The sequence below is a fragment of the Cupressus sempervirens genome, chromosome 11 (genome assembly GCF_028749045.1).
Source record: "Cupressus sempervirens isolate cs-2001-9-10 chromosome 11, ASM2874904v1, whole genome shotgun sequence".
Taxonomy (NCBI): domain Eukaryota; kingdom Viridiplantae; phylum Streptophyta; class Pinopsida; order Cupressales; family Cupressaceae; genus Cupressus; species Cupressus sempervirens.
Genome location: NC_143128.1, coordinates 581,964,863 through 582,036,951, shown reverse-complemented (window position 1 = coordinate 582,036,951; position 72,089 = coordinate 581,964,863).

Below are 72,089 nucleotides of genomic sequence, written 5' to 3'. Positions count from 1 at the left end.
TCTAGATCCAATGGCAGTGTCTGTTTGGGCTGAAAATTCTCCAAAATTTTTCTCTAACCTCAATTTGAAGAAAAATTGCACAAACAAACTAGGGTTTGTGACTCCAAATTACAGCTTCAAAACTCCTTTGAACAAGAAGCAGCAGGGAAGCTTTGATACCATGTAGGAGTTGAGAATCTAACTCTGATAATGTGCAAAGATCACCTGCAATGCAAATAGCTTGCAGAAGAGAAACCTAGGGAGCAAAGAGCTTGAAGTAAATACCGCACAAGAATATCTCACAATAGGAAATTAGAATTGCTATGTGAAAATGGAATTGGAATGAATTTACAATGAGTGACAGACCGAATAAAAAGGCCTCATGGAAGCTTGTAGAAGAAGCTGGAATGAGGTAGGAGATAAGGTTGACAACTAAGCACACATCCACAAGAGGTAGAAAAGATAAGTATGCTAAAGGGAACAAACTCCCATGTTGTCAACAACTAACCTCAAATACATGCATTAACCTTAGTAAGCTTAAGTAATAGAATAAATACTTTAAAATTAGTTAATTATTTACTCTAACAATGACTACTTTTAAGACTACTCCATTGGAAATTGCTAACTCAATACCTAAAAGCTTATATGAAAGAATTGAGCAAAAATGGAAGTTCAATATGATGACTGGAAAACAAATTGGAGAGGCTACTTTAGCTCAAGTTATGCATGATTTAGATAAGCATATGATTAATAAGGCTATAGATAAGTACAAAGGGAGATTGTCTCCTAAATATAGAGACTTTTATATTTTGAGGAATCAAGTTGAAGAGGTGGTAACCTAGAGTAAATTACTTTGGAAAACAATCTATGGATTGACTAGTAGAACAATGGAAGAGAAGGAAGAAATAGTACAAGAACAAGATGAAATAGCACACGATGACACACAAGAGGATATAGATGTTAATGTACCAAGAACTAGTCCTCGACAAGCAGATAAAGAGAATCAAGATGACTATGATTATTAATGACATCATTTATAAAATTGTAGAAAATGTTAATCCACTTAGTGATGAGGAAATAAAGAAATTGTAAAAAGAATCTACCAATACAAACATTCTTTGCAAAAATCCTACATTGATAAGGGTTGATGAATCTCAAAAGGATGAGATTGCATCCACTAAAAAACAATAGCAAGACACACCTATTGTATCCCCACTTGTCGCAGAACAAAATGAAAAAAAATAACATGATCATTCACAAGAAAAGGTTTTGGAGAGGAAAGATTGGCTTAACAAGGAACCATCTTCAATTCTTACATTTTTTATTGAGATGAAAGACAAAGAGGAAAATACACCAGCCACATCATTGTCTAATATACAATGGTTAGGATTACTAGCAATTGTAATAATTGATAAGGAAGGAAATGAAGAGAATAAGGGTAAGGAAGATAGTCCTACATCTAACTCACCAAAACATACTGAAGATCAAAAGGTGGAAGATCAAGTAGAAGGGGATAATAAGACTGTTGAGCCAAAGAAACATGTAGCAATATAGACATTGGTTACATTTTTAGTATAAATTTTTCTGCCAGAAGGAAGAGTCTTTAGAGTTTGAGTACTCAAGCAACACCATTATAGATATCTGTGCCAAGTACTAGCACACCCACAAGAGTTGAAACTACATCACTGGAGGATGTTAGTTTAGATGAAGTGATTGTTTTACCCTAGTTTAATACAACAACAATGACACTGGAAGAAATAGAGATACTCTAGGAGGCCATACAAAGAAAATCAAGGCAAGTGAAACTCAAGAGAGAGCATAAGAAAAGATAGGTTTTTTATGAGATCAAATATATTTTTACTAATGCTTTTGATATTTTAGACTCATTGTCCAATAAGCCTGTCATAGAACAACTTGTACATATAGTTGATAGGATAAAAGATGAAAATATAGAGACCATTGTAAATTTATTGCAATGATTTGAGAAGTTTCACATGAATGTCATGGATAATATTTTTAGTGCCATTGAATTGAGATAGGTTGATTTGTCAAATAAGATGGACAATATAAAGAAAATTATGGACAATATTTACTTTATGTATAGCAAATTATGTAATGTTGATTTCTTTTACTCAAGAAATTCAACATACTATTTATTTATTGCAAGGTGAGTTACAGTCTATTGGAGCTACATTGAAGACATCTCTTGGCACTTGTTATTTACATTTTTAGAGATTATTGCTGATACAAAGTACACTTACCAAGTTGCAATCAAAGGATGCAAACATAAGATTAGCATTGACTAGTATTCAATCCATGTTGACCCCACATATGGAAGTTTTGCAAAGAGAACTAGCATTTGTAGAAATAGTTTTGAAGAAAGATTCCCATCTTTCAACACAAAAAGGTCTAGTTTATATGGCACAAAATCTAGAAATTTAGATTCAATCATTAGATGTAGCCAATGAAAATTGGGATTTTTCATTACAAATCATAATGCAAGTACACAAGCCATTTTTGGATAAATAAACTTTACATGTACCACCCTCAAAGACATAAGTGTCAAAAGGGGGGGATTTTGAGAATTTTTAATTATGTCAAGGGAGATATCTACTCAAAGGGAGTCAAAGAACTGGAATGAAGTATTTTCTCAGGGTGAATAACATAATTAGATAATGACAACATTTTTTGCAATTTTTTTGCATTATATATTTTCTAAATTATTAATGAAATAAGATTATATATATGCCATGAAAAATTTTTTTTGCCATTCATTTCAAAGGGGGAGATTGTTGATCTCATTATGGTTTTGAAAAAGTAGTAACAAAACACTTAGTCTTTATCTAGCATAGTTGGTTGGTCATCATTATGACCAAGCCACTACTTAGGCCAAGCGCACAGAACTTGCCAAGTATAAGTGTCCAAACAATACATAACAAGTGATATGATAGTTAGTGTTGAGCACTAGCAAGTTCCAAGTAATCAGTGTGTGTTGAGTCACTTAGGTGTTAATCAAATAGAAGGTGCTGAGAAAACATAAGATTCTAAGAAAATTGTGTGTGTCGAGTGATTCAGGAGCCAAGCAAAAATATGTGTCAAGTTATTTAGAAGCTGAGTAATAGCAGATAAATCAAAGTTAAGGTCAAATATAAGAAGCCTACTAATGTCGAGTAACTAGTCAATAACATACATGTTTTTATTGGCACAAACTCCTATGTAAACCATTTTTTTCCAACATAATATTTTATTTTTGATATTAAAAGATAAAAATCTAGTTATTTCATGCATCCCTATGCAACACATGCAACCAATTAGAAAAATTGAAGCATTAGGCAACAATAGTAATCAACCATATCCATTGATTATGACCTAATTTTTTTTTCTAAATGTCTATTTTAAGAGTAAAACCTAAGGAGAAGTTATCATGAAGTAAAGAGAAGTATTATATGAGAAGGAGAGAACACATTTGTGATAGAGAAAATATTTAAGTGAAGGATTGGAGATGTAAAATTAGTTTATTAGAACCAAGTAATTGGACAAGACAAGTAGTGAAGGGTCAGAAAAGATATATTAGATCAACACAATCAAGATAAAAACTATAAAGAAGAGATCTATTATCTGGTAGAGAGGTTCTAACCATAGGATCAGGTATTAAATCATTTTTGTTAGACATGCTTTAGAATAACTGAGAGTTGAGGGTGTGTGAATCAATTATTCAAGGTCCAAATGTCCTATTCAAACTTTACACTAAGTATAGTGAGCCCATTAAACCATTCATTTATCCAAGCTTTCACTTTTCCAACTGGAAAGTTACTATAAATCAACATGCATGCATAACACATAAAAAATCAACACATGACATTGTGATTTATGTGGAAACCCAATTTGGGAAAAACCACCAGTAACATGCTACTCCATTGTCACTCTTCTAGAGTGATGCCCTTTGAAAGTTCTACCCTGTTAAAGGCTTACAACACACTATTAAATGTGACCTTGTTAGAGGATTTAACTACCCATATTACAAGTGGGCCTAGTTAAAGGACTTTAGAACATTCACTTGGAATGCCACCCTGCTAAAGAATTTACAAATGGCTATTAAACCAAGCTAAGTCCATAGGATTTTCATAACTAATACAATTGCAAGTGAGTATTAGAAAATATTTGACTTGATTACCACATACAACTTAACTTGTAGATCTAAAATCACTTCTTAGCTCATACCATTGCCTGGCCTTCAATCTCTGCAACTCTGATAGCTTGCCATCCTTTCAAACTTAGTCTCCTTGAGTCTCCATGCTCAATGTACTAGTGTAATCATCTCTTCATGACCACTTGTAGAAGTAGAGCCTCTGTAATGTTCCTTCTCCTAGATGTCTTCTCCTTGACACCCTTCTAACTAGTTCGTAGTTTAGCTCTTTAGTAGCAACAATATCAGAAACATTTTCTTCTTGGTCTATGACTCCTTAAATAGAAGTCTTGGAGTTCTTTTTCCTGCTCAATTCTTCCATTCTTTAATTTTAGTTCATATGGATTTGTTATAATTATTTAGAATAACTGAGAAGGGCGGGGGGGGGGGGGGGGGGGGGCGCGGGAGGGGGGGGGGGGTGGATCAGTCATTCAAGGTCCAATGCAACTTTTCCTACAAATCCTTAATGACACATAACTAAAATTATCATGCATGCAATTGAACATTAAACAATTATGAAAAGTAAACATGCATCGCACCATAATACTGAGAATTTGATAACCCAAAAACCCTCCAGGAATAAGAAGGTAAAACTGGAGTGGGGATGATACCCACAACATAACTACGCAATTGATTTCAACCACTTTTGATGGTCTTCCCTGTTAAAGGCTACAACACATTGTTAAATGTGACCTTGTTAGAGGATTTCACCATACTATTAGGAATGGGCCTGGTCAAAGGACTTTGGAACATTCACTTGGAATGTCACTTTGTTAAAGGATTTACAACATAGCTATTAAACCAACCTAAGTCCATAGGATTTATTCTAACTATTACAATTGCTAGAGAGTAACAATAATGGATTTTGATTTGATACAACTTACAACATATCTTACAAATTATAGATCACACTTCAGTTCAATACTTTGCTTGGCTTAAATTACTACAGCTTTGTAAGCTTGTCATCTCAAGCTTCATCACCTTGAGTCTTCTTACTCATCATACCAATGCAATTGTATCTATGGTCACCTATCGAAGTAGAGTATCTATGCTTTCTTCCACCTTAGCACCTTCTTCATCACTTCATGCTTTCATGCTTGACCATCTCACTTTGCTTCATGACCTTATGACTCCTTAAATAGAAATCTCAAATACCTTTCTCGCTCGATTCTCCCTCTCCAACTTTAGGGTTTCAATAGATTAGGTAGGATACAATGTATCTATCCCATATCTTGCTCTTATCTAGAAACTTCATCTAGAATCCAATTGTATTCACCAAAAAATGTTTTACATAGTGTTTTGTGCCACCAGCTCATCATTCTTATCTTCTATTTGATTCACAAAATTCTAGATAACTACCATGTTGGATTAGATGTGGCAAATCTTGAATTTTCAAAATAATGTAGCAACTCGACATTATTGATTTACTAATGCTCGGCTTCTTTTGTGTTACTCTACACTCGTATCTTGCTTGGCATCTGTATCTTTACTCAGCACCTTTTTTTTTGCTCGGCACCTATTTCTTGCTCGACACCTGAAGATCACTCGGCACTTGATCTTCACTCGGCACTAACTAGGATTTTGTTAATCCTTGCATCTTTGATATGTCTTGGTGTGTCCATCCTCTGTGTCTTAGAGTATGTCATCAATACACTATTTCATCAATGGCTTAGCTGATCCTTATACTTCATTACAACATCATAACTTCAACCTTTCTTTAGGTACTCTAGTTACATCTTTTTTATTGCCACCTCCTTGTCAATCAACCAATTGATAGTATTTGGATTATTAAAGAAATTGTCATTCCTACAAGTAGCAAGTTTGACATCAATGACAAAACAATGATTGAAAACATTCTTTACCAGTTCCATTACTCTTCATTCATGAGCTTTTTAATCATTTCCAACAATCTCCCTCTTTGGCATTGATGGCAAACCAAATTGATCACTTAATCAACTTAGTTACCACAAAAATTATATATGTTTTCTGCTACATTTTGCTTCCTTCTTGACAGCTACATCCTTTACTACTGATCTCATATATCTCTATATCTTTACCTTTCAGTTTCTCATAAATCTCCCTCTTTCATATATATGTCCCTCTTACTTTGTATTGATCAATTTTTTGCATATATCTCCCTCTTTGACATAAATGTTAAAGATCTAGCATATTTAACATGCGCAATATAAGCTTTGCATCTCATGTTTTCTCCCTCTGTCACCATGCTTGTGACTGATTTGGAGTTCTTGCTCTTGCTATCATCCTCTGCATCATTCTTTTGATATTTCAATGATTTGTTCCTATAGATGTAGGGTAGCTTCTTTTCTTTAAACTACTTGAGTTAGAGGCATTACCCCCAAGTTGCCTCTAAGATATTCATAAGAATCCTTGAGCAATGGTTTGGTGAAGATATCTATAGTTTGTTTCTTTGTGTGAATGTACTCCATCTTCACTTGTTTGTCTTCTACCAATTTTCTTACATAGTGATACTTGATAGCAATATGCTTGGTTTTTGCATGCATTACTGGATTCTTGGATATGTTTGTAGCACTTGTATTATCACAATACAATATCACTAGTTTGGTTACCTCTTCTTTCATTCCTTTCAATAAATGTGTGAGCCACACAATGTTTGTGCAATTGACTACTTCTGCCACATATTCTGATTCTACAGTGGACTAAGATGTGCATGTTTTCTTCTTGCTAGTCCAAGTAACTAGTCTTTTGCCTAAAAATAATGCTCCATTTGTACTCTTTCTGTCATCAATGTTGCCTCCCCAATCTGCATCTATGTATGCATTGAGCTGAAAATTTTCATTATTTTTATAATATAGGCCAAAACCATCAGTTCCTTTGAGATACCTCATTATTGTTTTTACTACTATGAGATGATTTTATTTAGGATTAGTAGAGAATCTAGCCACTATTCCAACTGCTAGTGCTATGTCTGGTCTGCTATGTAGAACATATTGCAATTTTCCAATCATGGATCTATACATTTTTTGATTAACTTCAGCTGATACATCATTTTTGGATAGCTTTGTCCTATTGCCATTGGTGTGCTGATTGGTTTGGAGTCTTCCAATCTAAATGTTTTAAGTATCTCTTTGATGTACTTTGATTGTGTCATAAATATATCATGTTTTAGTTGATGTACTTGCAAACCAACAAAAAATTTAATCTCTCCAAACATAGACATCTCAAACTCATGTTTCATTTTGTCAGCAAAAATTTTGCAAAACACTTCCTTTCCTCCAAACACTATGTCATCCACAAAGATTTCAAATACAATAATATCCTTACCTTCTTCTAATTTGATGTACATGTTTATGTTATCATCAGTTCTTTCAAATCCTATTTGCACTAGATACTTGTGAAGTCTCTCATACCATGCTCTAGGTGCTTGTTTCAAACCATAGAGAGCTTTATGTAGTTTACAAACCATATCCCTATTGTTCTCATCAACAAATCCCTTTGGTTGTTCAATATAGACTTGCTCTTCCAATATACCATTTAGAAAAGAAGACTTTACATCCATCTAGTAGACTTTAAAACCTTGATATGCAGCATATGCAAGTAAAGTTCTTACTCCTTCCATTCTCGCAATAGGGGAAAATGTTTCCCGATCGCCTAATCCTTCTTCTTGAGCATAACCCTTACATACTAGTCTGACTTTATTTCTAGTAATCTCACCATTCTCATCTAGCTTGTTTTTTAATACCCACTTCGTGCCAATCACATTCTTGTCAACTGGTCTGGGAACCAAACTCTAGGTTTTGTTCTTCTTTATTTGATCAATCTCTTCTTCCATAGCTTTATACCAGTCACCATCTTGTAATGCTTCATACACTATCTTAGGTTCAATTTTTTTTAACAAACATGATTCATTTCTTCGTCTATTCTTTGTCATTGGTCTTGTATCTTTGTCACCAATTATCTATTCAGTAGGGTGATGCCTCTTCACATATTTGGACAATCTCAGTTTTGTCCTTGTTTCCATGTCTGATCTTTTAGATTCAAGATCACTATGCACTTTGTTGTCAGGTAGTTCTACATCTTTGTCATATGTACTGACTTTAGAGTTAGAATGAGCATTTCCTTCATTTTGCAACTCAGCTTCTGAATGCAGCTCGACATTCACTAGTTGTGACTCGGCTGAGACTGAAACTTGCTATTGAATCCCAATTTGATTGGTAGTATCCTCATCAATAGGCATTCCTTCATAAGAATACACAAAGGTTTTGTAGTCATTCATTCTCTTTGGTTTTTCAACTTGGACATCTACATGCTCATCAAAGTTTACATTTTCACTTTCCGCAATTTTGTCAGTGTTAGTATTTAAACACTTATATGCTTTACTTCTAGTGGAGTAACCAAGGAATATGCCTTCATCACTTTTTACATCAAATTTTCCATTTCTAGCATCTTTAAGGATAAAGAATTTGCAACCAAATATTTTGAAATGCTTTACATTAGGTGAGTGACCATACCATAATTCAAAATGTGTTGCATTAGTACCTTTCTTGACTTATACTCAGTTTAGTGTTTGAACAACCACACTTATAGCTTCTCTCCAATATTTTAGAGTAACAATCTTTTCCATCATTAATGTTCTAGCACAGGCAATCAAAAATCTATTTCTTCTCTCAGCAATTCCATTTTGTGGGGGAGTTCTAGGAGTTGATGTTTGTCTCTTGATTCCTTTTCCATTGCAAAATATCTCAAATTCATTTGATGTGAATTCACCACCTCTGTCTGATCTTAGGCATCTGAAACTCTTTCCTGTTTCTTTTTCAACTCTAGCCACATAGCACTTAAACATTTGAAAAGTATCAGATTTTTGCTTTAAGAACATAACAGTCATCATCCTAGAATAGTCATCAACAAACAACATTATATATTTATCTCTTTTGTAACCCTATACTTCTATTGGACCACATAAGTCAGTATGGACTAACTCAAGTACTTCTTTAGATGTATAGTTTTTACTCTTGAAACTTGACTTGGTCATCTTTCCTAGCTGACATTGTTTACACATGATATTATCAGGCTTCTTTAGTTTAGGTAAACCTCTGACTTTGTTCATTTTACTGATATTGATCAAATTATCAAAGTTGACATGACATAGACTTCTATGTCGTAACCACACATCATCAAATTTTTCAAAAAGACAAGAAGTATTTTACATATCAATATAAAACATATTACTTCTTGTTTGATCTCCTTTTCCTATCAATTTACCATCACTATCATAAATTTTTGCAGTTTTATTTCCAAATTCTACTTTGCACCCTACATTGCCTAACTATGAGACACTTAGCAAATTATAGTTTATTCCTTCAACATAGTATGCATTATCACATGAAATTTTCTCTGTAAGCTTAATGGAACCTTTTCCTTTGATTTTACATGGAGCATCATTACCAAATCTAACACTATTTCCATCATACTGAGTAAAGTTAACAAAATTACTTTTGTCTCTTGTCATGTGATGTGAGTATCCATGTCTATGATCTATCTGTCATTCTTGTTCATACATGTTACCAGTGTTGTAGGCTCTTCTTCATCAGATTGGTCCTTCATGGCCACATAAACAACTTCATCATCATTATCATCAAAATCTTCTTCAACAATATAGCACTTCTTGCCTTTTTCTTTGTAATCTCTCTTATCATCTTCCCTTCTATGTTTGTACTTGTTGCCTTCCTTGTATTCCTTTTTTTGTGTACACCTTGCAGCAATATGTCCTCTTCATTGCAATTGAAACAAATGATAGGCAACTTACCTTTGAATTTTCCTTTGCCTCTGTGAAATCTTCTAGCTAGTAATGCTTCTAATTGTTCCACATCTTCCTGATCAGTGCTACTGTCATTAGATACATATTTCATCTTTCTACCCTTCTTTGATTTCACTTGTTCAGCATCTTTCAGTGATAGCTTTCCCTTGAAAGTAGATTCAACATTCTCAAGTCTGTAGTTGTCAAAGTTAGATAACTCAAATGCAGTGAGTCTACCCACTATACCTTCAAAACTTAGATTGTTTCTTGGCACACATCTTAGTTCTTGTATAGCTGATACTCTAATAGCATAGATAGGGAGAAAGGTTCTTAAAAAATTACTATTAATAGTATCATCATCTAATTGACCACTCAAACATCTTATTGCACTTACCACTTCCTTTATTCTCGAGGCATACTGAGCAGCATTCTCACTTTCTTCCATTTTCATATCATCGAACTTTCCTCTAAGGCTTTCTCTTTTTTCTCTTTGGACATTTTGATCTCCTCCATAAATGTCTAATAAATATTTCCACATTTTGAATGCAGTGTCACATCCTTTGATATCATCAAATTCAACAGTTGAGTGCAGAAACAATTTCTAGCATTGTCTGATTGTGTTCTTGTTTGTTTTTCAAATCTTTTGCAGTGAGAGTACTAGTTGGATCAACATGTTTAGTAACAATTGAATTTTGGGCATAATCTCCTATGGATCCAAGATGTAGCTTCATCAAGATTTTCCATGCAACAAAGTTGTCTTTGTTGAGCTTGGAAACTTCTCTTTGAGGCATTTTGATCTTTTCTGCTTCTAGTCCCTTTAAACTAAGTCAACAGCAATGCTTTGATACCAATTGTCACAATGCTTTAGAATAATTGAGAGGGGGGGGGGGGGGGGGGGGGGAGGGGGGTGGATTAGCTATTCAAGGTCTAATGCAACTTTTCCTAGAAATCCTTAATGGAACATAACTAAAATTATCATGCATACAATTGAACATTAAACAATTATGAAAAGTAAATATGCATCACAGCATAATACTGAGAATTTGATAACCCCAAAGCCCTCCAAGAATAAGAAGGTAAAATTGGAGTGGGGATGATACCCACAAAATAACTGTGCAATTGATTTCAACCACTTTTGATGGTCTGCCCTGTTAAAGGCTACAACACATTGTTAAATGTGACCTTGTTAGAGAATTTCACCATACTGTTAGGAATGAGCCTGGTCAAAGGACTTTAGAACATTCACTTGGAATGTCACCTTGTTAAAGGATTTACAACATGGCTATTAAACCAACCTAAGTCCATAGGATTTATTCTAACTGTTACAATTGCTAGAGAGTAACAATAATGACTTTTGATCTTATGCAACTTACAACATATCTTGTAGATTACAGATCACACTTCAGTTCAATCCTTTACTTGGCTTTAATCATTGCAGCTCTATAAGCTTAACATCTCAAGCTTCGTCACCTTGAGTCTTCTTACTCATCATACTAATGCAATCGTATCTATGGCCACCTATTGAAGCAGGGTATCTCTACTCTCTTCCACCTTAGCACCTTCTTCAACACTTCATGCTTTCATGCTTGACCATCTCACTTTGGTTCGTGACCTAATGACTCCTTAAATAGAAATCTCAAATACCTTTCCTGCTTGATTCTCCCTCTCCAACTTTAGGGTGTCAATAGATTAGGTAGGATACAATGTATCTATCCCATATCTTGCTCTTATCTAGAAACTTCGTCTAGAATCCAATTGTATTCACCAAAAACATTTTACATAGTGTTTTGTGCCACCAGCTCATCATTCTTATCTTCTATCTGATTCACAAAATTCTAGATAACTACCATGGTGGCTTAGATTTGGCAAATCTTCAATTTCCAAAATAATGCAGCAACTCAGCATTCTTGATTTACTGATGCTCAGTTTCTTCTATGTTACTCAGAACTTGTATCTTGCTTGGCACTTGTATCTTTACTTGGCACCTTTTTTTTTTTGCCTTGGCACCTATTTCTTGCTTAGTACCTGAAGACTGCTTGGCACCTAAAGATCACTCGACACTTGATCTTTACTTGGCACTAACTAGGATTTAGTTAATCCATGGATCTTTGATATATCTTGGTGTGTCCATCCTCTGTGTCTTAGAGTATGTCATCAATACACTATTTCATCAATGGCTTAGCTGATCCTTATACTTCATTACAACATCATAACTTCAACCTTTCTCTAGGTACTCTAGTTACATCTTTTTTATTGTCAACTCCTTGTCAATCAACCAATTGATAGTATTTGGATTACTAAAACAATTGTCATTCCTATAAGTAGAAAGTTCGACATCAATGACAAAACAATGATTGAAAACATTCTTTACCAGTTCCATTACTCTTCATTCATGAGCTTTTCAATCATTTCCAATAGGATTAGGTAGGATTCATTATATCTAACCCATATTATGTTTCCTCTAGAAACTTCTTGAATAATCCCCTTGAATTTGGTCAAAAATGGTTGACATACAATTCTGTGCCACCAGCTCATCATCCTTATCTTCAAACTCATTCAAAAAATTCAACATAACCACTTTTTTGGCTTAGATTTGGTGAATCTTCATCATTTGAAATAATGTAGTAGCTCGGCACTATTTAAATATTGGTGCTTGGCACATAATGTGTTACTTAGCATCAATTGTGTTTTTCCTAATGCTCAACACCTAAAGAGCACTCGACACCAACTAAGATTATCTGATGCTCAACACTTGATCTTTAGTCAGCACCTAAAGATCACTCGGCACACACTAGAATTCCCTATTACTCGACTCCAACTAAGAATTTTCTCGGCTTCAACTAACTTGCTCGACACTCACCAATGATCTTAATTTAAAATTTGTAGTCACCCTTGTTACAACTTCTTCCTCTAATGTTTCTAAGTGTGACCAACCTGTATATCTCTGAGTATGCTATCAATACATCATTTAGCCATTGTCTTAATTGATCCTTCCACTTCATTACAAAATTATAACTCAAGCTTTCTCTTAGGTTCTCTTATTACATCTTGTTGATCACATCCTCCTCGTCAATCAACTAAGTGATAGTACTTGGATCTTATAAGCATATATCATCCCTAGAAATATCAAGTTTGACATCAATGATTAAATAATGATTAAAAATAATCTCCCTCTTTGATCTTCAACAATGAGCTTTTCAATCAGATTTAAAATAATCTCCCTCTTTGGCATTGATGGCAAACCAAACTAATCAACCATCAGAACAAACTCTTCAGCCACAAGTTAACTAGGCTAGAACAGTAAGACCAATGCCAAAAAGTAATTGTATCTTCACATCTTCCTCTACTATTATGATTGCTTCATTACTACTTCTCCCTCTTGGCTATTGTATCCTTGTTCTTCATTTTTCTCCCTCTATATTTATCATCTTCTGCTATTTTGATCAACTTTTTATTATTTCTGTCAACTTCTCCCTCATACTTTTGGTTACCAAATCATCAACATGTGATTAGATTCTCATTTCTCCAATTGATCAATCTCTTACAACTTCTCCTATTGATCAGTTTCTCACAACTTCTCCCTCTTTGACAACAATGCCTAAGACATATTAGCATCTTAGTATGCAAGTGTAGCTTTTAAAATTTCATTTAATTTCTCCCTCTATCACCTTGCTTTTGACTAATTTGGAACTTCAGCACATTTACTACTTTAGGCATGAATCCTTAAGTAAACATTCTCTGCATCAATCTGTAAAATCTTCAATATTCAACTCATTTGATGCAGGGCAGTCTTGTTTTTACCTCAAGTAGCCTTAGCTAGGGGTATCACCCCTAACTTACCTCTAAGATATTCAAAAGCATCTTTAGGTAGTGCTTTTGTGAAGATATTAGAAATCTGTTCCTTTGAGCTAACATATTCCATCTTCACTTGTTTGTCTTCCACCAACTCTCTTACATAGTGATACTTGATTGCAATGTGCTTGGTTTTAGCATGCATTATAGGGTTCTTTGATATGTTGATAAAAAATTTATTCTCACAATAAAGTATCACAAGTTTAGTTACCTCTTCTTTCAGACCTTGCAACAAATGTTTGATCCATACAATATTGGTGCAATTTATAGCAGCTGCAACATATTCAACTTCAATAGTAGACTGTGAGGTGTAGCTTTTATTTTTGTTGGTCCATGTAATCAACCTTTTTCCCAAAAAAAGTGCTCCTCCACTAGTTCTTTTTCTATCATCAATGTTACCTCCCCAATTTGCATCAGTCTAGGCTCTCAGTTCAAAATTTTCACTCCTCTTGTAGTACAAGCCCAAGTCATCAGTTCCTTTCAAGTACCTTAGTATTCTCTTTATTGCCATTAAGTTATTTTCTCTTGGATTTGTAGAAAATCTTGCTAGTATTCCAATAGCTAATGCAATGTCTAGTCTACTATGTACATCATATTGCAGCTTTCCAATCATTGATCTATACAATGTCTGATTTACTTCAGCAGACTCATCATTCTTAGATAGCTTGTGTCTTGTTGACATTGGTGTCCTAACTAGTTTTGAGTCTTCTAATCCAAATTTTTTGAGTATCTCCTTAATGTATTTGGATTGGGTCACAACTATGCCATGTTTTAATTGATGTACTTGTAAACCAACAAAGAATTTGATTTCTCCAAACATTGACATCTCAAATTCATGCTTCATTTGGTCAACAAAATCTTTGCAAAGAACATCTTTTCCTCAAAATATTATATCATCAACAAATATTTTTGATATTAAAATGTCTTTACCTTTTTCATCTTTAATGTACAAGTTGCTATTGTCATCTATTCTCTCAAATCCTATCTTTACAAGAAATTTGTAAAACCTCTCATACCATGTTCTAGGTTCTTGCTTCAATCCATAAAATGCCTTATATAGTTTGTAGACCATGTCTTCATTCTTCTCATCAAAAAATCCCTCTGGTTGTTCTATGTAGACTTCCTCTTCTAGTATACCATTCATAAAAGTAGATCTAACATCCATTTGGTACACTTTGAAACCTTTGTATGCAGCATATGCAAGCAATATTCTTACTCCTTCCATTCTTGCAACAGGGGCAAATATTTCTCCATAATCTAGTCCTTCTTCTTGTGCATAGCCTTTGCAAACTAGTCTAGCTTTGTTTCTTGTTATCTCACCATTCTCATCAAGTTTGTTTCTAAACATCCATTTGGTACCAATCACATTCTTATCAACTGGTCTAGGAACTAGGGTCCATGTTTTGTTCTTCTCAATCTGATCTATCTCCTCTTCCATGGCTTTATACTCGTCATCATCTTCTAGTGCATCTTTAACTATTTTAAGTTCAACCTTGCTTAGTAGACATGATTCATTCTTGAGCCTATTCCTTGTCATTGGTCTGGCATCCCTTTCACCAATGATTTGATCTATAGGGTGATGTCTTCTCACATACTTGGCTAACCTTGGTTTTGTCCTTCTTTCCATGTTTGATGCTTCAGATTTAGAGTTATTTTCTTCTTTTTCATCTAGCACTTCATCATTCCCCTTATGTATACTATTTTCAAAATCAAAATGTGCATTTTCTACATTCTACAACTTGGCTTCTAAATGTAACTCGACATTCACTGGCTAAGACTTGGTAGATACTAAATTTTTTTGCTGATTCCCAATTTTATTTGCAACATTGTCTTCAATAGTCATTCCTTCATAAAAGTATACAAAGGATCTATAATCTTATGGTTGCTTGGACTCATCAATTTGAAATTTTGCATGTTCATCAAAATTTACATTTGACCTCTCCACAATCTTGTTAATGTTAGTATTCAAACGCGTATATGCCTTACTTCTAGTGGAGTATCGAAGGAATATACCTTCATCACTTTTTGCATCAAACTCTCCATTTCTAGTATCTTTAAGAAGATAGAATTTACAACCAAATACTTTGAAATTTTTTACATTAGGTGAGTGACCATACCATAATTCAAAATGTGTTGCATTTATACCTTTCTTGACTTGAACTCTATTTAGTGTGTAGACTGCAGTACTTACAGCTTCTCTCTAGTACTTTAGTGCAACATTTTTCTCCATCATCAAGGTTCTAGCACGGTCAATCACTGACCTATTCCTCCTTTTAGCAATACCATTATGTAGTGGAGTTCTTGATGTTGATGTTTTTCTTTTGATACCTTTGTCATTGCAGAATATTTAAAACACTTTTGATATGAATTCACCACCTCTGTTTGACCTTAGGCACTTCAGATTATTTCCTATTTCCTTCTTAATTATTGCCAAATACCACTTGAACATTTGAAATGCATCAAATTTTTTCTTTAAAAACATAGCAGTCATCATCCTGGAATAATCGTCTACAAATAGTGTTATGTATATGTCTCGTAGGTAGCTTTGCACTTCTATTGGACCACACAAGTCTATATGGACTAACTCTAGTATTTCATTAGAAGTGTATGTTTTTCTTTTGAAGCTAAAATTAGTCATCTTTCCTAGTTGACATTGTTTGGACATTGTATTTTCAAGTTTCTTCAATTTGGGTAACCCTCTAACCTTCTTTTTCTTACTTATGCTGATCAAATTATCAAAGTTAACATGACACAACCTTTTATGCCACAACCACACATCATCAAATATAAAATCAAGAAATGTTGCATCTTCCATATCTAGGCAAAACAAATTACTCCTAGTTTGTTCACCTTTTCCTATTATATTTCCATCATCATCATAGATCGTGGCAGTTTTGTTTCCAAATTCAACTTTGCAACCTACATTACCGAATTGTAATACACTCAAAAAGTTTTAGTTCAATCCTTCAACATAATATACATTATCACATGAAATTTTCTCTATGATCTTAATAGAGCCTTTTCCTTTGATTTGACATGGAGTATCATTACAAAATCTAACACTATTTTCATCATATTGAGTAAAGGTAATGAACTTACTTTTATCTCCTGTCATGTGATGTAAGCATCCATTGTCTATGATCCACTTGTCATTCTTGTTCACATAGGTAGCCAATGATGTTGCTTCATCTTTATCTTTATCTAATTCATCCTTCTTGGCCACATAGACTACTTCATCATCATTCTCATCAGAATCTTCTTCAACAATGTAGTATCTCTTTCCTTTCTCCTTGTAGTCTTCGCTATCATCTTCTCTCTTGTTCTTGTACTTGTTTCCTTTTTTGTAGTTTTTCTTATGTGTACATCTTGTAGCAATATGACCTACTTCATTGCAATTGAAACATATGAGGGGGAGCTTACCTTTGAATTTATCTTTACCTCTATGGAATCTCCTAGCCAGTAGTGCTTCTAACTATTCCACATCTTTCTCATCTACACTACTATCACTAGATGCATGTTTTCCATTTCTTCTCTTCTTGCTTGATATCTCCTCCTCAGTTTCTTTTATTGTCATCTTAGCCTTGAAAGAAGATTCAAGATTCTTAGGTTTGTAGTTATCAAAATTGGATAGTTCAAATGTAGTAAGTCTTCTCACTATTCCTTCAAAGGTTAGTGTGTTTCCTTGTACACACCTCAACTCTTGGATGGATGAAACTCTAGTAGCATTGATAGGGAGCAAACTTCATAAGTATTTGCTGATCACAATTTCTTTTTCCAATTGACCACCTAGACTTCTTATTGCACTTACCACTTCTTTTATTCTTACAACATATTGAGCAGCATTTTCACCTTCCTCCATTTTCATGTCATCGAAATTTCCTCTGATGCTTTCTCTCTTTTCTCTCTATACATTTTGATCTCCTCCGTAGATATCTAATAAGGCTTTCCACATCTTGAATGTAGTGTCACAATCTTTGATGTCATGATATTCTACATAATTAAATGCAAAGGCAATTTTCAACATTGCTTGATTGTACTCTTTTTTGTTCAAATCATCTGCAGTAAGAGGTCCTATTAGATTTACATGTTCTATTCCAATTGAGGTTTGTGCATAGTCACCTATTGATCCAAGGTGCAATTTCATCAAACTCTTCCATGCAGAAAAGTTTTCTTTGTTGAGCTTGGGTACTTCTCTCTTGGACATCTTGATCTTCCTGCTTCTAGTACCTTGAAACTAAATCAGCAGATGGCTCTGATACCAATGGACTGAGAGGGGGGGTGAATCAGTTATTCAAGGTCCAAATGTCCTGTTCAAACATTACACTAAGTATAGTGAGTGCATTAAATCATTCATTCATGCAAGCTTTAACTTTTCCAACCAACAAGTTACTATAAATCAACATGTAAGCATAACACATAAAAAATCAACACATAACACAATGATTTATGTGGAAACCCCATTTTTGAAAAATTACTAGTAACATGCTACTCCATTCTCACTCTTCTAAAGTGATGCCCTGTTAAAGGCTTACAACACACTATTAAATGTGACCTTGTTAGAGGATTTAACCAGCCTATTAAAAGTGGGCCTGGTTGAAGGACTTTAGAATGTTAACTTGGAATGCCACCCTGTTAAAAGATTTACAAATGGCCATTAAACCAACCTAAGTCCATGGGATTTTCATATCTAATACCATTTCTATAGAGTATTAGAAAATATTTGACCTGACTACAACATACAACTTAACTTGTAGATCTCAGATCACTTCTTAGCTCATAGCATTGCTTGGCCTTCAATCTCTACAACTCTAACAGCTTGCCCTCCTTTCAAGCTTAGTCTCCTTCATTCTCCATGCTTAATGTACCAGTGAAATCATCTCTTCATGAAAACTTTTAGAAGTAGAGCCTTTGTGTTCTTCCTTCTCCTAGATGTCTTCTCCTTGACACCCTTCTAACTACTTCGTAGTTTGGCTCTTTAGCAGCAATAGTATCAGCAACATTTGCTTCTTGGTCTATGATTCCTTAAATCAAAGTATTAGAGTTCTTTTTCCTAGTGGATTCTTCCATTATTTAATTTCAATTTTTATGGATTAGGTAGGATTCGTTTCATCTAACCCATATTATGTTTCCTCTAGAAACTTCTTGAATAATCTCCTTGAATTTGCTCCAAAATAGTTTACATAGAATTTTGTGTCACTAGCTCATCATCCTTATCTTCCAACTCATTCACAAAATTCAAGGTAACCACTTTGTTAGCTCAAATTTTGAAAATTTTTGTCATTTGAAATAATGCAAAAGCTCGGCACTATTGAAAATTGGTGCTCAACACATACTGTGGTACTTGGCATCAACTGTGTGTTTCCTGATACTCGACACCAACTAAGATTATCTGATGCTTGGCACCTAATCTTTACTCAACACCTAAAGATCACTAAGCACACAGTAGAACTCTTTGTTACTCTTCTCCAACTAAGAATTTTCTTGGCTTCAACTAACTTGCTCAACACCCACTAATGATCTTAGTTTAAGATTTGTCATCACTCTTGTTACAACTTCTTCCTCCAATGTTTCTAAGTGTGATGAACCTCTATATCTTTGAGTATGCTATCAATACATCATTTAACCATTGTCTTAATTGATCCTTGCACTTCATTACAACATCATAACTCAGCCTTTCCCTTAGGTTCTCTTGTTACATCTTGTTGATCAAATCCTCTTCGTCAATCAACTAAGTGATAGTACTTGGATCTTATAAGAAAGTATCAACACTACAAATAACAAGTTTGACATCAATGACAAAACAATTATTGAAAACAATCTCCCTCTTTGATCTTCAACAATGAGCTTTTCAATTAGATTTCCAACAATTTTGACAAGTGATATAAGGTAAATCTCTTAACATAGTAGTTCTAATAGAATTTTGTAAATCTCCTAATAGATTGTTTACTTAGTCATGATTTTAAGTCCTTTAATCAAAGTAAGACCTAACAGCCTTGTAAGCCTTTAATAGGTCACATCTTTCACATGGTAGATCATAGTTTATGATCAATTGTTTGTAGCCATAATTGATCACACTTTATTGCTATAGTAGTGAATATTTGTGGGTGTCATCCTCACCCTATTGTTACCTTCTCATTGGAGGGTTTCTAGGTAACCAAATTATTTTATTTTATGTGTTGATTTACATTATGGTATGCATGTTGAAAACATATTGATACAAGTATGATAAATAGATTTCAATCATTGTTTTGTCACCAATGTCAAACTTGCTACTTGCTGGTAGGAAAATTGCTTATATGATTTGAGTACTATCATTTGTTTGATTGATGAAGAGGACTTGATCAAATGAGATAACAATAAATCCTAGAGGAAAGGTTTAGTTATGATATAGAAAAGAAGTACAAGGATTAGTTAAGAGATTGATATTATAGTGCATTGATAATCTACTTAAGGTTGCAAAGGATGGTTCCACTGATTAAGTTTGGGAGAACAAGTTAAACAAAGTCTATCTGCCAAGTTTAATAATTTACACAGTAGGTGCTAAGTAAAGTTAGTGTAAGCTGAGTAGAAAATTAGTTGGAGCCAAGAAAAGTTAATTTTAGTGTATGCCAAATTATATAGTGTAAGTTGAGTAAATTTTAGTTGATGGTGAGCACTAGTAAACTTTAGTTCATATTGAGTAATTTGATAGTAGATGTTGAGCAACGTAGAATGTGTCGAGCATTACAAGCAAGTTAATTCTTAGTATCAACATTATGAGAAAGATCAAGAATTTGATGAATCTCAGCTAACAAGTTTAATTTCTTGAATTGTTTGAACTGTGTGGAAGATAAGCTTGATGAGTTGGTGGCATAGAATTCATGATAAACCATTTTGAGGAGAACTCAAAGAGGATTAAAGGAGAATTTTCTAGAAGAGAATGAAATGAAATGATGGATAGACTCATTAAATCCTACCTAATCTAACATACCCTAAAATAGATGGTGGAGGATGAATGATAAAAGATCATAATTCTCTATTTATAGATATGGCTCATTAGAAGAAAAGGTTTTCATGTGTGAGAACCTAAGATAGGAGTCTAGGGTATTTCTTCATTTAGTAACCTAAAAGAAGAGACTATATTGGCAACCAAAGAAAGAATGCTTAAGGGTATGGATTCTTGAATGGTGAACAAGATATCAAAGCTCAAGTTTGTGAGAGCCAAGCAAAAAACAACTATCTATAATCAGCAAATGTGTTGTAAGTTGTTATCATATCAAGCCTTACTATTACTTTCTAATCATTGTACTAGTCTAGAGTAAATCCTTTAACCAAGTTACATTCCAAGTGAATGATCTAAATTCTTCTAACAGGGGTCACTCCTAACTGGGTGATAAAAATCCTTGAACTAGGTCACATTTAACATTGTGCATTATAACCTTTAACAGGATTAGCCTTTTACAAGGAATCACTTAAGAAGAGTGAGAATGAGTAGCATGTTATTGGTGGTTTTTCCCAAATTAGGTTTCTAGGTTAAATCATTGTGTCAAATTTTTTATTGAATCTGTTATGTGTCATGTTTATATTTTTGAAAAGTTGATTAGACAATGACTTACAAGTTTAAGTGATTGTACGATCTAATGGATGTATGCATGATGAAAATGTTTTATGGATATGGCTTCACTAAGCTATAAAATAATTTAATTATACATATAGACCTCAGATAACTTATTCACTCTCCCTCTAAGTTATTCTAAAGAATTCCAATAATTGGCATCAGATCCATCTACTTAAGAGGACTAGTTTGAAGGTACTAGAAGCCAAAATATCAAGATGTCAAAAAGAGAGGTACCCAAGCTTAATAGAGATAACTTTCCTACATGGAAATGTTTGATGAGGTTACACTTAGGAGGTCTTCAAGATCATTGACAATCTACCCTTCTTGTTGAGCATGTTGATGCTGCTAGAGTCCTAACTATTGTAGATCTAAAAAAAAAGAAAGAACACAAACACGCAATGTTGGAGATTGTCTCTTCCCTAATCTATTTCAATTTTGATGATTTCAAGGGTTTTGATAGCGAAAGGAAATGTGGAGTTCTCTATACACTATCTATGGAAGTGACAAGAATGCTTAGCCAAAGTTGAAAGTCTTAGCAATAAGTTTGATGATATGAGAATGCATGAAGGTGAGAATATTTCTCAATAATACTCTAGGATAAAAGATGTTGTTAATACAATAAGAGGGCCTACTATTAAAATCGATGATGATACTATAGTAAGAAAAATTTTTAGAACACTGTTGTCCAACTATGCTATCAGAGTTTTTGCAATACAAGAACTGAGATATATGCCAAGGAATGAATTAACTCTTGAAGGTCTAGTAGGTAAGCTCACTTCTTTTGAGCTATCTAATCTTGATAATTAGAAACTTGACACTGTTGAATCTCCTTTCAAAGTTAAGATGTCATTGAAGGAATCTAATGAGAAGAAGAAGAAAAAGGAAAAATATGTGTCTAGTGATAGTGATACAGATGAGGAAGATGTCAATCAACTTGAAGCACTACTAGCAAGGAGATTTCACATAGGTAAAGGAAAGTTCAAAGGTAAGTTACCTATCATGTGTTTCAATTGCAATGAGGTTAAGCATATTATTGCTAGATGTCCAGAGAAGAAGACCTATAGAGGTGGAGACAAGTAAAAAAAATGAAGAGATGAAGACAGAAAAGATTACAAAGACAAAAGTAAGAAGTCTTGCTACATTGCTAAAGAGGAAACAAAAGATGGATGTGATGATGATGATGCTGAAGTGGTGTATGTTGCAATGAAGGATGATTCTGATGAGGATGAGGTAACTATACTAGTGTGTTATGTGAACAAGAATGACACATGGATCATTAATAGTGGGTGTTCACATCACATGATTGGAGATAAAAGTAAGTTTATTACCTTGAATTATTATGATAGAAATAGGGTAAGGTTTGGTAATGATGCACCCTATTTGATAAAAAGAAAATGTTCTATCAAAATTACAAGAAATATTTTATGTGACAATGCTTACTATGTTGAAGGACTTAACTATAATTTGTTGAGTGTGTCATAACTAAATAATATAGCTGGTAAGGTCGAGATTGAAAATAAGATTTCAAATATATATGATACTAATGAAAAACTAATTGAAAAATGTGATCAAACTAGAGATAATCTATTCTACCTTGATATAGAGGATGCTGCTTATTTAATACTAGAATTTGATGATGTGTAGAAATGGCACAAGAGGTTATTTCATGTTAATTTTAATACCTTGGTTAGTATCACTAACATGAGTAGAGTCAGATGTTTTCTTGAGTTGAGGAAGTCTAGCAATATAATTTACAAATAATGTTAGTTAGGAAAAATGACAAAGTCAAGTTTTAAGAGTAAGACTCATACTTGTAAAGGAATATTAAAGATTGTTCACACTAATATTTGTGGACAAATTGAAGTGAAAATCTATAAAGGAGATAAGTATATCCTTTGTGGGTCCTAAAATGGATGATGGAGGATGAATGGAAAAAGATCTTGATTCTCTATTTATAGATATGGCTGGCCAGAAGTAAAGGTCATCATGTATGAGAACCTAAGGAAGATAAGTAGTCTAGGGTTTTTCTTCATTTAGTGACCTAAGAGAAGAGAATACATTGGCAAGTAAAGTAAGAAGGCTTAAGGGTATGAATGCTTGAAGGGTAAACAAGCTATTAGAGTTGAACTGTGTGAACGCCAAGCAAAATGGAGGACTAAAATAAAGATTTGTAATCTATAATTGTGTTGTAAGTTGTTATTAGATCAAGCCTTACTATTACTTTCTAAACATTGTACTAGTCTAGGGTAAATACTTTGGATTAAGGTTCACCTAACTATCATTTTTAAATCCTTTAACCTGGTGACATTCCAAGTGAATGACCTAAAGTTCTCTAACAAGGCTCACTCTTGACAAGGTGATTAAAATCCTTTAAATAGGTCACATTTAACAATGTGCATTGTAACCTTTATTAGGATTGGCCTTTCATAGGGCATCACTTTAGAAGAGTGACAATGAGTAGCATGTTACTGGTGATTTTTCCTAAATTTTGTTTCCACATTAAATCATTTTGTGAAATGTGTTATTGAATCTATTTTGTTTCATTTTTAAATTTCTAAAAAAATGATTTAACAGTGCCCTACAAGTTTGAGTGATTGTATGATCTAATGGATGCATGCATAATGAAAATGTTTTTATGGATATGGGTTCACTAAGTTGTCAAAAGTTTTAATTGCACATGTGGACCTTGGATAACTGATTCACCTATCCCCCCAGCTATTCTAAGGAATTCCAATAATATATGTGATGCATGGTTAGATATATTTTAGGTGGATAAATGGTGAAATGTTTTAAGTACTAATTCACTCCCCCCACTCTTAGAACTTACTTTATCATTTATATTTCCAACACCTATTATTATTATTTTTCTCATAGTAGCAATATATTTTTATAGTTTTAAAGTTTAAAAAAATAAGGTTTATAGATCATAGTTTATGTTTATATATATATATATAGATATATATATATATATATATATATATGTATATATATATGTATACATATATGTAAACATATATATGTATACATATATGTATACATATATATGTATACATATATGTATATATACATATATGTATATATACGTATATATACATATTTGTATATATGTATATATGTATATATATATGTATATATATGTATATATATACACACACACACACACACACATATATATATATATATATATATATGATTGTATTAATTCACCTCCAACCACCATCCCCTCATTTTCCATCTCAATGCCTATAAATCCTAAAAATTTGTCCCAAATCTTTATCCCTCTTGATATTAAGTCTAATACTTAAGGAAAATAGCCAAAATAATAAAAAATATACCTATATAGGAAATAAGTTGAGGAGTAAAGTAACATGATTAAAGAGCTACCAGAAAAGAAACAAAAAACTCTTACAATAATAAGGGACCTTGTTATGAAGCTGAGTAAAAGTTATAAAAATATTGAGAAACTTGAAGAGCTATCTAAATGCACTATGCAAGAAGAATGTAAGATTTTTTTTGAAAACTTGATCAATAAAAATGAAAAGAAAAAAGAAAAAAGAAAAAAATTAAGAAAATAAAAAGACAATTAGAACTCCAACCAATTAAAATTAGTGAAGACATAAAGGTAAAAATAACATTTGAAGATGCAAGGAAAGTTGCATAAGATGTCAAGTGGACTCTTGTAAATATTATACATTAAAGTGATAAAGAACTCTTCAATATATTCGAAGATAATGATTTCATGAATGAACAAATTCTTGTAAAGACTATGGAGAATACGAAAACTACAACTAAGAAACAAAGGTAGATAGAGGAAAATGAAAAAATAAAGAGATGACTATGCAAAGAGAAGGATATTGATAAAAATTTAATGAAATGCAATGAATTCTTGAAAAGGATTGATGGATTGCTAAAGAATCAAAATAGACATAATGATACAAATGGTCTTGGATCCAAAGGTTAGAATAAATATATGATTGGTGAAACATTTCAAGGAGAATCTATGAAGAAATAACATGACCTAAAGAAACTTGCAAATAATTTAGGTAAGATGTTTGACTAATCCACTTGTCTTAATTGTGGAAATATTGGTCATACTACAAATGTGTGTATAAATAAACCTATCAATGAGTCAAATCTATTATGGATATTCAAATCCTCATTTTCCTTTGATTAAATACCTATAGAAATAGAAAAATGAAAAGCTCTATGTGGGCAAAAATTTCAAATTTGAAAGCTTCAAAGGTAGGTGGAAATGGTGATCAAGGGGTTCCAGCTAGAATCTCTACAAGTTGTCTATAAGATGGTACCCACTCCAAAATTTTGGTGAACCTAGTTGGGGAACCATATATACCATGCCCAAGGAAAAGTTGGTTTCTATCCTCTCTCAACTGGAGATCACTTTGGCAACAATAGTGCTAGATGGTTCTTCTTTTGTTCTGAAAGCTCCCTATTCTTAGAAGGAAAAAGGTGGGAAAGTAGAGGTTCCAAGTGTTATCAATATGGTAGTTGACATTCCTAAGAAGTGGTTATGCTTGTTTGGGAATAAAAAAGATATTCTCCATTATCTATTTTTTAAGGATCCGATCAAGGTCGGTTATCAGAAAAGAGAATATAGTATTTTTATCCGTAACTGTATCCTTGATAACACAATAGATTTAGTTGTGTTGACTGTGATTGGGAATTTTTTTGGTCCCCAACAAAATTTTGTAGCTATCTATAGCTTCACAAAGAGAAAATGGAATCTCAAAGATCACGAAGATATTGTAGCCATTCCTATGGGTTTTCTTTCTTTTGAGTTTGATAACAAGCCCTATTGTGACTATGTCCTCTATGCAAGACCTTGGATGTTTGGTAGGATGGCCTTATCTTTCCATAAGGGATCACCAAGATGGAATTATGATGAATCTTTTTATTAGTTATCCCTTTCTGGGTTAGGTTTCCTAACCTTTCCTTGGAATTTAGAATTTGGATGTTCTAAGAGGGTGAGCAAGTTGCTTTGGAGAAATCGTCTCTATCAACCCAAGTACGTCAACTTAATGTAGATTCCTCTTTTCTAGGGTTTGGGTGAACATAGGGAAACAAGGAAATATCCCTTCAATAACAATGATTAACTCAAAATAAGGTTTTAAAGTAGGAAGTGAAGCTTGAATCTCTCCATTTCCCTTGTTTTGTTTGTAGTAAAATAGGCCACTAGGAAAAAAATCCCCTAATAAGAAGAAAAAAACAATTCAACATGGATATTGTTCCTCATTGGTTCACTCTTCCTTTTTCCATCTCTCTAAAAAGGTTTGGTCAAATAAAACATCGACAGAATAAAAGAATAATATATAAGCTCTAAATGATGCCCAGGTTCAGGGTGGAAATGAGACTCCTCTCCAACAAGTTGAGATGGAATCTCCACAATCCATCCTAGCAGTGGGAAAAAAGGACTAGTAGGATTTTCCTTTAGTAGGTCCTATTTTTTTAGCCCCTTTGGCAAGGATGGTTCTTATTGTGGAAAGGATTTCCAAAAGTTTAAGAGGGGACAAAGTATTAATAAAAGATATTCAAGATGGTGAGGTAAGATAGATAGAGTTTAAGATTGGTCAGGATTAATTACAAGTGTTGCTTCATGGTTTAGAGAACTTAGGGTAGGACGGATTGCAGGGTCCTATAGTTAGGAATTTTCCAAAGGGTTGAGAGTTGGTTTCTTCTAAGATTTTGGAGCCTCTTCCTTCTTTCATCTCAAAAACCAAAAATCCATTAGGATCTAAGAAAATGAAGTTGGATGATGGATCCCAAAGTCAATGGGTTGAGGTTAGTAGGAGGAAGAAGAAACGTTAGAAATGTAAGAAATTTTAAAGAAATGTTGATGTGATGAGAGAATGGGCAAAAAATAGAGTCAAAATTATAGACTACACAAGCATTTGATCGTGCTAGTCTCAGAAATATGAAATGCATTTTTTGAAGTTGTTTATGAGTTTGATTTCGATCCCTAAAATGAATCCATGGTAGTCAAGTTAGGTAGTGGGTAATTTTTACATTGATCAAAGATTTTTTGTAAATTATGTCAAAACCCTATATAGGGCCTAAAAAGGTCATTTTCAAATCATTTTTGTTATTTGTATTTTTGTGAGTGAATCTCTAGGTCATCATGGTAGTCCCCTTACAAACACAATGATTTGAGCACTCAAGATGCCATAATGAACCCATAGACTACCCACCTTTAGTGATTGTTTAAAATACCTCCTTTTCAATTCAAATTTCTCATGTTTTAGTTACTATTTTCATTGGTTTTGTAAGATATTAAGTTTGAATTTTTTTTTCTTGCCTAGAAAATTAGCTTCTTGCATCAACCTATGAGGGAATGTGTGTGAGACTTCAAAACATAATCAACTCTCATTCAAGAATAGGGTATGTCACATGTTAGGCATGCCTACGTGTCTCCTATAAAACCTTAGGTCATGTTCTTTTGTCACTTTTGCTAGAAATAAAGCTCACACAACTTTGTTTACTTGCATGGGAAATAGTATACTCACCTAAAAATAGAGAGTAAAATTCTTGGGTCAAAATCAAATTTTCTCTATGTTCATCTTCTAGTTAGGGTTGTAGATGGTTGCAGTACCTTGATAGATGAATGTTGCATAAGTTTTACTACTTTGAAAAGGTATTCATGGATCAAGTGAGGATGATTTTCATGTTGCTTTTCTTCTACATAATGATTTTCTTGATATTGCCTTCCATTCTACCTATCCACTACTGATAGTCTCGTCAGGCAACTGGGTGATGTAAAGATATCCCATCTTGACACTTTGGGTTTATCACATCTTCAAGAGTATCTCTCATATATGAGTGAATCACAATATACTTAGAACATTTTTTGAGCATTACTGTAGTGAGAAAAAATATTTTCCACCTTCCACTCAATGATATGAAAGTGATGCCAAAGGTATATACTAGATAGTGAGGATTCCCTTCCGTGATCATTGGATAGAGTATGATTTAGAGTCATGACTTGGAGTATTGGCTCTAAGAGTTATATTTTAGGATGTTATTATCCTTAAAAGGGAAATTCTATGGAATGAGTTGATCCAAAGATACAGATAAAATCAACACCTTGTAGTGGTACTTAGAGCCTTCATTGGTTGTTACATGATGCCAATTAGAGGATAATAGGGTCTCAAGTGTAGATGGGATAGGATTCTATAGGGATGATAGATCATCCAACTCACTTTAGATGGGATCAATGTATGCTAGCACATTTGTATCATGAGATAAATGAGATCATATACTATTCTACAAATATAATGTCAACATGAGTATTTGTATTATAGGTGTGGGCATGTGAGCATCTTCCCATTATGAGGCCCACATTTGAGGATCTATTTCAGCCCTTGCAAAGTTACATTTTCTTATATAGCAAAGATATGATGCAACCAAATTTGGGGCAATAGAGATAATAGGAAACAATATTTTGGATAACTTGATGGTGGTCACATGGAGGCCATAGAAAGAGATACAGTCATGGGATAATATCTTAGGCACAAATATCTCAACCATTGATTATTTGATCATCACAATATATTGAGAAATTCCTGTCGAATAGGGTGTTGAGGCAATTCAATCAAGAGAAGGACATTTCCCAAGAGTATTTTGCTTATGCCTTCTTCACCAATGAGGTGAAGAAGGGTTGGGGACGGGGATTAGATCCTAGGAGATGTATGATAAATGCAAGTGAGAATTTCATTGCTAGGTGGACACACATGTAAGAGGTGGTAGATGGTGGGGTTACTCTAGAGTAGATGGATTATCTTTTAGTACATCAATTTTCTATATTTACAAATCATGTATCCATAGTACCATAGATAGATGTTTTACACACACAAGCACCCAATAGAAGTAGCTGAGAGTGTTCCCAGTTGCTATGCCCCCTTGAGTGGTCATATTGGATCTAGGTGCTAGTAGTAGTAGAGAGGCACCATGACCTTTTCATGTGTAGACTCAACAAGATATGGGCACCTTAGGTGCAATCTAAGGAGATTCCTAGATGCCAAAGGTGGAGGATCTAGCATAGTAGGAAGCACTAGGATAGCAACATTAATAATGGTGGAGGGATAGATAAGGACATTTGAGATTACCCACTACAGGGCCTAACTGTATGGGGATCTTTTGGTGTAGGCACAAGAAGCTCTATGATGAGCTAGAGAGAGATTGTAGATTGCATAATAGTAGATTAGAGGGATAAAAATACAAATATCAATGTGAGACACAAATTGGTAGAGAGATATTGTGATATCATAGATCTCAAAACTCAAGAGGTGGGGGAGCTGTAGATTGAGATTTTGGAACTTAGGAGGATACTAGGAGTAGTATGAGAGGATGCCTACGACTAGTTAGTGAGGATGGCCTACTATTATGTGACCTATGTAGTGATAATTCCGTTTGAGAGATGTATGGACAGATACTCAAACTATGTCAGAGTGTTAGATGGAGGAGTACTCACACCCCCAAAAATGACATCACCTCATCCTCCATCTCCAAGAAATGAAGGTGATCAAAACCCTAATGGATGAAACCTACTTTCCATGATAATAATTAATTATTATATACCCAAAGTTTATCTTAAGTAAACTAGGGATAATAAGTGACTTAATAATTAAATCAATATGAATTAATTAATAAGTAAATACTTTAGTACTCTAACCCCCCCCCCCCCCCACCCCCGCCCCTTAAGATAAACTTAGGGAGTAGCTCAAAACCTAGAAGTCCTTACAAAAAGGTCTAATGAGGTACCCAAGCACAACCAAATCTTTGAATAGAGGAGAAATAAATAAAGCCACATGGGAAAAATCTACTCCAAAAGGTAATAGGAAAAACAATAAAAGAACTAGTGAAGGAATGAATAAGCTTCCAAACTAGCAAATGTCTAAGAAGATAGGAACAAAAGATGATCATGAAGAACACCACGAAAGCATGAAGATGCCAACACTGCCAAAATATTGATCTAAAGAACCTCAACTATATAGAATATGACCAGGTAGAGAAGACTAAGTCTGAAGAGTTGATCAATCAAAGATGGAAGTTATCTTCATGGCCTCCAAAAATAGGAATGAAAGAATGTTTAAATGGTAAATGATCCATCTCATTGAAAGGCATAGGCATCTAGCTACTATAATCACCTAGTACATAGTATCAAATACTTAATACATAGCTCACTCTATTGAAATAAGAAAGCAATGGAACCAACATAGCACCCCTATAATGATGAGAGGTAAGACATGAACAATAAAACTGAATACAATATCTCCTATAGAAAGAAGAACAAGGAACAATGAGAGTGCAAAAGAGGTAAAAACACCTATAATGACAAGTGTCATCGAAACATCATGAGGCTAATGTTTCAAATGAACACTCACTTGACAAAGGAAGATGATGAATATAGAAACCGCCCAAGACACTCTATAATGGAGTAAGGCCATGCAAATCATTCCCACTTTTCATCACGAATGAATCAGATGAAAAGTGGGAAATAAAATTTTAAAAGGCTTTGAGCAAAGCTTGGGGCTTCCATTAAAGCCTGTTCCACACAACTTTGAACGAATCCATGTGGAAAGGGTTTTGGTGGAAGCTGCAAGCTTTACTCGAAGCCCTTACTACCCAGAGGTCCACTTGGGCTTCGAGTAATGTCACGAGTTTCCTATGAAGCCATATAGGCATCCTTCAAACCCCCAAAGGCTTTTTTCAAATCCTTTCAAAACCCTAATTGAAACTAAAAATGACAATTTTCAAGTTGCTTTACCATTTTTAAATGTAATTTTCACAACAAAATTTTTGCAATAATGGTTAGAGTGAGGTTCCTGATGTTTTCAGTTACACCATCATTCTAGATTAGCATTTTCAACCTCCTTCAAGCATTCAGAGTACTAGGTATGTTCATTTTTGTATATTTAATGAATATTTAGTTAGTTTTATGAATTTATTTAGCCTTTTTGTGTATTTTTGTTATTTCTAGTTTATAATAATTAATTTTATGTTTATATGTTGTATTTTAGTTTAAATGTTAGAAAATATTGTTAAAATTGTAGTTAATGGAAGAAATATTATATGTCTATCTTATTTAAAATGCTAGGTACATAAACAATAAAAACCAAAAATATGATTAGATTTAGAAAACTTAAAATATGATTCAAAAGTTTGAAAACCAAAAATAAGATTTGCATGTAGAAAACCAAAAATAGGATTCGATGTAGAAAACTAAAAATATGATCTAAGATGTAGCAAACAACTAATAGGATAAGATGTAGAAAACAAAAAATAATTTAAAACTCTAGATGAATAAAAATTAATAAAAAAATAACTTGAATATCTAGAAAAAATCTCTCTCATCACTTTCCCTCTCTTTATTTTTTCTCTCTTCTCACTTTCTCCTCACACTTTGTCTCTCTTCTCACTTTCTCCTCATTTTTCCTCTCTTCTCACTTTTTCCTCACACTTTCTTCTCACATGTATGTATGAAATAGATTAAATTAAATATTAAATATTAAAAATCTAAGCAAGTGATCTAGAAATATGAATTATTAAACATAGCAAGTCTTGGAAATATGAAATATCTAAGCAATTTCTACAAAAATGAAAGACACAATCAAGTGGTTCCACACACTCTAGACACATATAATGAACATACACGTATATTTATGAAATAGATTAAATCTTATATGCAATATGAAATATCTAAGTAAGTAATCTAGAAATATGAAGTATCAAACATAGCAACTCCTTGTATTATGAAATGCATAGTCAAGTGGTTCCAAGTGGTTCCACATGCTCATGGAGAACATTTAATATTCTCCCTTGGTCCTTAGTATATAATCTCCACTTGCAACATCCACCTTTATGTTTAACTAGATGTAGAGAAATGGATGTAGCAATAACATGGTGACTGTGTTAAAGCACTTTATTGTCACGTTGTTAATTAACAAAGTGAATTCCATGTTTCACAAATTTGTGTTGCCTGAGATATGTTTCCTCCAAAACAACTAAACCTACAAACCATTCATTTGAAATTTAATTTAATGTAAATATGTATGTAATATATAAATTCAAAATTTAAATATAAACACTCATAATTTAATTTAATTCAATGCATGTACCTTTAGGGAATAAAATTCCATCACTTTCTTCGGGTTTAGTTAATTTCATCCTTTCATTAGTGCAATGCAATAAATAGTAACTCACTCCTATATTTCCATGCTCAGCAATAACTACAAAGAATTTGACTCTACACACAATACAAATATCATACATATATATTGTGAGCTCTAAAATTTCTTTGTGACTTTAATATGTATATAAATTTGTTATTTTAAAAATTTTACTTACTAATTTGAACTGGTCCAGATATATGTTTATAATTGGTAGAAATCAAAGGAATGTAATCAAAGTTTTCATCTTCATCTTGATTATTTGTATCAGTAACAACAAGTATCACCAAAGTCCATAGACCTACAGATCCACAATCCTGATTGATTCACTCATTGTAATTCTCAATAATGAAATAACAACAAAAATATGAATAATTTGTTGTGTACAATGTCCAATTGTGATAATTGGTACTCATAATAGAATGTAAGGATAATTCTTTTTCTATCCTCTTACAACCATGCATAGGTTTTCTGAACACACCTGAAGACACATATTATATATATATATATATAACAAATTAGAGACAAAAATATATATTCACATGTGTCATGTGTGTATAACTTAAACTAGATTTAAGAGAAAATATATATACATGTATACATACATTTACTTGATAGCTCCAAAAGACTCTACATGGTCCTATTTGACTCACTCTTGATTATGTGTGAACCTCATTTGATGAAAAATGTGTCTTGCACCATTCAACAACTTCATGTGTATTATTTATATGAACTCCCTTATAATTCATTTGAAACCTTGGTAGAGCATTTTTAATAGAAGCTCAAACACCATCATGTTCACCTTTTCTATGTCCACTTTCAAAGAACTCCATACATGTGGTATGTTTTCATTACAATGATATCGAGAATGTGCATAAAATTGTTGAGATGATTTGAATTGTGTAGCACACCCACTTGACCAAACATAATGTTTATCAATACTTATACCTCTTTCTTTGATATATGCAAAGTAATTCTTGAAACAATATTCTACATAATGAATATCATGTTCTTTATCATCACTTATGTAGAAGTGATATTGTTTTTTGATGACTCGTGCTTCAACTATGCTTTGTATACCATCCAAATCTAACTATGCATGATGAAAGAACAATTTTACCATAATATCAACCTAATCTAAAAAATAGTACTATGATTGGATAGCCTTTTGATGAACAAATGAATATTTTTCTTCAAAATCAACAACTAATCAAATGGTTCCAAGTGGGAAGTTATCTCTAAGTGTTTGAAATTTTTGTGCTTGTCACTTTGCAAATTATGCATGAAAAATAAGTGGTTGTATCAAACTCTTAAATTTGTTCGTAAATGCTCCAATAGTCATCTCCTCTTCAACATATTCTAATATTTTCTATCCTTTCCCATATTTAGTTTGATTCATTATATACGTGTAACCCTTGCAAGTTATCATTTTTGTGATATTAATATCTTCAATTATTCAAACTAAAAAGATCCAAAATAGAGTGTGTCTCACATATTCCTCTAATACAAATTATTTGACTAACATGGTCATTTGTTTTTTCACATAAAATAGATGAGATGAACTCACTTTGTCTACTAGGAGGAGAATTTAACCAAAATTTTATTCTATAAATTTTTGATAAACTTGATAGTGGAGATCAAATTCAATATGATAATGATAGCAACAAGTTTCAAACACTTTGTTTCTCCTAACATAATATCACTTTAATCTCTCAAATAATGTCTACCCAATCTTTATATCAAGATTTGAACTACAAAATGAGACATACATTTCATGTTGTATTATGTCCAACCAATGTTTTGTATCATGTTCATAAAGGTTAGGTCTAACCCTATGTCTAAGAACATCTCTAGTATTTGATGAAGGACAACTATTATCATTCCAAACTAATATCACCATTTTTTGTATTCTATCATCAATCATATCACTATGATAACCTCTACACAAAATTTCCCAATTTCCTTCCAAAGTGATATTATCTAAAACCATTCTCCTCTTAATATATTTTGATATAATTTTTCTACTAAAACTAGTATGTGATAAAATTGTAGATATTTGTCTATTTTGGGGTATACTAATAGAAAGAATAGATTGCAACATAACTCTTCTTGTAGTGCTCTTATATTTACCTCAATTTTTCTTCCCTATAGAGCTCAAACCTTTCTTCAAATTTTCAACAATATCACTTTTCATGTTAGAAAATTTTCTCTTTTTTGATGTTGTGTCTACAACTAGCAATTTTAATGACTCTTCCAAGTTTTTCTATAAGAGAACATGAGAAAGTACTTGATTTTTTCAAGTATTTTCAAAACATCAAATTCAATTGCTATATATTTTACTATCTTATTCATACCTCTCTTTTTTGAAAGACTTGACAATTTAATACTAGAAAGTGATCTAAATTTCTATGATTGATATTTTTCTTTACACTTGTGGCTAATCTTATGCGTTCATGCATACCAATTTGAGAAAATGATCTTGAAACTTCTCCAAGTTCCATTGGTTCATGTCCTAAATTATCATGTCCCAAATTGTCATGTCCTAGATTTTCATCACTCAAATCTTCTTCAACATGTATTTTCTTGTTTTGTGATTATTTGTTAAGCCCTATATGCATATAAATTAATAAATTTAGAAATTAATTATAATATTGTAAATATGTACATCCATATGAATTTACACATGTACATACCTTCTCTTCTTTTTTGATAATTTGCTAAACTTTTCTCATGATTTCTTTGTGTTGCATCAGTTGATCTATTTCTTGTAAATTTACTTTATCTTCCTTGTTGTAATCCCATCCTTGATTTTCAAAATATTTTGAATTCTCAATTCAGTCTTCAAAAAAATAATAAAATATTTCAAATTGTCTTGAGTCTTCTTCCTTTTCCTTCAAAACAACAAATTCCTTGTGTATTGATTAAAAAATGAGCCTACAATTATTTTTTATACCAAAAAATTAAGTTTTACGCTTTTTATTTTGGGTCGACAAGGGGATTTGAACAAAGCCCCTAGCACCAAAAATGGCTACCAAGGGGTTTTGTTCAAAACCCTTTCCAAGGGAATTTGCACAAAGCCCTAGGGCAGCCAAATGGGTGACAAGGGGCTTCAAGAAAATCACCTTGGCATCCAAAGTGGCTAAGGGGCTTTGATTGAAGCCCATTAGTCTTAAAAGGGTTGGCCAAAGGGCTTCGACCAAAGTCCATTGAGGCTTCCCATGTGGCCAATCTTGGTGGATAGGAAAAAACCCAAGGGGCTTTAAATGAAGCCCCCCTTTAAAGTGGTAAAGCACCCAAGTGGCTTCATAAAAAACCTATTCACTTGAAGACCCAAAAATGGGCTTAGAATGAAGTCATCTTCGTGTGAAGCCTCTAAAAATAGAAATTTCTCAAATTATGCTTAATTTATGTCAAATTTCCTTCTTTTGATGGCTCAAACAAGGGCCAAATAAGTTCAAAATCTAAAACTAAGTTGAGAAATATATTCTCCTTTCAATAATATTTCCAATGAATATATTTTGGGCATATATTTTGTTTATTGTGATGTTTTATTTTTATTTTTTTAAAATATAAGTTTATTTATCATTTTAGAAACCTCCATTTCAAGCCTTGGGAAAAATTTAAAAGTAAAGAATAATTTTTTTTTAAAATATGATCATTGAAGCTATGCATATTAGCTTTCTAGCAAGTCAAGAAAAATTGTATTTTGATATATACAAATCTAGTTATATTGATAGAAAGCAACCTATGTCTAAATTATCATTAGTGTCATTTTGTCACTAAATAAAATCTATAATTTTTTACAAAAATTAAACAAAACCCAAAAAACATTCTAGTCATTGATGTTACTATTGTATCTGAAAAAGAATTTTGTAAATATCCTAATTTTTTTTAAAAAAAGTTATGTTGATCAAAACACCCATCACTTTTTGAAAATATCAATTTTTCATATAAAGCACTTCTCAGATGAGATAAAAAAAAATGACTTCAAATGAAATTATTAAAAAAAATAAAAATTATTGTTAGAAACTAGATAGGAAATGTTAAAAATCACTAGTTTACATCATGATCAAAATCTTTATGGTTTTGTTGTAATATGCATTTGAAAATCAAGTTTTTGTTAAAAATATCTACTTTAGTGTCAAACATGGCCAAAAGTGGGAACCATTACCATGGCCTTACCTAGTGGCTTTGATTTACTTGGTTTGATTTCTCTCAAGCTTAATGAAAGACAATATTTTTCACTTTTTTATTTTTTCCAATACTTAATTTTTTATTCCAATGTAGAATGGAGTGTAATATAATGAATAAATGCTCCATTTGTAGAAAGAGTAAATGAAACACCTACAAGATATGTTAGTAAGCATCAATGTGTGTGTGTGTGTGTGTGTGTGTGTGTGTGTGTGTGTGTGTGTGTGTGTGTGTGTGTACATATGTATGTATATGTATGTATGTATGTATGTACGTATGTACACACACACACACACACACACACACATACACATATAAGTATGTGTGTGCGTGTTTTTTTTTTTGTGTGTGTGTGTATCTTTGATCATACCTTTCTATGAGCATTATATGTATATATAAATACCTTTGAGCATACCATTCTATGCTGTTGACTTATTTTGGCTTATTCTTCCAATATGAGCACTCTCCAAATTTAAAAATATTGAATTCTTTCTAAAAATTCAAGTAGAAAAAATAAATTAAAAAATTGAAATGTGCCTTGGAGAAAACTTGGTAATGGGCACCTTGGTAGAAAAAGTAAAAAGTAAAATACCTTCCTTATGGTGAAAACAACTCTTTCAGTGCCTTGGATAAGTATCATGATGAAAACCTAGCAAACATGAATCATGTGTAATCCTTTCATCATCCATCTATTCCCTCTTTCACCTTTGAGCTTGACAATGCTGATCTATCCTTGTGTATTGGTTATCTTATCCATCAACTTCCTTATTGTGCTTGTTCATTCAAGCATAGCCTTCATATCTAGCTTCATTTGAATTTCTTTATCCTGTCACTATCCTCTGCAATTTTCCTCTTGGTTTGATCATAATAAGGAATTAATCTTTGTTTTTATGGGCCTCTTGACATGTCTACTCTTTTAGACTACTCATTTTTATGATATTTTTCTCATTACCTTCCACTGCTTGTCCTATATGTTAACTTTCTTGTTGGCTTCCATTGCTTATTTTGTATTCTATCTTTCTTCTTATCTTCCACTACTTGTGCTATATGCTATCTCACATATTTCCTTTAACTATTTATCCTACATGATATCTCCTTTCATGGCTTTCCTCACTAGTCCAAAGCATGCTTCATTTGGCTATTTTACCTCTCTTCTCTAGCTTGGGTACTCTTTAGGAGTTTTCCCTTGAGGATCTCTTTCGTACACTTCATATTCATGTTCTATCAATCTTATCTATCATCTTGAGACTCCATCATACCATATATGTTGCTAGACACTAGGAAAAAATAATGCAATCTTTCTTAAGAGCTTTTTAATCTCATCAAGTGGTGAAAAAGAAGAAACATGTACTACTTGAGACGCTTGAACCTATGTATATCTTTATCTTTATTTTTTCTCATAAAGCTTTCATCTCATTTTTATTTTCCTTTCCTATCTTGGAACCAACTCTCATCTAGGTCTAGGGCACACAAATTGCTTGGCTTATTACAGTCTCCTTGTTTCATTTGTATTTCCTTAGCATCTTGCTAAATAGTGTTTCTCAACACTTCTCCTTGGCATTGAGTGTTCCTTAACAATTATCAGATACTTTAGCTATAGTCTAGGATGTCACGGTACTTCTTATTGGTATAACTTGAGTCCTAAAGAGAGACTCATGTAAATTCCACACAGACACTCAAAGACTAAAAATTGGATGAGACAATTCGAATTTTTTTCACTTTTTTTGTGCTATCTATGTTGATTTATTTTATAAGTATTCATTCCCTAATAATCTCTTGACGATGTCATGGACTAGAGGATTGGGAATATGGGGCATGTTTTATGCCTATGCATGTGTTTTTTTAATCTTAGGTGTCTTGAGTGTCTTTCTTGTCCCACTTGACACTTAGGATGTACAATGCATCATCCATTTCTATTTTTGCAAGACTATGCTTATTTCCACCTCGACATTTTATTTTTTCTTCTAAGCATAATCTTGCTATGTTAAACCTAGGGAATTTAACTACACTAGTCATCTTGACCTATATGTCTTTGACGAATAGGTTGGGCTCCCACATATCTATTTGATATAGATCATATTTATATCCTCATAGTTAAACTAGTGATTATTGTATCATCTTCCGATGTCTCTAATATGGCTCGGTGATAAAAAATAGTACCTACTTATAAAATCCTTACAATTGTAACTTTTCATAATAGTTTTGATTCTAGGGTTCATTATATCTTAGCTTTATACCTTGTGTATTGAGAGAGCCTCCTTTATCTTACATGGGTTTGTTAGTCAATTTTTTTCATTTCATTGCTTCTTCTCAACCATGACTTCATCTCCTTTTGATCTTATCATCTCACCACTTCTCATATTTTTGTTTCACCATAAAGGATTAATCTTATGATCTATCTACCCTTTAGAATCCTTTATATAAAATTTCAACCTAAGTTTTGAACTTTTCATATTTCAAAAAAAATTACACCCATAGCTTATTTTGATAGTGTGGATCTATTTTTGGGATCAAAATTGAAATCCAAGTTCATCCTACTGGTTAAAATTGTGTTTAAATTTTTTTCTACTTTTTCTACATAGTTGTCTAACATTTTAAGGTAAATCTCTAAATCTTTCCAAGAAAATATTCAATTCTTTATTTCTACATCATTTCTACTCTCTTCCATACTTATTTTCATTCTATTTCATTTCATTTCACCTTTCCTTTTTCTTTGACCTAATTCTAATGCTTTATATTTCTTGGTTTTAAAATCAGTTGTATTGGGGAAAATATTCATTCCTTGGTGGTAACTCTTGGCCTTTATTTATATTTATTTTATCACATCTAGCTCTGATATGCATCTCCTTTAGCTCATTTTGATTTTGATCCTAACGAGACATGGATATTCTATCACTATTGCACATTTATTTTATGCTATGGCTATCTATTTCTCAAGAACATATACTTGACCTTCCCATATCATCTTGATTCATCTTCCTGTTTTCCTACTTGGCTTGACATATGAATTCTTGTCTATGGTATTGATATTGTTTATCTCTTTTCTAATGTTCAGTACTGGGACTAATAAACTATGCATTCAAAATTTTCTATCTCTCTATACTTTGTTCTTCAAGGTTAGATTTCTCTACTAGTTTCTTGGATTCTTCATTCTTTGATGTTTACTATTTCTATATTGATCACACATTAGTCAAAGAGTGATAAATGCAATCGCCCACAAATGTTCATCTAGACTATGACCCCTCTTTCTAGCATTTTTACTTAAGTTATTAATTACTTATTCTTGATTAAATCCTCAAAAATCTATTTATTAAATTGTAAGCTATGGTTTTACCACTTTATCTTATGTCTTTTATTTAATTAGAAGAACTTTCTCGCTTTTAATTAACTAAACCACCCCCCTCCCATTTCTCACTTATCCCAAGCATGCACATGAAAATAATTTTTCCTAATTTAAAAATAAAAATATAATTTTTGTCTCACATGACTTGTTCATTTTCCAAGGTGGGTGGAATCTTCACTCTCCTCTACATATCTCTATTGAAATCAGATTGATACAAGTATGATAAATGTGTTTCGGTCATTGTTTTGTCAATGATGTCAAACCTACTACTTTCGAGTAAGATAATTGCTTATATGATTTGAGTACTATCATTTAGTTGATTGAAGAAGAGGATTTGATCAAATGAGGTAACAATAGAACCTAGAGGAAAGGTTGAGTTATGATATGAAAAGGAGTATAAGGATTAGTTAAGATAGCAATATTATAGTGCATTGATAATCTTCTTAAGGTTGCAAAAGTTGGTTACACTGATTAAGTTAATAAGAACAAGTTAAATGAAGTTTGTCTGACAAGCTTGAAAATTTGCATAGTAGCTGCCGAGAAAAATTAGTGTAAGCTAAGGAAAAAATCAATTGGAGCTGAGAAAACTCAGTTTCAGTGTAGGGTGAGTAAAAAAGTGTAAGCCGAGTAAAGTTTAGTTGATGCTGAGCACCAATAAACTTTAGTTTGTGCTGAGTGTTTGGCTAGTGGATGTTGAGTAATGTAATTTATGTCAAGCATTAGAAGCCAATTAATTCTAAGCATTAGTATTATGAGAAAGACCATGAATTTGATGAATCTGAGCTAAAAAGTTTGATTTCTTTATTTGGATGAATTGTGTTGAAGATAAGCTTGATGAGTTGGTGACACAAAATTCAAGATGAACTATTTTGAGGAAAAATCAAAAAGGATTAAAAGGAGAAGTTTCTAGAAGGAAATAATGAAATGATGGGAAGATTCATTGAATCCTACCTAATCCAACATAACCGTAAAATGGATGATGGAGGATGAACAAAAAAAATCTTAATTCTCTATTTATAGAGATGGTTAGTCAGAAGAAAAAGTTGTCATGTACGAGAACCTAAGGAAGACAAGGAGTCTAGGGTATTTGCTTCATTAAGTGACCTAACTGAAGAGATTGCATTGGCAAGAAAAGAAAGAAGGCTTAAGGGTATGAATTCTTGAAGGATGAACAAGCTATCAGAGTGTGAAAGCCAGGTAGAATAGAGGATTGAAATAGAGATCTATAATTTGCAAATGGAGTTGTAATCTATTATTAGATCAAGCCTTACTATTACCTTCTAATTATTGTATCAGTCTAGGGTAAATACTTTAGATTAAGGTGGACCTAACAATCATTTGTAAAACCTTTAACCATGTGGCATTCCAAGTGAATGATCTAAAGTCCTCTAACAAGGCTCACTCCTAACAAGGTTATTGAAATCCTTTAACATGATCAAATTTAATAATGTGCGTTATAACCTTTAATAGGGTGGGCCTTTCATAGGACATCACTTTAGAAGAGTGAGAATGAGTTGCATCTTACTAGTGTTTTTTTCCCAAATTGGGTTTCCATGTTAAATCATTATGTCAAATGTGTTATTGAATCTATTATGTTTCATGTCTAGATTTTTATAAGTTAAATTGATAGTAACCTGTAAGTTTGAGTGATTGCATAATCTAATGGATGCATGCACAATGAAATTTTTTTATGGGTTCACTAAGCTGTGAAGGTTTTTAATTGTACATCTGGACCTTAGATAACTAGTTCAACCCCTTCTTAGTTATTCTTAAGAATTCCAAAAATCTCTCACCTTTTTGAACTCTATCATTGATCTTGATTAGGTGAGTTGCTTGTGTACAAGGATTACTCAAGATGCTTCCTCCACCCATAATTATGCCTCTGTTGACTCATAATCTCAACCATATATTTTTCTTTAAAAGAGATGGCTCTCTCCTCATTATGCATCTTTGGTATTCATACTACCATTATGTTACATATTTTCATACAAGTTTATAAAGGTTAGAGCACTCACTTTGTGCCCATTCTATAATTCTAATTCTATCATTTGTATTCATCTTAGATTTCCTTTATACATAGTATAGCTAACTTAGTCTAATTACAAGATCTTATAATTCTTCATAATTGTAGTTTAATCTAGCATTTTACATCTCATTGTACTTTACTTATATTTGCATTAAAATTGTCTTGATTCTTGGATATTTTCATTATTCTCTCTACTCTTTGAATCTTCCATTCTATGGTGCACTATGAAAGGGTTGTACAAGATAATTCCATTTGAGAGCCACTCTGATAGCTCTTGCATGTAATAGATAGGAAGCTATAAGTTGCCTCTTGATATACTCTATCATGGGTATTCTCACCTATAATGTTAAAATAGAAGCGTGTATGATTTTTGGTATACAACTAGTATATGTAAATTATGTAGAACTTTGAAAAAAAAATATGACCGCAAACTAATGTATTTTTATATTTTGTTAATTTTATTATGAATGCAAGTTCCTAACAATGCAACTATGTGAGTACCAATTCTAACCATGGGTTCAATTTTTTTTTAATAAGATAGGGTGACAAGAAGTGAAATAAAATTGTTGAAAATGGAATTTATAAGGGATATAACACATAGTAACAACATGTCTTCAAATTAAAGTTTCAAAAGGATCAACAAGGAAATCAATGAAATTAGGAGGAGTGCCTCCTTAACTCCACTAATTCAATAATTGACAAAACTAATGAAAATTGTATAATTTTTCATGGTCCATGAAATCATATATCCATAAAAAGTGTGCACACATGAGACAAACTTCTATACAATACTTGAAGGTGATACTTTCTCTACCATAAAAAATTACGCATAGAAAAAGAGCATCAATGACATACCTTATTGCATCAAAATATCTACCTTGAATATGTATTATATAGTGTCTAGACCATTACATGATTCCAAAATTATCGAAGAAGAAAGTCTTGAGAAGAAAGAATACTTTAGATGATCTAGGACTCTTTGGGACTTCTATAAATGTGAACTAAACTTTCTTTGTGGTTCTCTACTAGTTAAACTACCACAAAAAATGTGCTTTCAATACATGAAAATTATTATTAGTTAAAACTAAACCTTAACTATAGGTGTCACTACAAGTGATCAAAAATATCGATGCATTTGCACACCTTGGAAAATTGTGCACTGGTGCACCTATGCACCTTAATATATCATAGGGTCAAAAGTGGAAGAGTTTTTCCAAGTCACAAAATTTCATTTTCCAACATCTGGATCTTGTTGACCCTCCATGAAAATGAATTTTGGATGTGTCACCTTGAATTTATTGATGGAAATTGAAATCTCCCAAGCCCTATATGAAAATATTTAAACTCCTCTCTCACTTATACAAATTTGTCCACTTTGGAGTTAGACTCTTTCAATGTCTCCTTAAGTTTACATATATGTCAAACATCATCCTCAAAGGAAATTGATTAAAAAGATGCTTGGAAAATTTGTAATATCAATTCCATCTAAAAATCCTATCATCAATCTTATCTATCTCCTCTCTAGTCTAAAAATTCAAAAATATTTGGTAGCTTTTAAGTTTTGTGAAGTTTGTAGTACTTCTAGGTCATTGATCTAGCTGGATGCTTCATCCATCAACCCAAAATCCTAGTTGACCATTCTCACTAGCCTCTTCACATTCCTTTGTACACTTTATAGTAAATTCATATTCACCTCTATAATCTCTACTCCTTACTCTTCAAAAATATGGCACAACCGCTTGAATGCATCTAAATATGAGTCACTAGAAAGTTGGAGCTTATTTTCCCAAGACATCTAATAGAGCAATATCAGGTTAATCTAGGTCAATATGACCTACCACCATTTTCAAAAACTCATATAAGATGTCATTATGTCTTCTCAAAATTTTAATCTCTTCCTCTCCTTGGTCTAACTATTGGAAAATCGGCTTGAGAACCAAGGTAATCAAAGATTTAGTAGTGTCCTTAGCACACATCACTGATACAACATTTTGTAGCTGATAATCTTAGGGTAGAATGGCTTCTAGATTAGCATGGAGTGCCTAAATGGATATATGTAACACCATGTCATCCTACCTATTCCTTGAGACAAAGGTCATTCAATGCATCTCTTCCAAGATGGCCACTATAGTTTGTATGACATGTGTCAAAAATGATAACCCTTCCTCAAGGGTTTGTATGTATCTCCTTTTTTGGGAATATATTGCCTATCTTAACCATGTTGGAGTGATTCTATTTGAACACACATACTAACTCAGTGACATAAGTGTCATAATTACTAAGCCCTTTCCACTATATGTTCTCTTTAGGGACTCCTCTAACCTTGGTTGTTCAACACTTGAGGTAACCATTATTATAGTAGGAATGGAGAAAAATTATTGCACTATAGAGGAAGCCTATTTTTGTATTCTAAATGCCTGACCTCATACAAGAGCTTTCCCTATATGAATTGGATGTGTTTCACCCTCTACAATATTTTAACCTTTCTCTTCTACCATGGGAGGAAGCACTGGTACAAATTCCTACTCTGGCAGAGGCATAGGAGGTGTTTTAAGTCTTCTAAGAGGTTGAGGAGGTATACCAACTGGGCCATGTGGGAGAGAAGGTATTATATTCCATTCATTGCATAGGAGCTCTAGGAATGGTGTATCACTTATCTATCCATCCTAGAGATGTTTCCCAACTAGTATCCAATAAAAAATAAACAAACCAAATACATTTGATCCACTCCATAAAGTAGACTAAGTTCATCCCTCCTATACTTGATCAATGATATCTTCAAATTTGATGAGCTGATCTTGAGTAGCCAGGGTTACTTGTGTCACATTTCTTCTTCTCTCCTCTTTTGCATCCTAGAGTAAGTGTGTTCTCTTATTAAGAGAAGGACTATCCATCTCATTCTCTACCTTATTTTCTTTCTAAATTAGTGGACTAGTTTAAGGAATATGAGGTTAAGCAGTAGGGTATGTGCAGGATCGTGGTCATCCAAACTATGCTCTTAAGTGGCAATAAAAAATTAGAAAATCAAGGTTATGTCAACTTGATGTGCAATTTTCTACTTGTTATTAACTTTATATCAAAAAATTGAGGAAAAAGAATCTCTAGCAAATTGAATCTAGTTTCTAAACTACTGGGACTTATCTCAAAAAAAAAAAAAATTATTGTTCAAAATTTTGAATTTTAATGCAATATTTAAAAAAATTTTGAACAAAAATAAGAAGTAGATGTATATCTGACCACCTTAATCAAAATCAAATGATAATATATTTTAATAATAATATAGATATAAGTAGCAGACTTATGCCTAGATGTGACACATATTTTTGGGTCTTTTTATTCTAAATAAATAATAATTAATTAATTTTTGACTTTGGTATTTTTGGAATAAAAAAACTCTCGTGTCTAACCACCTTAACTAATTCAAAACTTTGTAAAATTCAATTTTTTATTTTTTTCCTTATAGTAGAAGAAACATAGAATGGGATGCATCTTTTGGATTTAAAAAATGTTGTACCATTTGAAAGTTATAGTTTTTTTTCAAGCAGTGTGTTAGTTAGCACTTTATACGTAACTCCATTAGAAAATAAGTAATAATTACTTACTAAACTCATAATTTGACAAACCTTACATTTATGGAAAGATAAGAATGTTCTTAATAAACCCTTTTCATTTCATCAAATTTTGGATTAAAAAAAGTTGTCAGCTACATGTTTGAAGTTAAAATCACATAAAAATTTGCCAAAAGCACATTTTTAGGATGTTTTTAAAGTTGACCATATAGGTTTGGTATCAAAAGATATAGTAGACCTTATAAAGATATTAATTTTTTTCATTTAGTATCAGGGTGGGTGGGAAAAAAGTTTGAATAGATTTTGAAATGGTTTGAGATATTTTAGAACTACTAATTTTTCAGATCATCACTTTTTGGCACACCGTGATCCTGCACATACCCAGTACTGTAATTCTTTAATTTTCTCTTTTTCACCCCCATTACCATCATCTCTTTTCTTCTTTGTTTTTAGATTGATGGGGAGGCTTCAGTTTGGAAAAGAGTTTCTTCTGGCTATTATTTACCCATTCAGACTTCATCTTCTTCTTTCCCATGGCCTTGATTTACCTTTGGATATATCCCACATCCCTTTCATGTCTGTGCATGGTCCCGAGTTTGACTAGGGACTTCCCTTGGTAAGTAGTGATAGTAAATTTAGCCTCATTTCCCTTTTCTATCCTATAGGGCTTCTTTACCCTTTACTTTGTCATTTTAATGATATAACTAGATTGATGTTTTATGTTAGCACTCTCCTCTATACTCATCTCTATATTCATTATGGGACAAACAAAGATCTTGTCTCTACTATAGATGGGATCTAGGATATTTTGGCTAATCTTGTTCCATACCTTGAGAGGTATGTACAGGTTGAATATGTTCTTTACTAGTGATAGTCTTGTCCTACAATACTTCCTTATCTAAATTTTTTAGTCATCTATAAATTTTAACTAGTGATCTTCAATGGTAACATCTAGAATGTGCACTTCCTATCATCTGTTGGATCATCTATATATTATCAAAGTTTTGGCAAGGCACTAGGTAGTCCTCTGGAGGTAATTTCTTCCATTCCACCACATAGGTGGCGCTGTCTTTCTCTACATCATGTCATACAACCTAATGGTGATCAGTCAAACTCATGTCTTCCTATGCATCTTTTAAACTCTCTCTTATGTCGAAGGGAATTGCTTAGTGATCTCCAAAAGCACAAGTCTATTTGATGAATAGCATAGGTGAGTTCTTTCAACCTAGATTCATGTGAATGTATGGTACTAGATAAAGTATCCACCCACCTACATCACTCTTGATGTAGCCTCTATTGATAGTCTTTATGCTTAATCTTTAATGAACTAAATTATAATGAAGAGAAAGGCATCATTCACTAATATGTATTTTGGGCTCCTCTCTATTAGCTTCTTTGGGTACACAATGTATGGTCATGCATTAGGTTCTTCTATATTTCTCTTTCTTAGTAGACTTTTGTTAGGGTTAACCTCAGATAGAAATAATAGTTACATGCAAATATAACCAATACAAGAAAATTGTAGATCACATAAAAGAGAATATAGGACTACAAGATTTAACATGGTTCACCAAATCCCTAGGCTATGTCCACCAAAAACAAGTGCAATATTATTATTATCTAGTGATTATAATCTAATTATGATCCATAATCCCTTATAGCTCAATACCACCACAAGAATCTATAATATCACCATTCATATTGAAATTCCTAACCCTAAGCCTTTTTATACAAGCTTTTGCTACTTACAAAATTAGGGCTAGAATAATACAAAAATAGAAGCTAACGCCTTTTACAATATAAGGTTATTTTTGGTTTTGAGGGTGTTGCCCCCGCAAACCCCCGTGGGGTGTTACCCCTCAACCCCACCCTATACTATGACAAGGAACGCACCTAGGGCACTACTCAATAACCCCATCTTGGGGGCACTACCCCCAAAGCCCTGTAGAAATAATCTTGAGGGAAATTGTGCCAAATAAACCTCTGAGTCTAATTAGGCTCCACATCACAACAATCTCCCACTTGGAGACTGATTAGACTCCACAATAATAACCTCCCACTTGGAGACTAATCATAGCACTATGAAACCTGTAGCTCCCACTAGAATAGCAACACACCATGGAGTTTGCTATTCTTTTATTCTATTTAGTCTAGAAGACCAACTAAAGCAAAAGAGGAATTCAACTTCTCCCTTGTCACAACCTTTGTAAACATATCTACTAGATTATCATTTCTATGTATCTTCTCTAGCTTTAATTGTCCATTATCCAAAAATGACTGAATGAAATGGTGCCACAACTGTATGTGTTTTGTCTTTGAATGTAAAGCTAAATTTTTTGCAAGATGAATGACACTTTGACTATCTATAAACAAATAATTGTCCTTTTGAGGGTGTCCCAATTCTTCCAAGAAGAACCAAAGCCATATCATCTCCTTAGCTACTACTTTAGCAGCAATATACGCTGCCTCTATAGTAGATAAAGCATTAACCTTCTATAACCTAGCAACCAATAGTAAATTAATAAATTGTAGTACTCTACCTAGTATTAATATCCCCTACCATATCTGAGTTAGCATAGCCCTATAAATTAGTAGTAGAGCCCCAAAAGTATAAACATTTGCTGGGTGTTCCTCTCAAATATCTAAGAATCCATTTAACTACATTCCAATGCTCAAGCCCTAGATGACTCATATACCTGCTAACAACTTCGACTACATGTGTAATATTTGGCCTAGTACATACCATAGCATACACCAAGCTTCCTATAGTTGAAACATAAGGTATCTTAGACATCTTGTTGTCCTCTTCTTGTGTCTTAGGACACATCTCCTTAGTCAACTTCAAATGTTTAGGTAAAGGTGTGTTGACAACTTTAGCATTCTCCATAGAGAAAAATTGCAACACCTTCTTAATATAATTAGCCTAAGATAATGTCAATTTATTGTTCTTCCTATCTCTAAAAATCTTCATACCAAGGATTTGTTTTGCTGCCCCCAAAATCCTTCATAGCAAATGCATGTGTTAACTAGCATTTTAGCCCCTTAATATGATCCATGTTAGACCCAGCTACAAGCATATCATCAACATATAAACATAAAATAATGTAGGTATCATCATCCAACCTCTTAAAATAAACACAATGATCTAAATGAAACCTACTATATCCATGCTCATGCATAAAACTATCAAATTTATTATACCATTACTGAGGTGCTTAGTTCAAGCCATATAAACTATTATTCAATCTCTACACTAAGTTTTCCTTACCTTTGACCTAAAATCCCTGTGGCTGAGCCATCTATATCTCTTCATCCAAATCACAATGAAGGAAGGTTGTTTTAACATCAAGCTGCTCCAAATGAAAATCTTCACTATCCACAACACTTAAAATAGTGTGAATAGAAATCATTTTAACAATAGGAGAGAATATCTCATCAAAATTGATGCCTATTTTCTATTCAAATCCTTTTACAACTAACCTAGATTTAATTTTTTTCTTACCTCCATCCTCTTATTTTGATGTGTAAACCCACTTATTCTGTAAAGTCCTTCTACCTGCAGGCAACTTGCAAAATCCTATGTCTTATTTTTCAAAGTAAAGAGCCTATTTCTTCTTTCATTGCAAACTCCCATTGAATCTTTGTATCCAATTTCTTAACTTCACCATAATATTCAGGTTCACTAGTATTAGTAAGTAAAATAGAATATAAGGAAGGAGAAAGTCTTTTTGGAGGTCTACTCATCCTTGTTAACCATCTAACATTCAATGGGGTGTGTGGTATATTTTTTTGTAGTTGTTGCACATCATGAGGAATTTTTGGAACATCAACTTTTGGAGTATCATCCAACACTACATAATCATTTTCTTTCTTCTCGTGTTGCTGCAATAGATATTTGTACAACACTTTCTCACTAAATATGACATCCCTACTTCTTATAATTTTATAATTTTCAAAATCCCAAAGCCTATAACCAAATGCATTAATGCCATATCCAAAAAATACACATTTCTTTGACTTAGCTTCAAACTTGGTTCTATTTTTCAAATCTATATGAGAAAATCCTTCACAAGAAAAGTTTTTGAGAAAATAATAACTTACCTTCTTACTATTCCATGCTTCCTCTAGAATACCACAACCCAAAGGAGTAGAGGGACCTCTATTAATCAAATCTAAAATAGTTTTAATACCCTCCACTTAACCTTGCATGCAACCTAATGCTTCTTGCACACTCCATTATAGTCTTGTTCATGTGTTCAGCTACTCCATTTTTCTATGGAGTCCTTGGAATAGTTTTCTATCTAAAAATACTATTAGTAGATAAATAATCTTCAAATTCATGACTGCAATACTCATCACCATTATTAGATTTGAGACATTCTAATTTCTTTCTAGTCTCATTTTCAACCAAGCATTTCCATTTCTTAAAAGTTTGTAATACATTAGATTTTTGTCTAAGGAAATAAACCCATAAATTTCTAGTTGCATCATCAATAAATGTAACAAAATAATGAGAGCCATCAAGGGATATTTCTATGCACAAGCTCTAGTTTTTCACTTTTATTTTCCTTCCCACTCTTCACAAAACTCACTCCTTTTTTTTTTCCATACACATAACTTTCACATAAATCCATATTACCACATTTTAGACTTGGTAAAACTTTCTTTGAATGAAGCACTTTCATACCTTTCTCACTCATGTGCCCAAGTTTGTTATGCCACAACACTAGATCAAAATCTACAACAACTATTTGTTTTCCCGGCTCAACTGCAACAACCTTTCCTGAACATTCATTTTTCTCTGAAGTAATCAAAGTAGAAGGAACAATATGACCTGTACAAAGATATAAGGTTTCTACTTTCACACCTTTTTCTACTACAAGGGAACCTTTTGAAACCTTCCAATTCTTATCATTAAAAGTAACTACATAACCCTCATCACCAAGTTTCCCTACTAAAATTAAATTTCAACTCAACCTTGGAATATGTCTTACCTCATGTAGTAGCCAATGATTCTCATTCTGCAACTTAATCCTAACTATTTCCTTTCAAACAATTTGATAGGGTTCATTATCCCCAAAATAAGCAAGCCGAAAATCCACTTGGACATAATCAATGAAATAACCTCTACGAGGTGTAGCATGAAATGAAGCACCAAAACCTAAAATCCATGAATCATTAGGACTTTCTAAAGATAGAAACAAAGCATCCTCTTCAAATTTATTACATACCACATTTTCCTCCTTGTGCCCTTCTATTTTATCTCCATTGTTCCTTTGAATCTAGCAATATTTCTTCTTATGCCCTAACATCCCACAGTACCAGTAATCTCTTAGTCCTCTTGATTGAGACCTCTTCCCCTTTGACTTTCTTCTTGATTTTAAATTATTTTTAGAATTATTTCATCTCTCAGTCGTTCTTCCTCTTCTTTGTTCATTGAAAGAACTTCCTAATGTAGATCCACTTAAGGTTTTCTTTCAAGTTTTCTCATTAAAAAAAAACTGATCACAACATCATATTTTAGGGTACTAGATCTATAAGGACAATTACTCATAGCCATTACCAAGCCATTCCAGCTCTCAAGCAAAGAATAGAAAATCACCAGAGCCCTAATTTCTTCATCAAAATTAATACCTATAGAAGATAAATGACTAGTAATAGTATTAAACTCATTTAACTGATCAATCACAGATCCACCTTCTATCATTTTCATATTAACTAAAAACTTCATGAGAAATACCTTGTTTGAAGTGCAGGTCTTTTCATAAAGTTTCACTAGAGTTTGCATCAAATCTTTAGTTGTCTTCACTTTTTTAATTTATTAAATGCCACGAATGGTGCTAGGCATAATCAAATGCTTCGAAGTGCATTTCTATACAAGAGATCCCAATCATCATTTGTCATAGATACCTGATTACAACTTGATTACAATCCATAATCCCTTACAACTCAATACCACCACAAGAAGATACAATATCACCATCCGTAATGAAATCCCTAACCCCAAGCCCATTTATACAAGTTTTTGCAACTTACAAAATTAGGTCTAGAATAATACAAAAATAGTAGCTGATGACTTTTACAATATAATGGCATTTTTGGGTTGGAGTGCACTACCCCCTAAAACCAATGTGGGGGAGTTACCCCTCAACCCCACCCTATACTGCAACAAGGAACACACCTCAGGAGTTTCCCCTTCACCTTGTCCTAGACCCCTATAAAAATAATCTAGGGGAAAATCATGCCAAATAAACCTCTGAATCTGAGGCTCCACATCACAACAACTTGGATACTTCAATAACTTATTTGTGAGTAAATAGTGCTCATATTATTGCATATAAAACCATTGGTCTTCATGGTATAAGATGAGTTGATTATCCTAAAAAAATCATGATAGTACCTTAGTGAATCTTGAAATCCCTCTTCCTAATAGGCTCTATGAAGTGTACCATCCACGTCTCAAAATAAATTTTCATAGGAAGTCCCATTACTCTAAACAAAAGTATGATGTTATAGCCAATATCATCGATCATGTACCCTTGGATCATGTCCTACCTGCCCTCTTTCCCATTGCCTAGGGTTCTAATGATCAAGTATTTGTCTTCCACTAGGTCTTTTGATGGACGTTCATTCTCTTTGTACCACGTCTCCATTGTGTTATATGTGATCTTTTGGTACTATTTAGTGATAGGTAGGTGGACTACCTTCTCAATATTGTCTTGGTAGATGTACACGACAATCTCTCCAATTAAAATTTTAACCACCTTCTCCTCAGGTGCTACTTGTTTTGGCAATGCCATAATCAACTAAAATAACTATAATGACATCAGGTGTGATACTACATTAACTAGGCCACAGGTGATCCCACAATAATAGGTTCCACTTTTGATCAATTTTGACATTGAAATCAATATTTTTGAAACAAACCTCACATTTGAGTTACCATATCTCTACGTCTCCATTGTGTTATATGTGATCTTCTGGTACTAATTAGTGATAGGTAGGTGGACTACCTTCTCAATATAGTCTTGGTAGATGTCCAAGACAGTCTCTCCAATTAAAATTTTAACCACCTTCTCCTCAGGCGCTACTTATTGTGGAAATGCCATAATCAACTAAAATAACTATAATGACATCAGGTGTGATACTACATTAACTAGGCCACAGGTGATCCCACAATAATGGGTTCCACTTTTGATCAATTTTGACATTGAAATCAATACTTTTGAAACAAACCTCACATTTGAGTGACCATATCTCTAAACTATGAATAATTTGAAGATGATGTAAACTAGTCATTTTTAGTACTTTGTTCCAACTTTGCAATCATATTTTTTAATTAAAAATATATATATTCAAGTCAAATTTTTCTTCCCCTTAGAAAAGTGGTACATATAAAAAATCAAATATTTTAAAGACTGACACTCCGCTTGACAAGCATAACCTTTCTTCTAGAAATGATAATGAGGTAATTCTTTCAATGTTGGATTTCTAACATCAGTATCTAAAGGATGGATTTGGTTTGATTCAATTTGGTTGAATTTTGCATATTATCTGAAGGTTCGAAGTGACATCAATCGTAATTCAAACATAGGTTCCTTTTGACAAGGATAACTTGAACTCAATATATAATAAATGATTTTTTCTTTTTTTAATATAAAGATATCTTAGTAACCTATTTCCTAGATATTTTTCAATTTTTTTCAACTAATTCACAATTTTTCCCCAAGTGTCGAAGTTAGTTGATGTTCAATCATTAATAAACCTATAATGACTTAAACTTATTCATGAAATTGTTAATGAATATAATACCTATCAAAATTATAGTCATTGGAGAGCTTGCTCTAAGAGGAACAATTTGTTATTTATTGATGTATAGTAGGAGATCATTTTCTCCCAATTATGATGATCAAAACACCATTTTTTCTTTTTTTTAGAGAAACCAACAAAGTAAAAATTAAAAAACATATGTTTGCACAAACATAGTGTTCGTGTGTACATATTTTATATATTCACGTGAACATTTCAAGCACTTATGTTCATGTGAACATGCCTCTTTATATTTATTTATGTGCATCCAAACATAACTATAGGAAATGTTTGCATGAATCTTTCCTTAATGTTTGTGCAAACAATTGAAAAATGGAAATTGGAAATTTCTATTCATTTCTGATTTTGTTTGTGCCAAAAAAGTAGCACCCATTATTGTAGGATCTCCCCAACTAAAGATGAGTGAATATCTCATCTTTGATCTCTCATGCGGTTTTATGCATAGTACTAAGAACTGGTTCTAATCTCTATCTCCTAGCTCTATGTCCCTAATCCGATAATACAAGTTTGTCTATCTTTATTTTCTTGGTATGCTCTAAAACTTGACTGTCACTAATTCAAGCATGTTCTTTGTGCCTAGTGAAGATGAGGATGAAATTTTAACCTAAACATATGATAAACATCTATATACTATTTCTTGGAGCTCAAAACAACACTTCACAATCTAAAAAATTGGTATAATTTTAACAAAATTGGTTTAAATAGGTAGAAACTACAACGTGCACACTAGTACACATAGTCTATCTCCAAAACTAACTGGCTTAGGGAGATTTTGCAATGAGTTTTGTGCAAGTTGCATGGTTGCAAACTGGTGCAGATGTGCTAGGTGTGCAACTATCCACTACTTGTATCTGTATTGGGGTTGTAATGTAAATGGTTGGGTCTTCATGGTTGAAGGTAGCACATAGTGTACCTACATACCTTGAGGGTGTGCTTAGTGCACTAGAGACCCTATCTTAAGCTAAATTTGTAGTGGTAATGGAGACATCATATGGTGTGAGGGTATGCTTATCAGAGGCTTACTAGTCATTAGGAGAAAAAAAATGTGGGTGGACCCATATTTATGGGCGCGACCTGTGAAGGGGCACACCATATGCACCTACTCAAGGTGACCACATGCACAAGGTTTGTAAGTGTGAACCATGACATTATGTCAACTACTTGATTAGGGAGGCACACTTACTGTATGTGTGCATGTGCACTATATTGTTGGTTGCATAATATTTAACTTAGTGCAAAATATGTCATGCTCAACTACCAATTTTTGAACAAGGCAAAATTTCTAGACTCCTAGACTTGATTCATAACATCCCCAGTTCTTGATGTGTCTTGGAAGATACCATGTTCTCAAGAATGGGTGCTTACCACTCAAGACCAAAAAAGAGGATGGGGGTCTCCTTTTTTGAGTAAAAAATAAGGCATCTTGTCAAGGCACAACAATTCTTGACATCATTAGAAAAGGATAATAAAATATCCCCCTTTTATGAATTGCCAAAATGAAAATTGAATTCTAGAGGGCATCATTGTAGTCCATAGGATGCCTTCACCATTCTTACTCAAAGAAGCCCCTCCAAGTTGCATAGCCTTCTCTCTCACATTATTCAATTTTATTTCTTTTCATTTCTATTAATATATTATTACTCAATGTTTATTATGTACAATATTGTTAATTATTTAACAAAATAAGTATCTGTCCTTTTATATAAACAAAATATCAAGGTCCCTTTAGTTAAGAGCCTATACCATAATGCTAAATTTTGAGACTCTTATTTAGGAGCTCTTTGGTTCATGTTTATTTGATCTTAAGAAATAGTAAAAATTAATTACAACAGATGATTACAATATACCTTGACATTATCCTACTACCTATCCAAAAAATTAAATGTTATCAAGTTTAATTTACTAAAAAAATGTAAATTATAGGACTTTTTTGAATGATTGTAAAAGATTTATTAATATAAAGAAAAGGTCTTTCTTACATTAAATGTAAAAAAAAATCAATCAAACCTCAAATTAAAAATAGTTTTTTTTTAATGTTCTAAGTTTATACATTATATTTCAATGGTAGTTTTAGCTAAACTATTTAAAAATAAATCATAATCTATCTTTAAACTATTATAAGAGAAGATGAAGACTCTATGATGGTGACTTATTAGCACTCATGGATCTATAACCTAGATCTAATGAGTACTAAGTATTCCATTCATTCTTATGAGAGATATTTTTGTGTGAACCACTACTCATGCAATATGTCCACGAGTTTGACTAAAAAGCTTGACAATTGGATCTTGGGTCAAAGAGTTTGACTAAAATACTTCATAATTGAACCTTGATAGTAAAATCAAAAAGGGTAAAGCTTATTTAGAATTTTAAAACTGAGAAGTGAATCAAATTATAATGGTGTATTTCTTTTTTTTTTAATAAAGAAAATGATCTCTAAAATTTTATATAATGATGGTCTTTTCAATTTACCTTTTTTTTGTTTTGCTATTCCTTAGGATGATTTGTCCCTTTTTCTGTACTATAAAATGATAAAGTTCACTTATTTATTAAATAAAATATATTGGCTATTTTAATCTCAAATCAAAATATAAATATAAAATTATAATCTAGTAAAATAGGTATAATTTTTTAAAGATTTAAAAGAAAATAATTAAAAGACCAAAAATAGTGCTCATCTTATGAGATCTTTAAAAACTAAAATAAAGGAAAGTCAATTAAGATATCCATTTTATATATGTAATATATTTTAGAATAATTTTTAAAATAATTAATAAGATTGAATCCATATTAACAAATTTTAGACTTGGTAAAACTTTCTTTGAATGAAGCACTTTCATATCTTTCTCACTCATGTGCCCAAGTTTGTTATGCCACAATGCTATATCAAAATCTACAACAACTATTTGTTTTCCCTAGTCAACTGCACAAACCTTTCCTAAAAATTCATTTTTCTCTAAAGTAATCAAAGTAGAAGGAACAATATGACATGCACAACGATATAAGGTGCCTACTTTCCCACCTTTTCTTACTACAAGGGAACCTTTTGAAACCTTCAAATTCTTATGATTAAAAGTAACTACATAACCCTCATCACCAAGTTGCCGTATTGAAATTAAATTTTGACTCAGCCTTGGAATATGTCTTACCTCATGTAGTAGCAAATGATTCCCATTCTGCAACTTAATCCTAACTTTTCCCTTTCAAACAATCTGACAAGGTTCATTATCCCCCAAATAAACAAACACAAAATCACCTTAGACATAATAAATGAAATAACCTCTACAAGGTGTAGCATGAAATGAAGCACCAAAACCCAAAACCCATGAATCATCAACACTTTCTAAAGATAGAAGAAAAGTATCTACTTCGAATTTATTACTTAACATATTAGCCTCCTTGTGCATTTCTAGTTTATCTTCATTGTTCTTTTGAGTCCAGAAATCTTTCTTCTTATGCCCTGATTTCCCATAGTACTAGCAATCTCTTAGTCCTCTAGATTGACACCTCTTCACCTTTGACTTTCTTCTTGATTTTCCATGATTTTTAGAATTATTTCATCTCTTAATCATTCTTCCTCTTCTTTGTGCATTCAAATCACTTCCTAATGTAGAACCACATGAAGTTTTACTACGAGTTTCCTCACTCAAAATAACACTGATCAAATCATCATATTTTAGGGTACTAGATCTATAATTAGAATTACTCATATCCATTACCAAGCCATTATAGCTTTCAGTCGAAGAATAGAAAATCAAGAGAGCCCTAATTTCTTCATCAAAATTAATACCTACAAAGGATAAATGACTAGTAATAGTATTAAACTCATTTAAGTGATATGTCAGAGATCCACCTTCTGTCATTTTCATATTAAATAAACACTTCATGTGAAATACCTTATTTGAAGCGAAGGGCTTCCGAAACAATTTCACTAGGGTTTGCATCAAATTTTCAGTTGTCTTCACTTTTGTAATTTATTAAATGCCACCAATGGTGCCAAGCATAATTGAATGCTTCCAAGTGCCTTCCTTTCCAAAAGATCACAGTTGTCATTCTTCATAGATCCTTGATTTTTGGTTTTTCCTTTCAATGGCTTCCATAAATCCTTCTAATAAAGATAGTCCTCCATTTGCATTTCCCATAACCAAAAGTTGTACCCATTAAACTTGTCAACACTTATCTTACCCTCATCTTCCATCACTCCCACTCAATCATGTGACTCCCAATTAACTGTGATACCTTCCTATAGAGGATCACTAAAAAATAATACGACCATCTAGCTCTGATACCACTTGTTAGGATTAACCCTAGATAGATATAACAATTACATTTAAATATAACCAATACAATAAAAATAGTAGATTGCATAAAAGAGAACAAAAGACACCAAGATTTAACATTGTTACCCTATCCCTGGGCTATGTCCACCAACATCAAGTCCAATATTATTATTGTCTAGTGATTACAACTTGATTACAATCCATAATCCCTTACAACTCAATACCACTACAAGAAGATTCAAAATCACCATCCATAATGAATTCCCTAACCCTAAGCCTTTTTATACAAGTTTTTGCTACTTACAAAATTAGGGCTAGAATAATTAAAAAATAGTAGTCGATGCCTTTTACAATCTAAGGGCATTTTTGGCTTTGAGGGCACTGCCCCTGAAAACCACCATGGGGGCATTGCCCCTCGACCCCACCCTATAATGCGACTAGGAGTGCACCTCAATAGTTTCTCCTTGACCTTGTCTTGGACCCTCATTGAAATAATTTAGGGGGAAATCATGCTAAATAAACCTCTGAATCTTATTAGGCTCCACATCACAACAACTTGGATAGTTCAATACCTTGGTTGTGAGTATATGGTGCTCATATGCTTGCATATTAAACCATTGGTCTTCATGGTATAAGGTGAGTTGATTATCTAGAAAAAAATCATGATAATACCTTAGTCAATCTTGAAATCTCTCTTCCTGATAGGCTCTATGAAGTGTACCATCCAAGTCTCAAAATGAATTTTCATAGAAAGTCCCATTACTCTACACAAAAGCATGATGTTGTAGCCAATATCATCAATCATGTACCCTTAGATCATGTCCTACCTCCTCTCTTTCCCATTGCCTAGGGTTCTAGTGATCAAGTATTTCTCTTCCACTAGGTCTTTTGATGGACGTTCATTCTCTTTGTACCATGTATCATATGTGATTTTCTGATGCTAATTAGTGATAGGTAGGTGGAGTACCTTCTCAATATTGTCTTGGCAGATGTCCAAGAAAATCTCTCCAATTACAATTTCAACCACATTCCCCTTAGGCATTACTTATTGTGCCAATGCCATAATCAACTAAAATCACTATAGTGGCATTAGGTGTGATACTACATTAACTAGGCTATAGGTGATCCCACAATAATGGGTTTCACTTTTGATCAATTTTGACACTAAAATCAATATTTTTGAAACAAACCTCACATTCGAGTGACCGTATCTCTAAAATATGAATCATTTCATGATGATGTAAACTGGTTATTTTTAGTACTTTGTTCTAACTTTGTAATCATATTTTTAATTTTTTTTTAAAAAATATTCAAGTCAAAATTTTCTTCTCCTTTGAAAAGCGGTACATATAAAAAATCAAATATTTTAAAGAGTGACACTCCATTGACAAGCATAACATTTTTTCTAGAAATGATAATGAGGTAATTTTTTCAATGTTGGATTTGTAACATCACTATCTAGAGGGTGGATTTGGTTTGATTCAATTTTGTGGAATTTTGCATAGTTTATGAAGGTTTGAAGGGATATCAATCGTAATTCAAACATAGGTTCCTTTTGACAAGGATAACTTTAACTCAATATATAATAAATTATTTTTTATTTTTTTAATGTAAAGATATCTTAGTAACTTATTTCTTGGATATTTTTCAATTTTTTGACCTAATTCACAATTTTTCCTGAAGTGTCAAAGTTAGTTGACATTCAATCATTAGTAAACCTATAATGAGTTAAAATTATTCTTAAAATTCTTAATGAATATAATACCTATTAAAATTATAGTCATTGGATAGCTTATTTTGAGAGGAACAATTTGACATTTATTTAATTATAGTAGGAGATCATTTGTTCCCAATTTTGAGGGTCAAAACACCATTTCTTTGCTTTTTTATAGAGAAAATAGCAAAGTAAAAACATTAAAAAATAAATAGAAAAACAGAGGGAAAAAAAAAACATATGTTTGCATGAACATAGTGTTTGTGTGTACATATTTTATATATTCACATGAACATTTGTAGCACTTTTGTTCCTCTGAACATGCCTATTTATATTTATTTATGTGCATGCAAACATAAATGTAGGGAATGTTTGCATGAATGTTTCCTTAATGTTCGCACAAACAATTGCAAATGGAAATTGGAAATTTTCATTCATTTCCAATTTTGTTTGTGCCAAAAAACTAGCACCTAGTATTGTGAGATCACCCCCACTCAAGATGAGCGAATCTATCATCTTTGATCTCTCATGCGGTTTGCTGCACAGTACTAGGAATTGCTTCTAATCTCTGTCTCCCAGCTCTACATCCTTGATCTCATAATACAAGTCTATCTATCTTTATTTTCTTGGTATGCTCTAAAAGTTGAGTGTCACTAATTCAGGCATTTTCTTTGTGGCTAGTGAAGACGAGGATGACATTTTAACCTTCACATATGATAAACATCTATATACTATTTCTTGGAGGTCAAAAAAACACTTCATAATCTAAAAAAATGGTATAATTTTAACAAAATTGATTAAAATAGGTAGAAAATGTAAGGTGCATAGTAGTACATCTAGTGTATCTCCACAACTAACTAGCTTGGGGACATTTTGCTTTGAGTTTTATGTAAGTTTCATGGTTGCAAACTAGTGTAGATGTGCTAGGTGCACAATTGTGCACTACTTGTATTTTTATTGGGGTTGTGATGTAAATGGTTGGGTCTTCATGGTTGAAGGTAGCACATAGTGTACCTACATACCTTGAGGATGTGCTTGGTGCACTAGAGACCATACCTTAGGCTAAATGTGTAGTGGTAATTAAGAGATCATACGGTGTGAGGGTATTCTTATTGGAGGCTTACTGGTCATTATGAGAAGAAAACGTGGGTGGACCGATATTTATGGGCATGACCTATGAATGGGTACAACCTATGCACCTACTCAAGGTGACCACATGCACAAGGTTTGCAAGTGTGAACAATGACATTATGTCAACTACTTGATTAGGGAAGTGCACCCAGTGCATGTGTGCATGTGCACTTGGTTGATGGTTGCATAATATTTTACTTAGTGCAAAATATGTCATGCTTAGCTACCAACTTTTGAACACAAAAAAATTTCTAGACTCCTAGACTTAATTCACAACATCCCCACTTCTTGATGTGTTTTGGAAGATACCATATTCTCAAGAATGGGCCCCTACCACTCAAGACCAAAAAAGAGGATGGGGGTCATTATTTTTGAGTCAAACATAAGGCATGTTTTGTTAAGCCACAACAATACTTGACATAATTAGCAAATGATAATAAAATATCCCCCTTTTACAAATCGCCAAAATGAAAATTGAATTCTAGTGGGCATCATTGTACTCCATGAGATGCATTCACCATTCTTCCTCAAAGAAGCCCCTCCAAGTTACATAGCCTTCTCTCTCACATTATTCAATTCTAATTCTTTTCATTTCTAATAATGTATTATTACTCAATGTTTATTATAACACATATTGTTAATTATTTAACAAAATAATTATCTATCCTTTTATATAAATAAAATATCAAGGTCCCTTTAGTTAAGAGCCTATACCATAATGCTAAATTTTGAGACTCTTATTCAGGAGCTCTTGGGTTCATGTATACTTGATCTTAAGAAATAGTAAATATTAATTACAAAAGATGATAAAAATATACCTTGACATTATCCTACTACCTATCCAAAAAGATAAAAGTTATCAAGCTTAATTTACTAAGTATAGGTAAATAATATAGGGCTTTTTTGACTAATTGTAAAAGATTTATTAATATAAAGAAAAGATATTTTTTACATGAAATGTAAGAAAATAATCAATCAAACCTCAAATTAAAAATAGTTTTTTTAAGAAGTTCTAAGTTTATACATTATATTTCAATGGCAGTTTTAACTAAACTATTTAAAAATTAATCATAATCTATCTTTAAACTATTATAAGAGAAGATGAAGACTCTATGATTGTGACTTATTAGCAATCATGGATCTATAACCTAGATCTAACGAGTACTAAGTATTCCATTCATTCTTATGAGAGATGTGTTTGTCTGAACCACTACTGATGCAATATGTCGATGAGTTTGACTAAAAAGCTTGACAATTGGATCTTGGGTCAAAGAGTTTGACTAAAATACTTCATAATTGAATCTTGATAGCAATATAAAAAAGGCTAAAGCTTATTTAGAATTTTAAAATTGAGAAGCGAATCAAATTATGATGGTGTATTCATTATTATTTTAAAGAAAACTGGCTCTAAAATTTTAAATAATGATGGTCTATTCAATTTACCTTTTCCTTGTTTTGTAATTCCTTAAGATGATTTTCTCTTTTTTCTGTAATATAAAATGATAAAGTTCAATTATTTATTAAATAAAATATATTGTCTATTTTAATCTCAATTCAAAATATAAATATAAAGTTATAATATAATAATATACCTATATTTTTTTAAAGATTTACAAGAAAATAATTAAAAGACCAAAAATAGTGCTCATTTGATGAGATCTTTAAAAATTAAAATAAAGGAAAGTCAATTAAGATATCCTTTTTATATATGTAATATATTTTAGAATAATTTGAAAAATAATTAATAAGATTGAATTCATGTTAACACATTTTAGACTTGGTAAAACTTTCTTTGAATGAAGCACTTTCATACCTTATTCACTCATATGCTCAAGTCTATTATATCACAACACTATATCAAAATCTATTGCAGCTATTTGTTTTCCCTACTCAACTGCAACAACCTTTCCTTAACATTCATTGTTCTCTGAAGTAATCAAAGTAGACGGAACAATATGACTTGTACAATGATACAAGGTGCCTACTTTTACACCTTTTGCTAATACAACGAAACCTTTTGAAACCTTCCAATTCTTATCATTAAAAGTAACTACATAACCCTCATCGCCAAGTTGCCCTACTAAAATTAAATTTTGAGTCAGCCTTGGAATATGCCTTACCTCATGTAGTAGCTAATGATTCCATTTTGTAACTTAATCCTAACTTTTCTCTTTCAAACAATCTGATAGGGTTCATTATCCCCCAAATAAACAAGCCCAAAATCCCCTTGAACATAATCAATGAAATAACCTCTAAGAGATGTAGCATGAAATTAAGCACCACAACCTAAAACCCACGAATCATCAACATTTTCTAAAGATAGAAGCAAAGTATCATGTTTGAATTTATTACTTACCACATTTGCCTCCTTGTGCCCTTCTAGTTTATCTCCATTGTTCTTCTGAGTCGGGTAATCTTTCTTCTTATGTCCTAATTTCCCATAGTACCAGCAATCTCTTAGTTGTTTGGATTGAGACCTCTTATCCTTTGACTTTCTTCTTGATTTTCCATGATTTTTAGAATTATTTCATCTCTCAATGGTACTTCCTCTACTTTGTGTATTCAAAGAACTTCCTAATGTAGATCCTCTTGAAGTTTTCCTACTATTTTTTCACTCAAAATAACACTGATCACATCATCATATATTAGGGTACTAGATCTATAAATAGAATTTCTCACAACCATTACCAAGCCATTCCAGCTTTCAGGCAAATAACACAAATCAAGAGAACCCTAATTTCTTCATCAAAATTAATACCTATAGAAGATAAATGAGTAGTAATAGCAATAAACTCATTTAAATGATATGTCACAGATCCACCTTCTGTCATTTTCATATTAAATAAACACTTCATGTGAAATACCTTGTTTGAAGCGGAGGGCTTTCCAAACAGTTTCACTAGGGTTTGCATCAAATCTTTAGTTGTCTTCACTTTTGTAATTTATTAAATGCCACAAATGGTACCAGACATAATCAAATGATTCCAAGTGCCTTTCTATAAAAAAGCTCCCAATCGTCATTTTTCATAGATCCTTGATTCTTGGTTTTTCCTTCCAATGGCTTCCATAAATCCTTCTAATAAAGATAGTCCTCCATTTGCATTTTCCATAACTGAAAGTTCTACCCATTAAACTAGTGAATCCTGAGCTTACCCTCATCTACCATCACTCTCACAAAACTGTGCAACTCCCTCTTAACCATGATACCTTCCTGCAGAGGATCACTAAAAAAAAACACAACCATCTGGCTCTGATACCACTTGTTAGGGATAACCTTAGACATAAATAATAGGTACATGAAAATATAACCTCTACTAGAAAATAGGAGATTGCATAAAAGAAAAGAAAAGACACCAAGATTTAACATGGTTACCCAATCCCTGGGCTACGCCCACCAACATCAAGTCCAATATTATTATTATACAGTGATTACAACCTAATTACAATCCATAATCCCATACAACTCAATACCACTGCAAGAAGATACAATATCACCATCCATAATGAAATCCCTAACCCTAAGCCCTTTTATACAAGTTTTTGCCACTTACAATATTAGGGCAAGAATAATTCAAAAATACTAGCCGATGCCTTTTACAATATAAGGGCATTTTTGGCTTTAAGCGCATTGCCTTGAAAACCACCACGAGGGTATTTCCCGTCAACCCTACCCTATAATGTGACAAGCAGCACACCTCGGGAGTTGCCCCTTGACCTCATCCTGCACCCCCGTACAAATAATCTAGGGGGAAATCATGCCAAATAAACCTATAAATCTTATTAGGCTCCACATCACCACAAGTTGGATGGTTCAATAACTTGTTTTTGAGTAAATAGTACTCATATGATTGCATATAAAACCATTGGTCTTCATGGTATAAGATGAGTTGATTATCCAAAAAAAAATCATAATAGTACCATAGTCAATATTGAAATCCCTCTTCCTGATAGGCTCTATGAAGTGTACCATCCAAGTCTCAAAATGAATTTTCATAGGAAGTCCCATCACTTTACACAAAAGCATGATGTTGTAGCAAATATCATCAATCATGTACCCTTGGATCATGTCCTACCTCCCCTCTTTCCCATTGCCTAGGGTTCTAGTGATCAAGTATTTGTCTTCCACTAGATCTTTTGATGGACATTCATTCTCTTTGTACCACATCCTAATTGTGTCATATGTTATCTTCTGATAATAATTAGTGATAGGTAGGTGGACTAGCTTCTCAATATTGTCTTGGCAGATGTCCAAGACAATCTCTCCAATTACAATTTTAACCACCTTCTCCTTAGGCACTACTTGTTCTGCCACTTTCATAATCAACTGAAATAACTATAATGACATCAGGTCTGATACTACATTAACTAGGCCATAGGTGATTAGACAATATTGGGTTCCACTTTTGATCAATTTTGACATTGAAATCAATATTTTTGAAACAAACCTCACATTCAAGTGACCATATCTCTAAAATATGAATAATTTGAAGATGATGTAAACTAGTAATTTTTAGTGCTCTCTTCTAAATTTGTAATCATATTTTTAAATTTAAAAAAAATATATTCAAGTCAAAGTTTTCTTCTCCTTCAAAATGTGGTACATATAAAAAATTAAATATTTTAAAGAGTGACACTCCACTTGACAAGCATAACCTTTTTTCTAGAAATGATATTGAGGTAATTATTTCAATGTTGGATTTATAACATCAGTATCTAGAGGATGGATTTGGTTTGATTCAATTTGGTTGAATTTTGCATAGTTTATGAAGGTTTGTAGTGACATCAATCATAATTCAAACATAGGTTCCTTTTGACAAGGATAACTTGAACTCAATATATAATAAATGGATTTTTATTTTTCTTAATATAAAGATATCTTAGTAACCTATTTGCTAGATATTTTTCAATTTTTTTGACCTAATTCACATTTTTTCCTAAAGTTTCAAAATTAGTTGATGTTCAATCATTAATAAACCTATAATGAGTTAAAATTATTCTTGAAATTCTTAATGAATATCATACCTATTAAAATTGTAGTCGTTGGAGAGCTTGCTCTGAGAGGAACAATTTGAAATTTATTGATTTATAGTAGGAGATCATTTCCTCCCAATTTTGTGGGTCAAAACACCATTTTTTTCTTTTTTAGAGAAAATAGCAAAGTAAAAAAAAAAGAAACATATGTTTGCATGAACATAGTGTTCATGTGTACATATTTTATATATTCACGGGAACATTTGTAGCATTTTTGTTCAGGTGAACATGCCTATTTATATTTATTTATGTGCATGCAAGCATAAATGTAGGGAATGTTTACGTGAATGTTTCCTTAATGTTCGCATGAACAATTGAAAAATAGAAATTCAAAATTTCCATTCATTTCCAATTTTGTTCGTGCCAAAAAACTGGCACCTAGTATTGTGGGATCACCCCCACTCAAGATGATTGAATATATTATCTTTGATCTCTCATACAGTTTGTTGCACAGTACTAGGAACTGATTCTAATCTCTATCTCCTAGCTCTATGTCCCTGATCTCATAATACAAGTCTATCTATCTTTATTTTCTTGGTATGCTCTAAAACTTGAAAGTCACTAATTCAAACATGTTCTTTGTGGCTAGTGAAGATGAGGATGGCATTTTAACCTCCTATTTCTTGGAGGTCAAAACAACACTTCACAATCTAAATAAACTAGTATAATTTTAACAAAATTGATTAAAATAGATAGAAAATACAAGTTGCACAGTAGTACACCTAGTCTATCTCCACAACTAATTGGCATGGGGAGATTTCGCATTGAGTTTTCTATAAGTTGCGTGGTTGCAAACTAGAGTAGATGTGCTAGGTGCGCAATTGTGCACTACTTGTATTTGTATTGGGGTTGTAATGTAAATGGTTGGGTCTTCATGGTTGAAGGTAGCACATAGTGTACCTACATACCTTGAGGGTGTGCTTGGTGCACTAGAGACCATACCTTAAGCTAAATGTGTAGTGGTAATGGATAGATCATATAGTGTGAGGGTATGCTTATTGGAGGCTTACTGGTCATTATGAGTAAAAAATGTTGGTGGACCCATATTTATAGGCATTACCTATGAAGGGGCACACCCTATGCACCTACTCAAGGTGACCACATGTGCAAGGTTTGCAAGTGTGAACCATGACATTATGTCAACTACTTGATTAGGGAAGCACACCTAGCGCATGTGTGCATGAGCACTAGATTTTTGGTTGCATAATAGTTTACTCAGTGCAAAATATGTCATGCTTAGGTACCAATTTTTGAATGAGGTAAACTTTCTGGACACCTAGACTTGATTCACAACATTGCCACTACTTGATGTGTCTTGGAAGATACCATGGTCTCAAGAATTCTCAAGAATGGGCCCCTACCACTCAAGACCAAAAAAGCGGATGGGGGTTTCTATTTTTGAGTAAAAAATAAGGCATATGTTGTCAAGCCACAATAATTCTTGACATCATTGGAAAAGGATAATAAAATATCCCCCTTTTATAGATAGCCAAAATAAAAATTGAATTCTAGAGGGCATCATTGTACTCCATGAGATGCCTTCACCATTCTTCCTCAAAGAAGCCCCTCCAAGTTACATAGCCTTCTCTCTCACATTATTCAATTCTAATTCTTTTCATTTCGTATTATTACTCAATGTTTATTATGTCATATATTCTTAATTATTTAACAAAATAATTATCTATCTTTTTATATAAATAAAATATCAAGGTCGCTTTAGTTAAGAGCCTATACCATAATGCTAAATTTTGACTCTTATTTAGGAGCTCTTGGGTTCATGTTTACTTGATCTTAAGAAATAGTAAAAATTAATTACAATGAATGATTAAAATATACCTTGACATTATCCTACTATCTATCTAAAAAATTAAAAGTTATCAAGCTTAATTTACTAAAATTAGGTATATAATATAGGACATTTTTACTAATTGTAAAAGATTTATTAATATAAAGAAAAGATCTTTTTAACATTAAATTTAAAATAATAATAAATCAAACCTCAAATTAAAAATAGTTTTTTTAAGAAGTTCCAAGTTTATAGATTATATTGCAATGGTAGTTTTAACTAAACTATTCAAAAATAAATCATAATCTATCTTTAAACTATTATAAGAGAAGATGAAGACTCTATGAAGGTGACTTATCAACACTCATGGATCTATAACCTAAATCTAACAAGTACTAAGTATTCTATTCATTCTTATGACAGATGTGTTTGTGTGAACCACTACTCATGCAATATGTCAATTAGTTTGCCTAGAAAGGTTGACAATTGGATCTTGGGTCAAAGAGTTTGACTAAAATACTTCATAATTGAATCTTGATAGCAATATCAAAAAGGGTAAAGCTTATTTAGAATTTTAAATAATAGTGGTCTATTCAATTTACATTTTGTTTGTTTTGTTATTCCTTAGGATGATTTGCCCTTTTTTCTATAATATAAAATGATAAAGTTCACTAATTTATTAAATAAAATATATTGACTATTTTAATCTCAAATCAAAATATAAATATAAAATTATAATCTTGTGATATAACTATAATTTTTTAAGGATTTACAAGAAAATAATTAAAAGATCAAAAATAGTACTAATTTTATGAGATCTTTAAAAACTAAAATAAAGGAAACTCAATTAAGATATCCATTTTATATATGTAATATATTTTAGAATAATTTGAAAAATAATTAATAATTATACCATTTACAATTTAATTAATTTAATAAATTAAAATAAAAAATTGTTTGTGAAGTTTCACGTTCTTACAAATTACAACGTGGATATCAATATAATTCAATAATTTTTTATATTTCAATTTTACTTTAAAACAAACTTTAAATATGGTTGATATTTTTAAAATTTTCAATTGGCTAATAAAAATATTAATTGTCTTGGGTTAGATTGGAAACCCAAAATTATCTTGTAAATGAAAAATTGTCTAGAATTTATTGAAATATAGAGTTTTAAAAGTAACAAGTGCCACTAGGGGCATGTATTGTCATTATAGCTATAATTAATAAAATAGATATGTAATGTATAATTATAATTAATTAAATAAATATTTATATTATAATTGTAGTTTATAGGATACACATTTATTATATGTAGTTACAAAAGATTATTATAGTTAATTTTTTTGTATTATATAAATAATAAATGGATTAAATTATTTTATTCTTTTACATGTTCTTCTAAACTTAATTTAATGTGTTATAGGTAGATAAGTGCATAAATTTATTTTAAAATCATCATCTCTATTACTAATAACATAGTTTAATGAATCAATAACTCTTTAAGTGTTCTTTCTTAATAGTTTTATAATTTATAGATTAATATTCTTTTATTATAATGTTTAATCTCCCAAAATCTTGTCATAATAAATTAATTGATAAAAATTATAGAAATTATAGAAATTTTGAAATAAGGTAGAAATAATTAAATATAATTAGTTGATCTTCACATAATGAATTAGAGAATATTAATCATATGTAACAATAGATTTTCACAACCTCATGCACTCTTATTGAATGGCTGAAAAAATCTTGTAAACCAAGAGTTGTCTACATTTTGTTGAAATGTGTCCCAATTGTCCCAAAATATTTTTTAAATCGTATTTCAAGATATAATTCTTATATTTTGATTGGCTTGAAGCATTTTTTCTAGAATTAATTTTATTTTTAAATTAGAAAATTTAGAAGAAATATACAATGATAACAATGAATTTAATGCATTGTCAAAAATTAAGTACATGAAACTCGGTAGTTACATTTATTACCTATTCATAATTAAATAATGATCTGGCTACTAATAGTTTACTAAGAATTTGATTGGATGTGTGCTCACCTTGATATTAGTACTAGAGAAAAAGCAGCATAGAATTATGCTACAACCAACACTTGGCATATGCAAAATCTTAATCACCACATTTGTTCTAAGACTTACCCACAACGGAGTATTAAAGTTGGGAGAAATGATCTCAAACGCACCTGGCACACATTAATTAATCCTCAATTTATTGTTAATGATCCCCACACCAAAACGACAAAGTAACATATGGAGAAACAACACACTCTATTCATCAATGGTTATATGAATATATGTTTTAAAGTATAAAAAATAAATAATTTATAGATTTCCTCTAAATGTGTAATATGTATATACACTAATAAAAAATTCGAAGCACTATAAATTATTTTAAAGGTCTATGATAGATATTTCTATAAATATATTATAATTTGATTTATATTATTATTTAAAAATATATATTATAGATATTTTTAGATTATAACCTTATCTAAACTTTATTCATTAATTAATTTAATAATTAAATTATTATAAATTAATTTAAGTTTTCACAATTTACAATTTTGTGTTTTTTTCTATTTTTAAAATGTTATAAATTTATCAAAATTTCAAATTCAAATCTAAAATTTCAATTATTGAATAAAAATTGATTTCAAAATATTAAAAGATATACTATAGAAAGTTTGAAATTTATGAATTATATTATTTTTTATGTATTTAAAAAATAATATTTGTTATAATCAGATTTCATTAAGTCAATTTATTAATAAAAAATTAACATCCATAAAGAGTACTATTATGTTATCGCTTAAATAAATATAATAAAATAATATCAATTCAATATGCCCTTAAAATTCAATTATACACTTATTGACTTCAGATATTTAGATATTTGTAAAAAGAAAACCAAATAAAACTTATACAATTATCCCTTGTTTTTTCAATAATTTAATTTTAAAACATGCATCTAAGTTTACAAATATTATTATCTCTAATGATGTTATAGTGAAATGAAATAATTTTGAGAATACATATTAAGAATAATTAAATAATTTTAAAAATAATAATATAGCTAAATTAAATTTATTTTTAATTAGTTATTATAAGTTGATTTAAATATTCATATCAATATGTTGCCACCTTTATATTAATTATATAATAAATTAATTACAACCAGACATACATATTATAGATTATTTCAAATTAGAAACTATAGTCAACATGAAGGTATAGTCAATAAAATTGTATGCTATTGAAAATTTTAAAATTATTAGATAATATTTTTATTAAATTATCATCTAAACTATTTATATATTAATATTTGTATATGAATAATAGTTTATACTATTATTCATAATTAAATTAAAATACTTAAATCAACATTAATGATTGTTGAGATATGTGAGGCCTCACCCCGACCCATCATAGCATAGATAATTTATTTCCATTTTGTTACTTAAGACTAGATATCTTGACATATATATTTTGATGCTTGATGGACAGTAAAATTTTGCTACTTATCTGATAATATTCACCTTGTGATCTTTCATTATGGTATGTATTAGAACATAATTGGCTTAGTCAATGAATTAATGGATATTTATTCAATATTTCACTATTATGATAAGAATGGAATTATGATGTGATTCAAATGCTTAATGTGATCTTGTTAAGGAAGTTAGTAATGTACATCTTTTGAAGGCTAATGATTAAATGTTATATGTAAATGATAGAAATAGGGAGTTAATTATGAAATGTATTATATGTGAATTATAGGGTAATGAAATTATCATGTATCTTTATTTTCATATATATATATATATATATATATATATATATATCTGTGTGTGGCTTTTCATTGGACTACTAATGCTTGAGTTTAGTATGCAGGAAAGGAACCATGGAAACATAAAGGAGAAACAAGGTACAACCACAGGTTAAAATGATACTACCAAGGTGAGTCTTTATAAGATTTGTAAACCTCGATGTGATGTGTTAATTTTGTAAACATGACAAGTATGTGTGTAGTATGTATTTCATGTGTAGATTTTGAATGTGTCACATGTGATGTATAGTGAATATTGTGGGTGTCACTTGACACTTGTACTCATTATGTGAAAATGACATGTTCTTTTATGATGGATCATGCAGCCACCTTATCTCAAGTTAAATACCTTAATTGAGCAATTTGACTTATTGCCTTAAATTAGTAAAGAGAACAAGGTTACCACCATAGAAAATTTGAAATTTGAACTTACCTAGCATTGTTAGGGTCATAAATTAGCTCTAAGGTGAATTTGTGATAAAAATAAACCCTACCTATATTAATACTTTAAGTTAGGGGGCTAATAATGACCACTAGGGTGCCTAGAAAACCTAGGAGACCCCAAAAGGAATGCATTTTATATTGAATCCGAAAATGAGAGTGATATATAGAGGCATGGCAAAATTAGAAACTCACTTGGCCACTCTCTATCTTTAGAGACAACTAGGGTTTGGAGGAAGAGGATAAGGAGCTCTACTACAACTTTTCATTTGCCATTGCTTGGAGTGAGGTTGGTATCCATGATCCATAGTGTTCTTCATTTGCATGTAGAGTTG